This window comes from Ovis canadensis, chromosome 1 (assembly GCF_042477335.2).
Source record: "Ovis canadensis isolate MfBH-ARS-UI-01 breed Bighorn chromosome 1, ARS-UI_OviCan_v2, whole genome shotgun sequence".
In the NCBI taxonomy this organism is placed as follows: domain Eukaryota; kingdom Metazoa; phylum Chordata; class Mammalia; order Artiodactyla; family Bovidae; genus Ovis; species Ovis canadensis.
This window is the reverse complement of record NC_091245.1, coordinates 241,980,565-242,041,512: the sequence shown is the minus strand read 5'-3', so window position 1 is coordinate 242,041,512 and position 60,948 is coordinate 241,980,565. Positions and strand designations below refer to the sequence as shown.

The window sequence follows — 60,948 nt, the reverse complement described above, 5'->3', positions numbered from 1 at the left end:
ATATAAGTTAAATAAGCAGGGTGACAATATACAGCCTTGATGCACTCCTTTTCCTATTTGGAACCAGTCTGTTGTTCCATGTCCAGTTTTAACTGTTGCTTCCTGAACTGCATACAGATTTCTCAAGAGGCAGGTGAGGTGGTCTGGTATTCCCATCTCTTTCAGAATTTTCCACAGTTTATTGTGACCCACACAGTCAAAGGCTTTGGCATAGTCAATAAAGCAGAAATAGATGTTTTTCTGGAACTCTCTTGCTTTTTTGATGATCCAGCAGATGTTGGCAATTTGATCTCTGGTTCCTCTGCCTTTTCTAAAACTAGTTGCCTCTAAATTTTACATGTTCTTGTTAGTTTCAGTATCAAAGAGTAAAATAGTATTGTTAATTTTGTTTCATGTTACAATCACTTTATTAGTATATTAATTTTTAAAGTCCTCTTCTGGAGACACATATTGGAGTATTTTGTGGTGAAATGATATCATGTCTTGGATTTACTTGATAATATTTCAAGTATTCATGCATTACTTGTGAAATTCAGAAGCAAAAAAGTGAAAAGAATGAAAAGTCTGATTTTGGTTTCAATTCTCATGTTGAATGCTTTTGTTTAACTAATTACTGCTTGCAAATATTCTTACTTATTGTCTAAGGCAAAGACTTGTTAGCCAAACCACAAGAAATTTGTGAGAAGGCAATGGCACCCCACTCCAGTACTCTTGCCTGGAAAATCCCGTGGATGGAGGAGCCTGGAAGGCTGCAGTCCATGGGGTCGCTGAGGGTCGGACACGACTGAGTGATTTCACTCTCACTCACTCTTTCCCTGTTATTTACATTATAGAAGCTACAAAGCCTTTTTTGCAGTTAAGAGTAGCCAGATAATAGCTGTTTGACCAATGAGATATAAGTAGAAATTGGCTGGGTCTCTTTGGAAGATTTTTGCTTTGTTGATAAAAGGAAAAGGTGTGGTGAGCTTTCCTTCCTCTCTGCCTTCAACCTAGAAGTAATGTATGGAGTAATAGCAACCATCTTGCAACCATGAGGCAACACTCATGAGGAAAAAGACCAAGGGCATTAAACAAACTGTCCTTCATATCATCAAGTTTCTCAGCAAACCCTAATAGCCATCTACCTCCTAACTTTTTCTTTATAAATTTGAGCAAACACCATGAAAACCCCTGTTAGCTGAGGTTTCTGTTTCTTACAGCAGGAGCCATGGAAAGTGAAAAGTGTGAAAGTTAGTCACTCAGTCATGTCCAACTCTTTATGATCCCATGCACTGTAGTCTCTTTCCATGGAATTCTCCAAGCAAGAATACTGGAGTGGGTACCATTCCCTTCTCCAGGGAATCTTCTGACCCAGGGATTGAATCTGGATCTCCTGCATTGCAGGCAGATTTTTACCCTCTGAGCCACCAGGGAAGCAGTAGGCATCACTACTGTTAATATTGCTAGATACAAAGACAGAGCATGAGTCCTTATTTTTGGTTCTGGAAAACTGGAGCTTATAGATTCTGAAAACTGTAGTTTTCCAAGCATAAGGCACTGTACAGTGTATGGATTTCCATTTTAAAGACTGATTCAAACACTTACCCATGATTTGAGAATTGAATTTTCTAAATGTTTGCAAATGTTGCAATTTAGGGTAAAATCTTGGATGGCATGCTTTTTTTTTTCTAACTGAGCTAGACTTTTATTTGCTCCTACTCTTTTTGTCCCACTTGCCCACTTCCACTGCTATTTATTAAAAGCCTTGTTACAGCCCTACAGATGCTATTCCATGGACAGAAAGATGAAGCAGCTCATACACAAAATTTACCAAGAAAACTTTTATTTTTAGCTAGTTTTCCTGGCACATTGCCATGAACATCTTTAGACAGCCCCTCCTATACTCCTTCATTCCTGAAGTTTATCTTCTTCATCAACTTAAACTCTGCTCCTGGACTTGTCAGCATTCATAGCAGGCAGATATTTGTGCTATAGAAAAAAAAGTTTCATACAGTTTCAGGTTGGAATATTAAACTAAAATGGTTACATAAATTTAGGAAAAAATATTGTTTGAATAAGTCTGAAGAACATCCTTAAAATGGCTACCAGTGCTTTTGCAAGTTTACTTACTAAATCAATAGCAACATCACTGTCACTCTGCCATGTGGACAGAAAGACCTGAAGACCCAACCAAGTTTTGCTTTAGAGTATTTGTAACACAAAAACCTAGTTTCCCAGAGAAACCATGTTAAAAGTGGGGGGTTTGTTTCTTGGACAGCACACCAAAATATCATTTATTAAGGATGAATATGTTGGGAGTTTGGAATTAACATGTATACACTACTATACATAAAATACATCACTGGGATTTCCCTGGTGGTCCAGTGTTTAAGACTCAGCACTTCCATCCACTGCAGGGGACATGAGTTTGATGCCTGGTCAGGGAACTAAGATCCCATAAGCCATGCAATATAGCCAAAAGTAAAATAAAATAAAATAGGTAACCAACAAGGACCTACTGTATAACAGAGGACTATATTCAATTTTTGTAATAACCTATAAGGGAAAAGAATCTGGAAAAGAATATATAGATATATTATGTTTATATAAAATATATGTATTAAATATATATATATCTGAATCACTTTGCTGTATACCTGAAACTATCACAACATTGTAAATCAACAATACTTCAACTAAAAAAGAATGACTATGAATGATTACAAGAATAAGAGTAATAAGAGAAATAATTACTCTTACTATGTTAATAATATTATTCTTGATATTAATATTTTATTGTAGGTAAAAATTATATTTGGAGCTAATACATCTTTGATTTTGTAAGAAATGTGGTCCTTTATATTCAAAAAGGATCCCATAGAACTCAAGAGTGGCACAGCATATTTTAAATAGTGTATGACATATATATTCAATAGTCTTCCTGATTTTAAAAGTAATCTCAGCAGAAGCAGAAACATACAAGAAGAAAAGAAACCTTACTCAGAATTTAACCACCTAGAGACAGTTACCATTAATATTTCTGTTCATGTACATATATCTATTACATATATATATAACTTGGATTATATTTCAAGTATTATTTTGTAGACTGCTTTTAACCACTTAGTATTGTATTATAAGCATTTTTCCATTAAAATTTTAAGGCATGATTTTTAAAATGGGATAATACTTCAGATAATAAATGTAGCAAAACTTATAGTAGATCATTTCCTAATTTTCAGTTTTCCACCAGCACAAAAAAACATAGTGACAAATATTTTTCAGTATTGCTGATAATTTTCTGAGATCAACTGTCACATAAAATTACTGAGTCAAAATGTTAGAATAATTCTGTCAAAAGACGAAAGGATAATGACCTCATGAATAGTCTAAGTCACCAAGGAACTGATAAAATCTCAGTAACAAAGACACTATTTTCATAAAAAGTTGCTAATAAAATGTATCAGAGAAGGAGGAGATGGGAATGAGAGAAAATAAAATGTCACTGAATGTGAAAATGAAATTATTAGAATTGTTATTTATTAATAGTTTCTTTCCAGAACTGTGGAAACAGTATATACTTCCACCAAAGTATGTGCAATGACCTTCTTACCACACTGTTATTGATAGCTCCTCTGTCCATGGGATTTTCCAGGCAAGAGTACTGGAGTGGGGTGCCGTCGCCTTCTCCGATCAGTGAAAAAAAAACCTTGCCAAATCGATTGCTTTCTTATTCAAAAGTATCTTATTGTTGTCTAAATATAATTTTAAGTAATTTGATTATAAGCAAGTTTATATATCTTTATAAGTTCAGTAGTCACTTGTATTTCATCTTCATGAACTATCTGTTCAAATCCGGATGCAGATATTATAGGAATCTAGAAATTACATTTAACTCTAAAATATCTTTTATCAGATTAGATACAATTTACCTAAATTTATAAAGAAAATAAGCTAGATTATCTTGGTCACATCAAAACAGTAATCTTTGATTACTGTAAATGTAAATATTCAGTAGATCAGATATCCTTATATAAACACTGAATTTATTTAAATATCATCACTTCTAATGAATTTGGCATACCTTTTCACTCGATTACAGTGTAAACGCTTTCCATCCCTGCCCGGATGTGAAGGTGGACATGGCAATGAAATAACCATATTCCAACATCTCTTGGATACATTTTTACAGTTTGATAGCTCCCAGGAGGAAGGTCATACACATCAGAGTGAAACGCTCCCATGTCCTCAACAAAAAAGACAAAACACACTTAAATAGCTTTTAAGAGATATCTGTCATTTACACCTTTTGTCGTCGTTCAGTCTCTAAAGCATGTCCGACTGTGCAACCCCAAGGACTGCAGCCCCAAGGACACCGGGTTTCCCTGTCCTTCACTCTTTCCTGGCTCACCCAACTTACCGTTTGCTATAACTCCTCTCTTGTATATACTGTATCAGATGATGATTAGAAAGCATTAGGTGCCACTGACCCTCTCCTCTGAATACAACTGAGTTGGCGAAGGAAGTCCCAGGGCTTTTTAGCGATAGGCCACAGGAAAAGCATCTCGCTCTAAAAGGGTGTTTGTGTCAGTACAGGTTTTAGATACCTCGCTGGAGTCTCATACAGAGTGCTACAGATTTCAGAGAACATCAGTTTCACAAATCCCAAATGTTCTAACTGAAATATTTCTAACTAGGGATGTTGGTGACATGAATATGACCATTTCTCAAGATGTAACTAATCAGGAAAACTCACAGTTTCAGGAAAGAGGGGAACCACATCTCTGCTCTCTGGGGTTGAGCCCAAAGGCTGAGGGCTTAATGGCTAATTTCTCCCCTAAACAGAAAACCTGAGATTTAAGAGACTATCTCGTCTGTAGGCTACTTTGATTTTGATAAATGAAGTGCAAGGCCTGGCTTGGATGGATTAGAAAAAGAGTAAGAGGGATTGAATTTCTCTGCATCATACTGACAGATGGGAGGTGTTTGGAGGGTGGGGGATGTGTTGGAGAGTGCAGCTCATGATGGGGTCCAGAATAATTTGAGGAGAGGAGAGAAGAGAGTCAGGAGAGGAAGAACGCAGAGAAAGAAGTATTGAGAGTAACAGTAAAAAGCAAGAGAGCCAGAGGTTCATGGTGGAAGGATAATTAAAAACAGTGACATTTAATGTCAACTGATAACAACAGTAACATTTTCACTGTGTAATAATAATAATAAAACCCCTCTAACTTACCCCCAAAATTTCACTTGAAATCTATGACCCACAATGTCCTTGATTTTATACTTGCACAGGTAAATCTTAAGTAATGGGGGTGTGTTCCAATTTAGAGCTGCTCAGAGAGATGGGAAAATACCAGCCACAGGAGTTAGGGGAGAAGGCAGGAAGCTGAGCAGATGCAGGAAGTGAGAGTTGTAAATGACTAGAAGAAATTTAGTCTCTTAAGACTCTCTGGAGAAACTGGAAGGTAGAGAGAAGGAAGGCTGAGCTATCTCCCACTGGAGGCAGGGTAGGGCCTTAAGTCATTGTTATTTAGGGAAATTAATTTTGCATCAAAGGTGACAATAATAAGGATGACATGGATATATTTCTAAGGTGTCAGAAAATTTAAGGAACAAAATGAAACAATTTAAATGAATTGACAATGTCCAAGGCATGCACAAGGTACTGGGAAATGTATCATATATACCTGGAAATATATATGAAGGAAATCATAGCCTTAGGGAATAAGAGGTGACTGGCTGGTTTGTCCCAAGACTCAGTTAGTAACCCCAGAGGGCTGCTCTGCTGTCCCAAATGTCCCAGGGAGTAGATCCCAGCAGCTGGATCATTGCTGGAGTAGTTAAATTCAGCCTCAGTACCATTTTTCTAGATTCCATATATACATGTGTTAATATATATTTGTTTTTTTTCTTTCTGACTTATTTCACTCTGTATATAATTATCACTTATTCGTGTTGTTGTATGGGAGAAACCAACACAACATTATAAAGCAATTATCTTCCAATAAAAATTTTTTAAAAAATAAAGATAAATTCAACCTCAAGGGAAGGGAAAGACTACTTGTATCCATCTGTGATGAATTTAGAATGGGCGGCTAGATCTGATAACTGGTGGTACTAGTCTGCTGGTACAAACTGGGTCATTCTAAAGGAAGGCAGTTTTGTGAAGAGGTTGAGTGAGGGGCTCTGGAGTGAGAGCCAGGGGTTCAAATCCTAAGTTTAACACTTTTTGCTTGTAGGAACGTTCTTTATCTTGTCCCTCCTTCCATTCCCTGTAAAATGGTGATAAAATAGTACGTCTTTCATGGGAAAGTTGTGTGGGTTCAATGAAAAATCCATGCAAAACACTAAGCTTATCATCTAGCACATAAAAACTTAAAGGTTAGCTATAATCGTCACTGTTAATTTGACACCTTATACTGTGATCATTTATGTAAATGTAGCTCCTGAAAGATAACTCTGATTTCATCTCCACACAGCACTTGGCATGGTTCTAGGAATATCACAGGCATTGCTGAACTGAACAGTAAATACACTGTAAAAATCTATAACTGGGTTTTAATCTATTTTATTCTAATTTTTTGGAGAAGGCAATGGCGACCCAGTCTAGTACTTTTGCCTGGAAAATCCTATGGACAGAGGAGCCTGGTAGGCTGCAGTCCATGGGGTCGCCAAGAGTCAGACACGACTGAGCGACTTCACTTTCACTTTTCACTTTCCTGCATTGGAGAAGGAAATGGCAACCCACTCCAGTGTTCTTGCCTGGAGAATCCCAGGGACAGGGGAGCCTGGTGGGCTGCTGTCTATGGGGTCACACAGAGTCGGACACGACTGAAGAGGCTTAGCAGCAGCAGCAGCATTCTAATTTTTAAAGTCTAATATAAACATCTAAGAACTTAATAACAACCCTGTTATCTAGGTTTTTCCTTAACAAATATGAGGAGTGTGGATGGAAGCATGGAAATGTCAAGACTGTTGGACCTGGGCAATGGATAAAGAGATTCATTATATTATTCTGTGTACTTTATTATATAAAATTCCCTATAATAAAATTAGCTTTCAAGCAAAAAATATTTACAGGGAATAATTTTTTTATTAAAAGAAAAAAAGCAACACACAAATAAAGCTTTGTGTAAATTAAGTTGTACATAATCATTTATTTCTATGATAGACCCAAAGCATTAAAGAAACTATGAACGGGATGCATCTAGAATTCAGGAAAGCTTTATGTGAGACTTCTATAAATGTGTAAAAGATAGACTGTATCACGCCAAGCGGTTAGATTAAAAGTTTGAGGTGTCGAATGCAAAAAATATAATTGATCCTCCATTGCACATTAATGTTTATATAAGGGATTAGGATGAGAAAATAAAGAGAAAACTCTCTAAGTAAATAAATGATACTAACTTGGAGACAGAGGAAGGATAACATTGAAAATACTTATAATAACCTAGAGAAATAGCCATCAAGAATGGTCAGTGAAAACAACTATAAAGAAGTATGACAGGTAGAGTGATGGGAAGCAAATCAGACAGAAGCTATAAGGAAACTAAGAAATCATAAAGTAGAAAAAGATGGCAATATAATAATAATAAAATGAAGATACTGTAAAGCCACTTCACACCTAGTTCCATATTTTAATTTTATAGCAAATGTTAAAAGAATGATAGAATTGGAAAGTCACCATTTGGAATCCCCATTAGAAAAACTGAGTCAGGCAAGGATCATCAATGGATACTTTTTAAACTATAAGATGAAAAACTGTTGTAATAAACTACATAAAAATCACTTCACAGATTACTTATTAGTTACAATAGGAAAATGATACTTTCAAAATGGGGAGAATGGTACCCATCACCTTCAGAAAGTTATCAAAATTTAACCTTCACAGTATTAGGACCTGTTGACACTGTGTACCTCTTGATGTTATATACGAGAAGTACGCAGCATCGCCTAGGTAGTGTTCTTGCCAAAGGGATTTGACATGGATCCAATCACAAGGAAATGATCAGAACAATATGGAATATGGCACATTCTACAAAACTGGCCTGGACTCTTCAAAAATGAAATATCATGAAAGATCAGGGAAATAAAAGTCATATGGTATCCTGATTTTAGGAAAGATATTCAATTGGTAAAGAATTTGCCTGCAATGCAGGAGACCTGGGTTTGATTCCTGCATTGTGAAGATCCCCTGGAAAAGCAAATGGCACCCCACTCCAGTATTCTTGCCTGGGAAATCCCGTGGATGGAGGAACCTGGTGGGCTATAGTCCATGGGGTTGCAAGACTCAGACATGACTTAGTGAGTAAAACCACCATGACAGTGACAACCAAATGCTAAGTATAAATGGTTAGATCTGGGATTAAAAGAAAAACCATTACAACTATCATTTTGGGGCCAACTAGTGATATTTCAATGGACTGCATGTTCGATTATATTATTCAATGAATGTTAATTTAAAGGGTATGATAATATTATTGTGGTTGAGGCAAGATTGTCTTCATTCTTAGGATATACCTGCTTTAGTATTTAGGAGTGAAGAGTCATGATGTTTGAAATTTATTTTCAGGTGGATTCAGAAAAAAAAAAAAACAGAGAGAAAGCAAATGCAGCAAAAATATATAGGAGTGTTCAAGGTGTTTTTATTTTATGTGACTAAGAGTTTGAAAATTAAAAAGATAAGTTGGGAAAGAGGGGTAAAACTAAAGATGATTAAAGATGTTTTACTTACTTATTGAGAAACATCAGAATAGAGTAAGAAATGCAATTCATATATTCAGAAGCATTTATCAAATGTCTGTGGGATATAAAGAGCTAAATGTATAACTTTTGCATCAGACATACTGCAGATTGTATGTAATGAACTTGCGTTCTAGCGTGGTCATTTCCTTTCTCATCCTGTTATCTTTCTGTGCTGCCCCAATAACAAAGTACTTTAGTAATTAAGAGGAGCTTCCGTGAAGGAAGGCCGCTTACCGTGAAGACAAAGCTGTGGCCGTGAAAGTGAACTGTGTGCAGGTCAAACTCATCCCCTATGCCAATCAGATACCAATTCACTTCACTCCCCACGTGAAATACCAGGCCTTGGTTATTTGCAAACATTCTTCCGTTAATTGCTGTGAGGGGAGAGGGGGACACAGTTTGTTATATTCGACCAGGATCTGAAATAATACGTTTTTTTAGAAACACCTTATAGAAAGCACCATGATGTTTTTAGAGGCCATGAGGGTTTTCAAACTAGCCTAAGAACGCTGTTAAACATGACCAAGCCACCCTTTCATGGGTGTGTCTGATGCTGGAGAATTTTTCCTTGCCCGAGGAAATGAGGCACTGACTTTAACATAATTGGGTTGTTCTAGAATAATGCACAACTAAGGAAAATCCCATGGGCAGAGGAGCCTGGTAGGCTGCCGTCTATGGGGTCACTAAGAGTTGGACACGACTGAGTGACTTCACTTTCACTTTTCACTTTCATGCATTGGAGAAGGAAATGGCAACCCACCCCAGTGTTCTTGCCTGGAGTATCCCAGGGAAGGGGGAGCCTGGTGGGCTGCCATCTATGGGGTCGCACAGAGTCAGACACGACTGAAGTGACTTAGCAGCAGCAGCAACAAGGATACTTAAGTTGGTGGATACTTGAATAGGTCTATAAATTTAAAGCATACTTGAAATTATCTCAATAGGCTTAGAACGTTAGCAGTGTGATCCCATTTCTTCCATGACTTGTCATGAATATGACTGGAACGGCCATTTGTTGTTTAGTCACTAAGTTGTCTTGTCTGACTCTTTGTGACCCCATGGACTGTAGCGCACCAGGCTCCTCTGTCCATGGGATTCTCCAGGCAAGAATACTGGAGTGGGTTGCCATTTCCTTCTCCAGGAATGGCCATTTGCCTGAGGTCTTGTCTTGCCCCCGCTTTAATCCTCACCAGATATGGCTTCCAGTGGGTAAGAGGAAGAAAATATTGAGATAAAAAACTACATATCCTTCTTTTTCTTTTTCTATTTTGTGTCTGACTTTGGAAATACATGGAATATATTATTACAGTGACACAAATATATAATTAATTCAGGAAGCCCTTTCTTTGGGCTTCCCAGGTGGCTCAGTGGTAAAAGAATACTCCTGCCAGTGCAGAAAACAAAAGAGACACGGGTTCCATCCCTGAGTCAACAAGATCCCTTGAAAGAGGAAATGGCAACCCACCTAAGTATTCTTGCCTGGGAAATCCCATGGAGAGAAGAGCCTGGTGGGCTACACTCCATGGAGTCGCGAAGAGTCAGACATGACTGAGCACACAGACACACACTGTATATCATATATAATTAATAACCATTTATCTGTGGAGGTTGGGTTCTAATGCTTTTAGCTGATGGAAGGAAGTAATAGGAAAAACTAGGAGACCCTGACACACTGCTTTAGATCAGTGCTTCTCAAACTTTAGTGTGTGCATGGCTGGGAATCTTGTTAAAATACAGATTGTGATCCACTGGGTGTGTGAAGGCTGAAATACTGCATTTCTAACAAACTCTGAAGGGATGCCACTACTACTGGTTCACGGACCACACTTGGAGCACAAGTGCCAGAATTGTTCGGAAAACACACATCTATTTCTATTGTTCTCTAGCTCAGTGCTCTTGAAAACTTTAGCATAGTGGTTCTTAACAGGATTTTCTCCTCCAAGGGAGGCAGTGTCTGGAGACATTTTTTTAGCTCTCACAACTTGAGGAGAAGGGCTACTGGCATCTAGGGGGTTGGGAATATGGCTCCTGCTAAACATCCTACAATGCACAGGACAGCTCCCCCAAGAGGAGTTGTCCAACCCAAAATGTCAATAGTGTCAAGTTTAAGAAAACCTGGTTTAGATCAAGTTTAAATTCTTAACAGGGTATTCATTCCCCACACTGATGGCTTTTTCTTTCCAGGCGCTCTGTGACCTAGCTTACCTTCTTCCATCCACCTGGGAGGTCATTCCCTTCATTTTCTACTAGAGAGGCTCCTGCTGCTGCTGCTGCTGCTGCTGCTGCTAAGTCGCTTCAGTCGTGTCTGACTCTGTGCGACCCCATAGACAACAGCCCACCAGGCTCCCCCGTCCCTGGGATTCTCCAGGCAAGAACACTGGAGTGGGTTGCCATTTCCTTCTCCAATACATGAAAGTGAAAAGTGAAAGTGAAGTCGCTCAGTTGTTTGACTTTTAGTGACCCTATGGACTGCAGCCCACCAAGCTCCTCCGTCCATGGGATTTTCCAGCAAGAGTACTGGAGTGGGGTGCCACTGCCTTCTCTGAGAGGCTCCTAGGCATCTTTAAATACTCAAAGTTCTCCTCACCTTCATGAAACCATTCTTGACCTCCCAAATAAAAATGTAAAACACAGTGCTATTTATAATCCTGTCACAGCATCCCTTTGAGTCAGCTTTTTACTGTGGCAACACGCTGAACAACTTGAGAGATGATCCACCTTATGGCTTTTGTATCTCCTCAAGGCCTTGGACAGTGCTTTAGAGTGTGTAGTTAGACCTTCAAGGAATGTTAGCTGATATCCTCAATTTTACATTGTCTTCGGGGCTCCAGGGACATTAGAATTCACCATGCTGCTAGGACAGTGGTCTACAGCTTGAGTGCCAACTCCAGCTCACTCACTGTCCTTTTCTCTATGGCTCATGAGCAAAGATTGGTTTTTAAACTTCTAAATAGTTGAACAAAATAAAAAATATATATATTTCCTGATGTGAAAATTGTGTGAAATACTATTTCCAGTGCAGTTTTACTGACTTGAAGCCACTTATATTTGCATGTAAGTACTCACTTACGTGTGAGTGTTTTGGTGTCACAAGGGTTGAGTAGAAGAGTTCAAGGCAGAAACCCTATGGTCTACAAGTTTAAACTCTTTACTATCCAGCCCCTGATGGGAAAAGTTTGCTGGCCCCTGGTCGATGTGCTCTGCACCCCAGCTCTATGGACTGTGTTCTTTAGACTGTGCTGAGAGTGACGGATGCAAACCTTTATCTGTTCCCTTTGGGCAGAACCACCTGTAGGTGCCAGTCAGTGAGTTAGTGAGTGGACATTACCAGGCATTTGGTTGCTTCGTTTAAAAGTAATATCATTCCTGTCTGCTTGGTTTGGTTCTTGAGAATAGGTATTGATGTTTTCTTCAATGTACCAGGATTCATTTTCATCAAAAGTCACGAAGAAGAGAACACGGTGAACTATGTTTTCTTTGGTGTCTTTTCGACATACAATCAAAGGACCTACCAGTCCACTATTAAGATCCTGGGGAGACAAAGCAAGATGATGAACTGTGTCCACAACTGAAAAACTCCCCCAGACAAGGAAAAGAGTGAGATAAAGTTTTAGTTTGAGTGAGGTTAGATTCTGAGTTTTGAATGATTAGGATTCTAACTGTGAGCATAAGGAACAATATTTGACTTGCTAAATTCTCTTCCTTTTTTCTTTTTTTTCAAATCAGAATTTCCACAAATAACTTGCTAAATTCTTGATTGGAAAAAAAAAATGATCATCTCACTCATCAGAGTTGAGGTCTAAAGTGAACAACAAACTCCTGAAAGGGATTTTAGATACATTCCTGAGTGGATTTAGCTTTATCTTTGAAACTTTAATCAAAAAACAGAACTTTGGTTTTAATTAGAATTCCCTTGCATTGGAGTTGGTTGACAGACTTGTTTAAAGGTCTTGGATCCTCCCCCCCCGCCCATGATACATTTGTTCCTGCAGCCACTTTCAGTTGGGATCCCTGGTTCGTTTGTATTTATTTTCATTTGGGGTTGAATGTCTGTGTCTGCTCTTGGTTTTGGTGGTGAGTAGGCCAAAAATAACTGAAAGGCCAAAAAAGGAGCTCTTTTTCTTTTTTTTAATACAAATGAACTGGACCTCGAGTTGAGAGTTTTTAAAAGATAAATACTGTGTGTCCATTAATTTGTAACTAATTACAGAATTTTAAAACTTCATCCTTCATTTTCTGGAAACTAAATCTTATTCAATGAAACAAAGAAGGGGTATTATCATATAGTTATACATATATATGTGTGTGTATCCCATATATATATATATTCCATATATATATATATATGTACTTCAATCCACAGTAACATGTTGGAAAATATCCTAAATCTAAGTAATCATAATATAATAATTTTTTGCTCTTGAAAAATGCAAACTTGTGTAAAATTAGAAACTAAGCAGTATTTAGAAAGCTTACATAAAACTGAGATTTTAAAGAAAAATAAAGCCTTGCTTTCATCATAATTCCTAAGAGGAGACAGTGTAAAAGCTGGAATTTGAAGCTTACCTTAACCATGTCCACGGTCGAATAGTAAAACCAAGGTATGCACTCAAAGTCATTTGAGGTAGGACCAGATCTTTCAGGAATCTGCCATACGTATGTTCGGATCTCTCCTGAAATAGGTAAATGCAATATGTTTAAACAGAATCTTTTAAATCACATTTTTTTTTTATGGAAAACCAGAAAATGAACAAACCCTAAAGCTATGCAGATATTAACCAGCATAGTCCTCGTTTTCACTCCTGGCTCCACAGCTTCTTGCTGTGTGATCTTAGTCAATGTGTTCACATGGTTTAGACTTCTGTTTCTTCACGCTCAGTCAGGAAGATCCCCTGGAGGAGGGCATGCAACCAATTCCAGGGTTCTTGCTTGGGTGATTCCATGGACAGAGGAGCTTGGCAAGTTACAGTCCATGGAGTCACAAAGAGTTGAACATGACTGAGCGACTAACACTTTTACTTCACTTTGCTTTTCCTCGTGTACATAAAATGGGAATTTAGGGATTAGACAAGATGGTGCAAAGGAAGCCCTTGGTGTTACATTATCTGACCCACAGGGCAAGGTTGATGTCACTGTCAGTGTTGGTTGTTACGTTCTCAGCATTATAGGATCAAAACTTTATAACGGGGGCTTCTCTGATGACTCAGCAGTAAAGAATTTGCCTGCCAATGCAGAACATGGGTTCAATCCCTGGTCTAGGAAGATCCCATGTGCCAAGGGACAACAAAGTCCATGTGCCACAAACACTGAGCCAGTGCTCTAGAGCTCTAGAGCAACGAGAAAAACCACCGCAGTGAGAAGCCCATGCACTGCAACTGCCCTGTTCACTGAAACTAGAGAAAGCCCAGCACAGCCAAAAATAAATGAGTAAATCTGAAAAATAAAAACCTTTATAGTGATTCTACCATTGAAAAATATCAATTGTTCAATCTAATTAATTTGCTCAACAAATACTTATTGTAATGAAGATAACTCAGTCTTTGAAATGTGACAGAATTGTTTTGAATCACAGCTCTGAACCTTCCAATCTGAGGATCACATGCACCTCCTTCCCTCCCCACCCCCAAAGCTGTTTGCATTAAGTTGAATCTTCTTGACTTTTGCAGGAAAGTTCTTTTAGTCCCCACCCTCACCCCTTGCTGTATCATTCTACATCTCTCCCTTCCAGAGGTGTTTCCAAGCACCTGTGACATAGTCTTCCTTCTCCACTAACCAACCCCATCCTCAACCTCCCAAGTTCCAAATCTTTAACAATCATCTTAGTACTAGCCCTCTCCTTCCAGCACACTGCACAGGTCCAGGGACACAGCAGGTACTCAGAAGTGTTCGTGAAATGCATGTAATGTGATCCTTTCCTGGCTAATCAGAACAAAGTGCTGACTTGCAGACTCCCTTGGCAGGAGACTCATCGTGGTCCCATGGTAGGACTGTCTGCTTTTAAAATCAAAAGGGAATATTCCACCTATCATCAAAGTCTATCTTCAGTCTTTCTGCCCCACAAATCTTTTTTTTTCTTTCTGAATTTGACTCTTTCTTTGATACCCTTGATACCCAGAACTACTTATTTTGACTGGCACCTTTAGAGGACATTCTGCTGCTGCTGCCGCTGCTGCTAAGTCGCTTCAGTCGTGTCCGACTCTGTGCGACCCCATAGATCGCGGCTCACCAGGCTCCCCTGTCCCTGGCATTCTCCAGGCAAGAATACTGGAGTGAGTTGCCATTTCCTTCTCCAATGCACGCATGCATGCTAAGTCGCTTCAGTCGTGTCCAACCCTGTGCGACCCTATGCATAGCAGCCCACTAAGCTCCTCGCCCACAGGATTCTCTAGGCAAGAACGCTGGAGACGGTTGCCATTTCTTTCTCCAGGAACATTCTGGATGCCCCTTTTATATCTCCCTTGAAAAATACTTCACCAGGTGTCAACAGCCATGTCCCCCATGCCTGTATCCAATGACTGGGCAGGGACACAAAGGTGCCAGTTCTCTTACCCCAACTCAGGAGAGCTGCTGCTGCTGCTGCTGCTAAGTCGCTTCAGGCTACCCAGTCTTTGAAGTTTCTCAGAGTTGTGGCTGTGACTTCTGTTGAGGTTGCATCTCTGTTAAACGTTTTTTCCTTGTCCTATTTTGCTTCTTTCTTTTTTTATTCCCCCAAAGTTGTTTATCCCAAGACCACTGTCTGCACACAAATCTTCATTTTAGGGTCTGCCTCCTGGGCATTTATATTAGAAAGTATTCATTTCCTTTGAGTTTAGAATGCTGAGTGGCATGCTGTACAGGGTGGCGTCATGATGATTAGCACATGAGGTTTCTCCCTTTTTCTTAGCTGCTCAGCTCTTTCCCTTGCTTCCTCCCTCACACACTGCACCTTGTATTCAATTCCTACTTCAACACTTGAGTTGGAGACATTGAACACAGCATAAATACCTGACAGGGACAGGTAAAGAGGTGAGAGAGCTGCACACAAATTGTATACACATGGTGCCCTATCCTGGAAGCAAACTTCATTTGCAAAAGGAACTTCTCTGTCAAACTTGTTCTTCAGCCCTTCTTGCTGTTGTTCAATTGCTAAGTCAGGTCCAACTCTTTGTGACCCCATGGACTGCAGCACACTAGTCTTCCCTGTCCTTCACCATCTCCCAGAATTTGCTCAAACTCATGTCCAGTGAGTCAGTGTTGTCATCCAACCATCTCATCTTCTGTCGCCCCCTTCTTCCTAGTCCACTAGTGTCTCTCACCTGGAACTATACCCCTATTTAAGAAAGAACATTAGCCCCACAGTCTTGCATAAAAGCTTTGGGGCTTTTCTTTTCCCCAAGGCAGTTACTTGGCTGTGTTTGTTTATTTTCAGTGGGATAGTCTGTTTTCATTCCAGGATTGGAATATCTTTCCATCTGTTTGTGTTGTCTTCAGATTTCCTTCTCAGTGTCTTATACTTTTCTGAGTACAGTTCTTTTACCTCTTTTGGTTGGTTTGTTCCTAGGTAGTTTATTCTTTTTGATGTGATTGTGAATGGGATTAATTTCTTGATTTATTTATTAATTTCTCTTTCTGATATCTGTTGTTAGCGTATAGAAATGCAATAAATTTCTGTACATTAATTTTGTATCCTTCAACTTTATCAGATTTGTTGATGAGCCCAAGGAGTGTTTTGGTGGTGGCTTTAGGATTTCCAATGTACAGTATCATGTCATCTGCAAACAGTAAGAGTTTCACTTTTTCTTTTCCAGTTTTGGGTTCCTTTTATTTCTTTTTCTAGTTTGATTACTGTGACTAGGACTTTGAATACTATGTTGAATAAAACTGGTGAGAGTGGGCATCCTTGTCTTGCTTCTGATCATAGAGGAAACACTTTCAGGTTTTCACTGTTGAGTATGATGTTAGCTGTGGGCTTGTCATATATGGCCTTTATTATGTTGAGATATGTTCCATCTGTACTCACTTTGTTGAGACTTTTTACCATAAATAGTTGTTGAATTTTTCAAAAGCTTTTTCTGCATCTATTTAGATGATCATATCCTTTTAGTCTTCAATTTGTTGATGATTTGTTGATGTAATGTATCACATTGATTGATTTGTGGATACTAAACTATCCCAGGTGACGCTAGTGGTAAAGAACCCATCTGCCAAGGTAGGAGACATAAGAGATGCAGGTTTGATCTCTGTGGCAGGAAGATCCTTTGGAGATGGAAATGGCAACCCACTCCAGCATTCTTGCCTAGAGAATCCCATGGATGGAATAGGCTGGCAGGCTACAGTCCATGGGGTCGCAAAGAGTCAGACACAACTGAAGTGACTTAGCAGGCATCCCTGGGATAAATCCCAACTGATCATGGTATATGATCCTTTTATTGTATCATTGGATTTAGTTTGCTAGTATTTTTTGAGGATTTTTGTATCTATGTTTGTCAGTGATATTGGCCTGGAATTTTCTTTTTTTGTGGTTTCTTTGTTTGGTCTTGGTATCAGGGTGATGCTGGCCTCATAGGATAAGTTTGGAAGCATTCTTTCATCTGCAATTTTTTGAAAGAGTTTGAGAAGGATAGGTGTTAACTCTTTTCTAAAAGTTAGGTAGAATTCACCCATGAAGCCATCTGGTGCTGGACTTTGTTGTTTTTTCAACTGATTCAGTTTCATTTCATGTTTTTAATTTTTCTTCCTGATTCAATCTCAGAAGATTGCATATTTCTAGGAGTTTATCTATTTATTCTAGGATGTCCATTTTATTAGCATATAATTGTTTGTAGTAATCTCTTATGATAATTTGTATTGCTGTGGTGTCAGTTGTAAATTCTTTCATTTTTGATTTTATTTACTTGCACTCTCTTTTTTCTTGATGAATCTGACTAAACGTTTATCAATTTTATCTTTTTGAAGAGCTAACTCTTAGTTTCATTGATCTTTTACATTACTCTTAAAATCTCTATTTCATTTATCTCTGCTCTGATCTTAATGTTTTCTTTTCTTCCACTAACTTTGATTTTGTTTATAAGCTGGAACAACCCATTATGGAAAACAGTATGAAAATTCCTCAAAACACTAAAAATAGAACTACTATATGATCCAGCAATTCCACTTATGGATATAAATCCAAAGAAAATGAAAACACTAATTTGAAAAGATGCATGGACCCCAATGTTCATAGCAGCATTATTTATAATAGCCAAGATATGGAAGCAACCTAAGTGTCCTTCAACAGATGAATAGATGAAGGAGATGAATATATATATATTACTACTCACCAGGCTTCCCTGGTGGCTCAGAGGTTAAAGCATCTGCCTAGAATGCGGGAGACCCAGGTTTGATCCCTGGGTTGGGAAGATCCCCTGGAGAAGGAAAATGGCAACCCACTCCAGTATTCTTGCCTGGAGAATCCCACAGAGGGAGGAGCCTGGTAGGCTACAGTCCATGGGGTCGCAAAGAGTCGGACACGACTGAGCGACGTCACTTCACTCAGCTATTACAAAGAATGAAATTTTGCCATTTGCAACTACACAGATGGACCTGGAGGGTATTATGTTTAATGGAATGTCAACTAGAGAAAGACAAATACTATACTATCACTTATATGTACAATCTAAAAACAAAGCACTAGTGAATATAACGAAAAAGAAACAGTCATAGAGGACAAACTAGTGGTTACCACTGGGGAGAAAAAAGTGAAGAAAGGCAAGATAGAAGCAGGGGATTAAGAGGTGCAAGCCACTATATATAAAATAAATAAGCTATAAGGATATATTGCACAGCATAGGGAATAAAGCCAGTATTTTATGATAAATGGAGTATAATTTATAAAACTTTTGAATCACTATGTTGTACACCTGAAACTAGTATAGTATTGTAAATCAGTTACTATACCTCAATAAAGAAAAAGGCATGGCATATAGTAGGTATTTCACAAAAGAAAGAAACAAACAAAAAAAGGGGGGAGAAAGAGCAGACGTTATCCTCACAGTCCTGCATAAAAGCTTTGGAACTTTCATTTCTCCCAAAGCAGGTACCTGGCTGTGTTGTAACAACAGTGGGGTTGTCTGTTTTCACTCCATGAGCATGAATAGAATATGGTCTTGAGGCTTTATTTTTAAAGACAACATAGATTTTCTCACCAGGAGTGAGAAATATTATAGGACCTAGGAAATACAAAAAGGAAAATGGATGGATAGTTGTTATTTATCTTACATTATGAGTCACCTGCCCCGTTAAGTATATGCACAGTGACTTATTATATTCCTTAACATGCAGCCAAATGAAACAGAAACACATTCAACAAATGACCATTGCTGGTTTATGACACGTGGCTTTTGCCTGGAAAGTTTAAATCATCTAGAATTTTTATAAGCTCCAGTTCTAGAAAACTTACTTCGATGAGCATTAGTTAATGCCTATGAAAACACACAATTTAGAAATGGAACATTTTCTTTCTTAACCAATCACACCATTTAAACCTTTTATTCTTTCCCCCTCTTTACCCTAGTGGAAGATTGGGAGAAACTGCAAGGTGTTTTCATTGACCCAGAGCTATTCTCTCTCACAAATTGACCCTTTGTTTTACTCTCTTTTTTATCCCATGCTAAGAGCTGGAGGTATATAATTTATTATAAAACTTCTTTCTGTTTGAAGGCAGATAGAATTTGTGGCTCTAAAAATTCTGAAACAGAGATGGTTTTGAGATGAACTAAGGCTTCCCTGATGGCTCAGTGGTAAAGAATCCACCTGCCAATGAAGGAGATGCAGGTTTGATCCCTGGGTTGGGATGATCCCCTGGAGGGGGAAATGGCAACCCACTCCAGTATTCTTGCCTGGGAAATCCCATGGACAGAGAAGCCTGGGGGCCACAGTCCATGGGGTTGCAAAGAGTGTGACACCAGTTAGTGACTCAGCAACAATAAAGCAGACAGAACTCTCCTTAAATGCATGCTATAACTATTAGTATCAGAACCCTGAAAAGACCTGGTAGATACTAGATACTAATGAAGTAAAGCGCCTCTTTGCCTCCCATGGCAATTCTACCATCTCAAACACTACGCTTGCTTTTCCTTTTCTAAAAAGTGTGTGTGTGTGTGTGTGTGTGTGTGTGTGTAAATAAAGGAATCTAGAGGGTCATATTGTGTATTTATCTTAGTGCATTTGGCCAGAATCCTAGAGAAAACAAATATAATACTGTTACTTTTTTTGAAGGGTCCATTCAAAAGCACTGGAAACTGAATACCACACACCTCCCTCCAGGGGTTGCAAAGCCCAAGAGGCTGATGCGGAGCCAAGAAAAGTACAAATTCCTCCTTGTCAGCATGCACATCCATCTTCTCAGGGTGCCATGCCAGAATATGGCCTCCAATAGACACACAGATATCACGACAGAAATAAGATCTGGGCATATGGATATGCCTTGTGACCTCTGGAAATATTATGCAATGTATGGACATGCCATTTGACATAGCAAATGAATACATTGTGTGACCTATGGAAATGCTGTGTGACTCATAGAAATGCTACATGTGGGTGCCTGGGAGACACTTATAAGTTTTTTAGCTGATCTGTCAAAGGTGGGGGTATGGGCTATATTTTTCTCACTCCTAGACAGAAGGTGAAATTAAATCTTAAGCAATTAACTGTTTAAACACTTAAATTTAAACAAAGAAGGCCCCCTCATAACTATATGAGGGTTTCTGGGATTTGTTTTAATTTCAAAGAAATTATCTTTAAATATTATTTCTAAAGTCCCTCCCAGAATCTTGGGATTCTGTGTGCAAGAAGCCAGATAATCTGAAACTAACCATATTCATTGTCTGTGATATCTTTGTTGTCCATTTAAAAATATTTGAATCACTTTTCTTTTCCCAATAAAAGTGTCTACCAGCAAACAAATTAAAGTTAGAATTATAGGCACTTTTCTCCACGGAGGTAGAAGTTGACAATATCCTTATAGAGGCAACAATTTCCAGTGGTTGAGGACAAGATGACAAACCCCAAACCAATCTTCTAGTGTATCAATACCTAGTATATCCAGATGTATTTCATCTTCACTTCGTACTGTTTGATTTGTGAATGTGATGTCATCATATTGACGGTATACGACCTTCTTGTATTTGGACCCAAGATATGTCTCAAATCTATCCAAGTATATGTTTGTTTTGCTTTGAGAAATAAAAACAAAAAATCACAAATTTAATTAATTTAACCATTAAATTAGACAAATTATCATACGGAAGGACTTATTGGAATAATGCAATTTATTAATATCTAGAGTTTATTCTGTGAACGGTGAACTTCCAGATGTTCAAGCTGGTTTTAGAAAAGGCAGAGGAACTAGAGATCAAATTGCCAACATCTGCTGGATCATTGAAAAAGCACGAGAGTTCCAGAAAAACATCTATTTCTGCTTCATTGACTATGCCAAAGCCTTTGACTGTGTGGATCACAATAACCTGTGGAGAATTCTGAAAGAGATAGGAATACCAGACCCCCTGACCTACCTCTTGAGAAACCTATATGCAGGTCAAGAAGCAACAGTTAGAACTGGACATGGAACAACAGACTGGTTCCAAATAGGAAAAGGAGTACGTCAAGGCTGTATATTGTCACCCTGCTTATTTAACTTATATGCAATTATAGGGGACTGGAATGCAAAAGTAGGAAGTCAAGAAACACCTGGAGTAACAGGCAGATTTGGCCTTGGAATGCGGAATGAAGCAGGGCAAAGACTAATAGAGTTTTGCCAAGATAATGCACTGGTCATAGAAAACACCCTCTTCCAACAACACAAGAGAAGACTCTACAAATGGACATCACCAGATGGTCTACACCGAAATCAGATTGATTCTATTCTTTGCAGCCAAAGATGGAGAAGCTCTATACAGTCAATAAAAAGAAGACCAGGAGACTGTGGCTCAGATCATGAACTCCTTATTGCCAAATTCAGACTTAAATTGAAGAAAGTAGGGAAAACGGCTAGACCATTCAGGTATGACCTAAATCAAATCCCTTATGATTATACAGTGGAAGTGAGAAATAGATTTAAGGGCCTAGATCTGATAGATAGAGTGCCTGATGAACTATGGAATGAGGTTCATGACATTGTACAGGAGACAGGGACCAAGACCATCCCCATGGAAAAGAAATGCAAAAAAGCAAAATGGCTGTCTGGGGAGGACTTACAAATAGCTGTGAAAAGAAGAGAAGCAAAAAGCAAAGGAGAAAAGGAAAGATTTAAGCATCTAAATGCAGAGTTCCAAAGAATAGCAAGAAGAGATAAGAAAGCCTTCTTCAGCGATCAATGCAAAGAAATAGAGGAAAACAACAGAATGGGAAAGACTAGAGATCTCTTTAAGAAAATCAGAGATACCAAGGGAACATTTCATGCAAAGATGGGCTCGATAAAGGACAGAAATGGTCTGGACCTAACAGAAGCAGAAGATATCAAGAAGAGGTGGCAAGAATACACAGAAGAACTCTACAGAAAAGATCTTCATGACCCAGATAATCATGATGATGTAATCACTAATCTAGAGCCAGACATCTTGGAATGTGAAGTCAAGTGGGCCTTAGAAAGCATCACTATGAACAAAGCTAGTGGAAGTGATGGAATTCCAGTTGAGCTGTTTCAAATCCTGAAAGATGATGCTGTGAAAGTGCTGCACTCAATATGCCAGCAAATTTGGAAAACTCAGCAGTGGCCACAGGACTGGAAAGGTCAGTTTTCATTCCAATCCCAAAGAAAGGCAATGCCAAAGAATGCTCAAACTACCACACAATTGCACTCATTTCACATGCTAGTAAAGTAATGCTCAAAATTCTCCAAGCCAGGCTTCAGCAATACGTTAACCATGAACTCCCTGATGTTCAAGCTGGTTTTAGAAAAGGCAGAGGAACCAGAGATCAAATTGCCAACATCCGCTGGATCATGGAAAAAGCAAGAGAGTTCCAGAAAAACATCCATTTTTGCTTTATTGACTATGCCAAAGCCTTTGACTGTGTGGATCACAATAAACTGTGGAAAATTCTGAAAGAAATGGGAATACCAGACCACATAACCTGCCTCTTGAGAAATCTGTATGCAGGTCAGGAAGCAACAGTTAGAACTGGACATGGAACAACAGACTGGTTCCAAATAGGAAAAGGAGTACGTCAAGGCTTCATATTGTCACCCTGCTTATTTAACTTCTATGCAGAGTACATCAGGAGAAATGCTGGACTGGAAGAAACACAAGCTGGAATCAAGATTGCCAGGAGAAATATCAATAACCTCAGATATGCAGATGACACCACCCTTATGGCAGAAAGTGAAGAAGAGCTAAAAAGCCTCCTGATGAAAGTGAAAGAGGAGAGCGAAAAAGTTGGCTTAAAGCTCAACATTCAGAAAACGAAGATCATGGCATCTGGTCCCATCACTTCATGGGAAATAGATGGGGAAACAGTGGAAAAAGTGTCAGACTTTATTTTTTTGGTCTCCAAAATCACTGCAGATGGTGACTGCAGCCATGAAATTTAAAGACGCTTACTCCTTGGAAGAAAAGTTATGACCAACCTAGATAGTATATTCAAAAGCAGAGACATTACTTTGCTGACTAAGGTCCGCCTAGTCAAATCTATGGTTTTTCCTGTGGTCATGTATGGATGTGAGAGTTGGACTGTGAAGAAGGCTGAGTGCCAAAGAATTGATGCTTTTGAACTGTGGTGTTGGAGAAGACTCTTGAGAGTCCCTTGGACTGCAAGGAGATCCAACCAGTCCATTCTGAAGGAGATCAGCCCTGGGATTTCTTTGGAAGGAATGATGCTAAAGCTGAAACTCCAGTACTTTGGCCACCTCATGAGAAGAGTTGACTCACTGGAAAAGACTCTGATGCTGGGAGGGATTGGGGGCAGGAGGAGAAGGGGATGACTGAGGATGAGACGGCTGGATGGCATCACTGACTCAATGGACGTGAGTCTGAGTGAACTCCGGGAGATGGTGATGGACAGGGAGGCCTGGCATGCTGCAATTCATGGGGTCGCCAAGAGTTGGACACGACTGAGCAACTGAACTGAACTGAACTGAAGTACATCATGAAAAACGCTGGGCTGAAAGAAGCACAAGCTGGAATCAAATTGCCAGAAGAAATATCAATAACCTCAGATATGCAGATGACACCACCTTTATGGCAGAAAGTGAAGAGGAACTAAAAAGCCTCTTGATGAAAGTGAAAGAGGAGAGTGAAAAAGTTGGCTTAAGGCTCAACATTCAGAAAACTAAGATCACGGCATCTGGTCCCATCACTTCATGGGAAATAGATGGGGAAATAGTGTCAGACTTTATTGTTTTGGTCTCCAAAATCACTGCAGATGGTGATTGCAGCCATGAAATTAAAAGACGCTTACTCCTTGGAAGGAAAGTTATGACCAACCTGCTGCTGCTAAGTCACTTCAGTCGTGTCTGACTCTGTGCGACCCCATGGACGAGCAGAGGCGTTACTTTGCCAACAAAGATCCATCTAGTCAAGGCTATGGTTTTTCCAGTGGTCATGTATGGATGTGAGAGTTGGACTCTGAAGAAGGCTGAGTGCCGAAGAATTGATGCTTTTGAACTGTGGTGTTGGAGAAGACTCTTGAGAATCCCTTGGACTGCAAGGAGATCCAACCAGTCCATCCTAAAGGAGATCAGTCCTGGGTGTTCTTTGGAAGGACTGATGTTGAAGCTGAAACTCCAGTACTTGGGCCACCTCATGCGAAGAGTTGACTCATTAGAAAAGACCCTGATGCTGGGAGGGATTAGGGGCAGGAGGAGAAGGGGATGACAGAGGATGAGATGGTTGGATGGCATCACCGACTCAGTGGACATGAGTCTGGGTGAACTCTAGGAGTTGGTGATGGACGGGGAGGCCTGACGTGCTGCGATTCATGGGGTCACAAAGAGTCGGACACGACTGAGCAACTGAACTGACTGACTGAGACTCTATTTTACCTTAGAAATTCATTTCATTAAAATATATATATATATATATTTATTTCGGTAAGATTGTTGGATATTCATCCTGTACCTTAAAACATGTTTTTAGGATAAAAATCAGTTTTGATCAAATGAATAAATAGTAAGAGAGAAAAATCAGAGAAGGATATCAAATTTTACACCGAAAGAAAAATTAGTGTCTTCAATTTGAGGTTCAAAGAAGAATAGCAATAGCCGGAAACAAATGAAGACAAAAAAATTCTGACTGATTCCAAATGTCAAATGTAGCTGAAATTATACTTATTATACCTTAAAGTGGTGAGATTGGATAGTAAAACACACAAGGAAGAGAGAAGACAAGAAATGAAAAGAGAGACAAGCAGAAACAGCAAAGAAGAATTAAGTTATGTTAATATTGGGAAAGATTAGAAGTATTTATAACTGAAGACATCACACACACATTTTGAAGTTGTTTGTCATTAAATGTGGCCTAAACTACACATGCCACACACATACCGCACACAAATAAATACACACCACACACACACACACACACACACGACTGAAAGGAAAGGGTGGAGGACTACAGAATAAACCCTGCCCAATTAGAGATGGAAGTCACTGCCATACTTCTGTCCTTGGAGACGATGCAGTTCTCTCTCCCACTCCCTGCTAGGAGAATAATCCCACACAATTTCCTCAGCTGCGATATAAATAACCTTCGCCTCCTGGTACTGTGTTTGATCCGGGTTTGGCTCTGAACACTCCCTCACTTGGTATTTATGTTTCATGCCTCCAATATAGTGCTCTGAGGTTATACAAACCACATCAAAAATGCCTAGGGGGGAATAAGAAAAGAATACTTAAGGCATTGCATTCAGATTTCTTTTCTCTAAATCATCTATAAGATATAAATCCCTCATAGAAATAATATAAGGTAGTTCATTCATTCTTCCACTAATTTGACAATTATTTATTTAGTATCTTCTTTATGCCAGGCACATTTCTTGGCACTTGGGAAACATTAATGAATAAAATAGGTAAACATTCTTGCCCTTGGGGTTTATATTGCAGGGTGTTGTAGAGACAGACAACCAACATAGTAAGTAAAGCTGATGTGGGTTGGAAGGTGATAAGTGCTATGGATTAAGGAAAATGCAGGACAGTGTAAGGAGTATTGAGAATTCTGGATGAATGTGTGGAGAGAGAGGGCAATGAACAATATTTTATAGGATGGTCAGGGTAGGCCTTGATGGGTGAGTAACATTTGGGCAGATTCATAAGAGATAGATGGTGGATCCAGAGGAAGGGCAATCCAGCAAGAGGAAATAGATAGCAAAATTCCCTGCCTGAGGGTCTGCTTGGTGTGTTTGAAGGCCATCTAAGAAGCCTGGGGGTCTGGAATAGAATGAGCAAGGCTGAGGGTACTAGGAAACAGGATTGGTGAGGAATGGAGGACAAAGTCACACAGGCCCTTGTGGGCCATTGAAAAATCTGTAGCTTTAACTCTGAGTCTATGAGTGACATAAGAACATTCTGGCAGTTGTGCTGAGAATAGACCAGAGAGGGCAAGGGAGGAAGGAAGGAGACTTGTTAGAAGGCTATTACAATAACCCACAAGGGATGATGATGGTTGGAGCAGAGGGGTAGTGTGGAGGTAGTGAAAGGAAGTTGAAGGAAATCAGAATAATATGTTACTAATAAGAACCCCAAACAGTGACCACATGAAAACAAATCACCGCAACAACAACTCCAGCATGGATCAGGCCAGAAAATTCCACCTACATTCCAGCTGTCTTTTATTTTGGTAATTTTATGCCCTTCATGTTCTGACTTTGTTTCTATTAATATTGATATCACCTTCATCGACACTAGCATTCTCTTTCAGCTCTGTATGTATTTCTGTGGTTATTGTTACTTATCGTGACACTGCCATGCATTTACTGTGGTGGATACTGTTTAGGAAAGAGGAAGAAAAGCAGACTACTTTTTTTTTTTTTTTTTAAGACCAGGGAAACATCTACAGGGGAAAGGAGAGGAAGACGTGGGAAGGGAATGGGTGATAACTTGCCACTAGGTGAGTGAGTATAGCAGAGAAGAGAAAGTGGTGAAGAAAGACTTTTCTTTTTTTCTTGTGATTACTTCTTTTTGGATAATCTTTTTAAAATATTATTTTTTAAAGTGTAGTTGATTTGCAATGTTTCTTCCATACAATAAAGTGATTCAGTTATATGTATATATATATATATTTCAGAATCTTTTCCATTATAGGTTATTATAAGATATTGCATATAGTTCCCTGTGCTGTAAGTAGGTCCTTGTTATTAATCTATTTATACATAGTACTGTGTATTTATGCCCCTTTCCTCTTTGATAGACATAAGTTTGTTTTCTATGTCTATGAGTCTACTTCTATTTTGTAAAGAAGTTCACTTATAACATTTTTTTAGATTCCAAGTATAAGTGATATCACATGATATTTGTCTTTCTCTGTCTGACTTACTTCACTTAGTACAATAAAGTCCATCATTGTTGCTGCAAATGGCAATATTTCTTTTTTAAAAAAATGGCTGAGTAATCTTCTGATTACTCATAATCACCAGCACTATTTGTTTGGAATGTAGAATAAAAAAAATATGTAAGTATGTAGTCAGATGAATTTGTGATATCACAAAAAGTTAAGATACAAATCCATGGTATTTTTAGAGTAATTTGTTTATTGTAGTGCTTCCTGCATAGCTCAGTTGGTAAAGAATCCACCTGCAATGCGGGAGACCCCTGTTTGATTCCTGGGTCGGGAAGATCCACTGGAGAAGGGATAGTTTACCCATTCCAGTATTCTTGGGCTTCCCTTGTGGCTCAGCTGGTAAAAAATCAGCCTGCAATGCAGGAGACCTGGGTTTGATCCCTGGGTTGGGAAGATCCCCTGGAGAAGGGAAAGGCTACCCACTCCAGTATTCTGGCCTGGAGAATTCCATGGACTGTATAGTATAGCCCATAGGGTCGCAAAGAGTCAGACACGACTGAGCGACTTTCACTTTCACTTGTTTATTGTATAGCCAGTATTCAACTGGTGTTAGTACTTTTTGACCAAAGAGAGTTTTGTTTGCTTATTTTATGTTTTGTTAAGGTATATCTGTGAGATGAAAGAAAATATTAAAATTTTAAATCTAACATATACCAGGCCCTTTACTACACTGCATCTATCTCATATGATTGTGTTTATTGCTTTTTATGGATTGTAAATTATTACAATCCCTGTTTTATAAATGAGGGTACTAGATTCAGAGGAGAGGGGAGGCTCCTCTGATTCCCTTAACAATTTTCTGATACAAGGTGCCTTTAAAAAACTGCTAGAAATAGTCAACCTCATTGAAGTAAGAAATATTTCCCAAGGGAGCAAAACTAGCAAGGAGAGGGATAAGAGAGGAAGGCGAAAAAGAGAAGGGTAAGGTTGATGAAGGAGGAAGACCTGGGAAACAAATGGACAGAAGAGTAAGAAATGCAGCAGATAATAGAATGAAAGCAAATTAAAATGCTTCAGAGCAGCCTCACTGCTTTTGAAAAGTATGGATTGATTTAGAGCCTAATACCTGGGAAGAGAAAGATGGAAAGGGCTGAAAGGATTTTTGTGTACAGGAAAATGATACACTTGCACTCCTATAAATTAAATGGAGCAGGGCAAAAGTATTTTAAAACATTATTTGGATAACTTCCTTTTTCCCCGTACAAACAATATTCAGTGCATATGAAGACATTGCTTTTTCATAGTTTGGGCATATTTCAGGCTGATGGAGAAGATCCACAACTTACCTATGGAATCAGGTGTCATAAGAAGTGTTTGGGAGATATGGGGAGTCACAGATATGGTGTCATCCCTTGATCCTAAGGAAGTGAAGGTATTTCCTGAGAAATATATCCCATGAAAGTCTTGACTTGATCCCACACTAAGAACATGCCATGAAACATTGTCTCCTAAGCACATATCTAGTCCAGGCAGATTTCCATACATGTATCCATTTATCGCTGCAAGACATTTGTGACAAAGAAAAGATTGTTTAATTTATTGGTACTTGACATCTCTTGGACTCAACCAAGGACTATCCATTAAGCAGTTCATTCATGTAAGATATCAAGATTACCCAAGCCAACCCCTTCTTTTTAGATTTGATGAAACTAAGGTCAGAGAGTCTTGTTCAGTGTCATGAAGCTAATGAATGAAACTGTTGAGACCAGAGTCCAAGTCTCCAGATTCTAGACCAAGTCTCCACATTCTAGATCATTCTTTTTTCCCACCACACTTTAAAGTCTTCAGAAACCAACCAACCAACTCAACAAACACCCTACCTATCCACTCCATTACTTTGGCAATAGAGAAATATGTGACTTTTCTGTATCATATTTAGCAATAGCTAAAATAATGTATTGCACCAAAAAGGCATTGGTAAACATTTGATAGAATGTAACATAATCACCCTGCTACCGCTGCTGCTGCTAAGTCACTTCAGTCATGTCCGAGTCTGTGCGACCCCATAGATGGCAACCCACCAGGCTCCCCCGTCCCTGGGATTCTCCAGGCAAGAACATTGGAGTGGGCTGCCATTTCCTTCTCCAATGCATGAAAGTGAAAAGTGAAACTGAAGTCACTCAGTCGTGTCTGACTCTTCGTGACCCCATGGACTGCAGCCAACCAGGCTCCTCCGTCCATAGGATTTTCCAGGAAAGAGTACTGGAGTTGGGTGCCATCGCCTTCTCCGTAATCACCCTAGTAAGCTCTATTTTTATTGGGAAATTATGTTTAAAGAAAACATGAAACATAGTAGCCAACAATTGAGGGGAAAATATGTTTCTCTTAAAAAAATCTGTAATTCTTTAGGCCTAGTGAAATTAAACTGCTTAATACATTTATCTTTTAAGTTAAGTGTTCTCTTACAGTACATCTTGTTAGACTCTTGGAAGTTTGGATCCTCTGTATCCACATTTTCAGGCTCTGTGGTAAATATCCTGATATTTTTATCTAAGAGATAACTTCGATTTTCATCAAATATTGCAGCAAGTAGGTAAAATTCTTTGTCTATTCCTTTCTGTGGATGAAAATAGAAAAAATAAACAGACACAAAATATGCATAGTACATATTCAAAGTAGTACATAGTACATATTCAAATGGTTGGCCCTCGTATAGGATTTCCCATGCAATGGGATTTTTATGTTCTTGGAAAAACTGATCAATTAACTTCCCCACTTATGGACTTTTTATACAAATGTATGAATCCCAGTGAATAGATTTATCACAGAACTAAGAAGTTGGGAGAAATCTCTACCACTGTTTTCATGTAAAGCTCTTACTCTAGGGACCCCCTCTATCTTAACTTCATAAAACTAAACACTATAATCACAGATGTTTATAGTGGCTTCTCTTGGAAGCTTTGTAAAAAGTAAGTTACATAAAATGTTTTCGATTCTAGAAAGTCTGTATTTTAGGATTTATGAAGAAATATATGTATATATTTATATTTTTGGATAAAGTAGAAAAATTATATGTACTGTAAAAATTATAAGGCTATATGATTTTCATTATATAGATGACTATAAATACATAGCCATATTTTAAAATAAAATATACAATTTTACATGTTTACACTGGGGATTTATAAGGCTTTTTTGTTGTTGTTCTTTAGTTGCTCAATTGTGTTTGACTGTTTTGTGACCTCACAGACTGTTGCCCACCAGGTTGCTCTGTCCATAGGATTTCCCAGGCAGAAATGCTGGAATGGGTTGCTATTTCCTTCTTCAGGGGGATCTTCCCAACCCAGGGATCAAACCTGTGTCTCCTGTATCACAAGAGGATTCTTTATCAACTGAGCCAGCTGGGAAGCCCTTATAAGGCTTTCCAACACATGAATTACAAAAGAACTTGGCTATTACTTCACTTGTGAGTGAAAACAAGGGAAATTCACTCATTAAGCATTTATTGAGCACCTACTACATGCCACAGAAGGAGTGGGTTTGTTACCAAAAATTTAATAAAAACCAATCTGTGGTTTCAAGGCACTTAGAGTCTATTGGGAGAGACAGGCCAGTAAAAATAACTGCCTGAGGAAGTGCTTTAACAGGGCTTCCCAGGTGGCTCAGTGATAAAGAATCTGCCTGCCAATACAGGAGACACAGTTTCAATCCCGTGGTCAGGAAAATCCCCTGGAGAAGGAAATGGCAATCCATGCCAGTATTCTTGCCTGAAAAATCCCATGGGACAGAAGAACCTGGCGGGCTACGGTCCATGGGGTCAGACAGGTCCAAAGAGTCAGACAGGACTGAAGTGACTTGAGCAGAAGTGCTCTGACAGAAATCTACAGACGGAACCACAATAACCTGCAGGAACTTGAACTAACTTTAGTTTGGGAATATTGTTTGAAGAAAATGAAGGGACACTCAGTCTGAGTTTTTATTAAAAATTCTCCCCTTTTAGCAGGTAAAACAGTGAGGAAAGTCTGTTCCAGACAGAGAGAAGAAGGGCAAAATAAAAAAGATGTGAACTAGCCATCCTTACTCAGGACTAACAGGCTAACTTTGCAGTAAGACCAGAATGGAGTGTGCGGGGGGGGGGGGGGGGGGGGGGGGGGGATGGGGAGGGGGCGGGGGGAGCATGGATCTGGAAGGATCCATGGGGTCTGATATGTTGCCTTCTGAGCCAACAGACTGTAGGGTGATTTTTAGGGTCGAGAGTGCTATAATCTGATTAGAAAGGGAGGAATGTGGAGCTATACTGAAACAGAATGGAAGCAGGGATAGGAGTTAGGAGGTTACAGGAATTCAGAAAGAGATGATGCTGCCTCAAATAAGGCAATGGGATCAGAGAGCTGGTGACCAACTCTGTAGATTTCTGCTGGAGGGGAGAAACAAGGAGTTGTTGATCAAAGTCCTGGGCTTGGTGGTGTCCTTCTCTAAGAGACAGGATGGAGGAAAAAGAGATGACTCAGAGAAGGGTGGGACAGGCAGTGGCTGTCTAGAGGCAGACGAAGAGTTGAAACAGTCAAGTGGGGACTTCTCTGGTGGTCCAGTGGTTGGTACTTTGCCTTCCAATTCAGGGGATGTGGTTTTGATCCTTGGTAGGGGAACTGAGATCCCACATGCCTCGTGGCTGGAACACCAAAACATAAAAAACCAGGAGCAATACTGCAAGAAATTCAATAAAGACTTTTAAAATGGTCCACATTTAAAAAAAAAAATCTTAAAAAAGTAGCAGAACAGTCCAGCAGAATTAAAAGTGTCTGAAACATGCCCAGAGTTCACTGGGCATGAGAAGACACAGGTCTGAAGCTGAGGACAGAGTAAAACTGAGAGACACAGGTACACAGAAGTTGAAGGTGCCCACTGCACACTGCCTTTCCTCTGAAGATGTTTCAGGCAACCTCTCACCAAGCATACCAGGACATAGGTCCCATCACTTAACCTGTTTGCCATCCTCTCCAAGACTTCCATTTCTGCACACGAGAAGAGGCCCTATAAGGCCGCTGTTGATGTCTGTTTTAAAATCTACTGAGGAGAAGTATGACCAGGTCAGGCAGTTGGGGTCTGTGGAAGTGGGTCCCACATCTGTTGGAACTTCCCATGTATAAACGAATGTTGCACCAGGATTTACATGCGAGGAGGGTGACGGGGTACCTAGTAAGAAAGAAATATTTGTGAAATAAGACCTAGGACCCAAAGTACCCTAGCCTGTGAGATCTCTGAGATCAAGAACTGTGTCCTGCTCACACTGGGGTACCTTGGGTGACAGCTGAACAGGGCCAAAGGACCCCCTCTGCCACCGTGAGTACACAGATTTGTGATGATGTGAAAAGTAGGCTGCCCAAGGATTTTAGGAGGAGTCTGATTTTCTTGCTCACACTGTATTGCTGTTGGCCTTGCTTGTGCCTGGGTTGAGCTGTGGTACTTGCCTCCTCCTGGTGTTCTGTAGAAGGAGCCCTCGTTGTTCTTGTTGTAAAGCAATCCATGGGGATGAATGCTGAGCGGCAGGGAAGCATTGTTACAGAAAGTGACCTGAATGATCTGCCCCACTTCTGCCTTAATGACAGGGCCTGGAAACCAACAGAGTTAGGAGTTGTTCTTGGTGTTCATAAGTGTCATTCAGGCTGTGTTACCTGGGTGAGGTTCTTCTAGGAACAAATTAAAGGGATGATGCCATGGACCAGAGTGTGTCCAGTGAAAAGAAGTCTAGGTGATTCAGTATCTTAGAAACTCTCATGGATTTGCAGGGACAAAAAAAAATGTAGTTTCAAATTGGATGAATCCCACCAGACTCCTCTGTCCATGGGACTCTCCAGGCAGGAATATGGGAGTAGGTGGCCATTTCCTTCTCCAGGGGATCTTACCAACCCAGGGATTGATACTGGTCTTCCACATTGCAGGCAGGCTCTTTACCATTTGAACCACCAGAGAATCCCCAAAACTGTGAGTTGGTGAGTACTCTTTTGATGGCACAGAATATGTGTAAATTGTGTTTATAACCCCACAAGCTATGAAATAATTTTACCAAGGAGTCCAAGGTGTGTTGCTTTTGCCTTCTGGGTTTGGAAGGACGCATCCGTGTATTCAAAGTAAACTAGTTTTTTGTAAGTTCCTCCAATTCTGGTTGGGCCTTGTTCAAAATAGAAGTGGGATTCACTGTTCAGAGAAAGTAGAAACAGAACTTTTAAATTTACAATGACTATGTGAAAAGAAAGCAAGAACCTACATCCTTCTGTTTCAAGGTACTTGTAATCTAGTACTTGTAATCTATTTGTGGAAAACTCAGCAGTGGCCACAGGACAGGCAAAGGTGTTTTTGTTCCAATCTCAAAAAAGGACAATGCCAAAGCATGTTCAAATTACCATTATATTTGCACTCATTCCACATGCTAGCAAGGTTATGCTCAAAATCCTTCAAGCTAGGTTTCAGTAGTACCTGAATTGAGAACTTCCAGATGTACAAGCTGGGGTTTAAAGAGGCAGAGGAGCCAGAGATCAAATTGCCAACATTAGTTGGATAATAGAGAAAGCAAGAGAATTCCAGAAAAACATCTGCTTCATTGACTACTCTAATACCTTTGACTGTGTGGATCACAACAAACTGGAAAATTCTTAAAGAGATGTGAGTACTAGACCATCTTATTTGGCTCCTGAGAAACCTGTATGCATGTCAAGAAACAACAGTTAGAACCATACATGGAACAACTGACTGGTTCAAAATTGGGAAAGAAGTATGTCAAGGCTGTATATTGTCACCCTTCTTGTTTAACTTCTACGCAGATTACATCATGTGAAATGCCAGGCTGGATGAATCACAAGCTGGTATCAAGATTGCTAGGAGAAATATCAACAGCCTCTGATATGTAGATGATACCACTCTAATGGCAGGAAGTGAAGAGGAACTAAAAAGCCTCTTGATCAGGGTGAAAGAGGAGAGTGAAAAAGCTGGCTTAAAACTCAACATTCAAAAACTAAGATCATGGCATCACTTCATGGCAAATAGAAGGGGAAAGAAATGGAAGCAGTGACAGATTTTCTCTTCTTGGGCTCCCAAATCACTACGGATGGTGACTACAGCCATGAAATTAAAAGACGCTTGCTCCTTGGAAAGAAAGCTATGACACACCTAGACAGCATATTAAAAAGCAGAGACATTGCTTTGTCGATGCAGGTCCATATAGTCAAAGCTATGGTTTTTCCAGTAGTCATATATGGATGTGAGAGTTGGACTAAAGAAGGCTGAGCACAAAAGAATTGATGCTTTCAAATCATGGTGCTTGAAAGACTTTTTAGAGCTTTGTGGCTCAGCTGGTAAAGAATCTGCCTGCAACATGGGAGACGTGGGTTCAATCCCTGGGTTGGGAAGATCCCTTGGAGAAGGGAAAGGCTACTCACTTCAGTATTCTGGCCTGGAGAATTCCATGGACTACAGTCCATGGGGTCACAAAGGGTTGGACACGACTGAGCGACTTTCACTTTCACTTTTGGACTGCAAGGAGATCAAACCCTTCAGTCTTAAAGGAAATCAGCCCTGAATATTCATTGGAAGGATTGATGATGAAGCTCTACTTGGCCATCTGATATTAAGAGCTGACTCATTGGAAATGACCCTGATGCAGGGTAAGATTGAAGGCAGGGGGAGAAGGGGACAACAGAGGATGAGAGTGGTTGTATGGCATCACCAGCTCGATGGACCTTAATTTGAACAAACTCTGGGAGACAGTGAAGGACAGAGGAGCCTGGTGTACTGCAGTCCATGTATTGCAAAGAGTCAGACATGACAGAAGCTGAACAATAGCAATGTATTTATAAAAACAATGCATGCTCATTGTAGAGAATTTGGAAAATAAATATATATATATATATATAACAAAAAATTTAAGATCCTCATAATTCTACCATCTCTCTATAAGCACTATCAACACATTCCATGGATATCTTTTCAGTCTTTTGTCTGTACATGTATACAAGTCTCTGTCTGTAGACTACCTATTAGTTTATCTATACATTTTTCTTTTGGAATAAAAATTTAAAAACCTTAAGACTGATTTTTTTTTAAGGCAGGTAGTAATAAACATTGCTTTTAAAACAACTGTGCTGAGATGCTAGAGTACTGAGATAAGAGATGTCATTCTTAACTTTTTAATTCTATTGTAATAACATAAAATGAGGACAAGTGTGTTTTAGGAGGCAATAATGGCTTGCAATGCTGAGACAGCATCAATTTCATAACCAGGAGAATCGTGTGAGCTGAAAGAATCTATTCATTCATACTTATTTTAGTCAATATAAAATGAAAGTTGAATCTAATTTTTGTTCTAAGCTTTGATAGGCTTTTCATAATTAACACAAAATTTCCATTACACAGATTGAATAATTTGTTGATGAGCTTTAAAGTAAGAAAAGAAAATATTCATTTGTTAGAACATTCTCAGTTTTCTTAAATTTTCTATGAGTAAATTAAAAAAAAAATACTATAGGGAATATTATTTTTTGGTGGTTATAGAACTTGATATTTTCTGACATAAAACTTTCATTCAATAGATGAAAAGAATTACAACTCCTGTAATCTTCAAGTTGGTAAATATATTTAGCAGTCAGACTATAGAAAAACTTTTTGTGCACTTCTAAGTGCTGATACCACAGTGATGTATTTTAGTCTTAGTTTTAGGTTATCAAAGAAATAATTGGTAATATATTCTTAAGTGTTATTGAGTAAATATATATATATATATATATATATAATATGATTTAAGGATGACACAAGAAATGATTGACTATACCCTCAGATCTTAGCAGGAAAATACAAATTACATGTGAGAAATATTTTTGAGTTTTTGTAAAATTGCTATTGACAACATAATTCACTATGTTTTTATTTTTTATTTATTTATTTTTACAGTGTCATAGTTTATTTGTACTTGATGTTAAGGTTTTGTGATAATTATAACCTACAGGTTACATATGTTGGACAGATTTAAGTCTTCCTACCCTTAATTTTTGAAGCTTTGATCTTTCCCAAGTCATTGACCTCTAGTGATGCAATTCTTCTATCCTTTTTTTCCTTATCTATTATGTTAAGTGTCTCAAATCCCTTATACCTGTTATTTTTCCAGTCTTCTTTTTTTTCTTTTTAAAATTATTATTTATTTATTTTTTACTTTACAATATTGTATTGGTTTTGCCATACATCAACATGAATCCACCACAGGTGTACACGTGTTCCCAATCCTAAACTCCCCTCCCATACCCCCATACCATTCCTCTGGGTCATCCTTTTTAAATATCTCATAATTATAAACAAATCCATTTAAAAATTTAATGCTAAGAAAAAGATGAGAAGTATGTTTTTCTTTGCAGTGGCTTCCGAGGCAATGATCCTTTGGCTGAATATTTTCCAATTATTGTTATAATTATTTTCCCATCTTTATTTTATCAGTATCTTTTTATTATAAAATGCTTAAGTCCTTGTAGGAATAGCTAGGTTATGAAAAAGTCCAATTATCTTTATTTAACCATGAATATTTTCATCACGGAATCATTACCTTCCAGCTTCTGTTAAACTATTTCCACTGAAGAAATTTATGCCAGATGGAGCATAGTCCCAAAAAATTTCTTTAGCAGCAATGTAATAATGAACAACTTGTGTCCCCGTAACGTCTGCTGAAGATTTTTGGCAATCCCTTACATTGAAGAAAGCCTGCATACTCTCTGAAAAATAGTAAATCCAAGTAGAGAATGTTATGAAAACATTAAAACATTTTTCTTAGTCCATATATATACATATATTTAAAACTATAGCCAACAACATTGCAACTTCCCTTTCTTTTGAGAAATTTGAGGTATTTTATTTCCGGAATCTGTTAAAATCCTGAAATGTATGAAGCAAGTACAAGACTCAGGATGCCAAAGTGAGTGTTGAGGAGTGTATATTAGTGGAGATTAATAACCAGCACTGGACCAGCTCCTGAGGAATATGGTGCCTGCCTACTGAGAGGGATTTGAGTCTGTTTAATCAAAAGTATCTTCCCTTATGGTTCTGAAGTTGTTACCATTAATTACTAGATTAACTAGTTGGCAGGCAGGAAGAAAACCAAGGCAGGTACGTTTCCATTAGAGCATCAGTCCTGTGTTTTGATTTAAGAGCAACAAAGGTGGGAGTATAAATTCATACAGACTTTTTGGAAGGTGATTAGGCAGCCTTTGTTAAAATTAAGAACACTTCCATTAAAAACTTTCATTTCTTTCGGTTAGGCAAGACAAAAATTTGCACATACATAAAAAGATACAAATAAAAAGTGGCTAGCTATAACACTGTTAGTGACTTAAATGGGAGGGGATATACATATATGTATATGTATAGCTGAATCACTTTGCTGTACGGTAAAAACTAACACAACATTGTAAATAAACTATACAATAAAAAAATTAAAAATAAAACAAAAAATAAAGGAGTAGCTTTATTTTGGAAATGTCATGGAAAAGATTCTTGCCTGGAGAATTCCATGGACATATTCTTGCCTGCAGAATTCCATGGACAGAGGAGCTTAGCGGGCTATATAGTCCATGGGGTCGCAAAGAGTCGGACACGACTGAGCGACTAACACACACATACACACACAGTGAACCAAGAAAGTGAAAGCAATTTAGCTATCTATCAATAGCTGGATGGTTAAATAAATTAGGCTACATCTCAAACAAATAGAGAAAACCATACAGCTATTTAGAAAAGTAAGCTAGACAAACCTGTGGAGACTGAGTGGGGAAGGAGGGGAGAGGGAGGTATTGGAAGACTGCGACTGACATATATACACTATTGATACTATGTATAAAATAGATAACTAGTGAGAACCTACTAGACAGCACAGGGAACTCTACTCAGTGCTCTGTGGTGACCTAAATGGGAAGGGAATCCAAAAAAAGGGGGGATATGTATATACATATATGTATATGTATATGTACAGCTGAATCACTTGGCTGTACAGTGGAAGTAATACAGCAACTATATGATAAACATTTTAAAAATAAAACAAAAAATAAAAGAGTAACTTAGAAGTATAGTGAACGTCATGGAAAAGATTTTGAGATATAAGGATGAGTGAAGAAAGCAAGCAGCAGAAGATAGAAAAATCTATTTTATACAAATAATAACCTATTTTTTAAAATTAATAGTTAAATAAAACCTATTATATGGGGTGTGATCTCTTTATTTAAAACAGTACCTGTGCATTTTTATTTCTAAGTGTTCATGTATATTGTATGAAAATGCATAGTAAACAGCTTTGTGAGTGTTCACAAATACACATTTGTGTAAACACAGATGGCTTACAGGGATTATTCACTGGAGAGGGAACTGGGATGTTGGTGGGGGTAGGGTTGGACTAGTGGCACATTCTTAAACTATTTCTCCAAAGATGAATGCTAAATCTGATTGTGTGTGTGTGTGTGTGTGTGTGTGTGTGTGTGCTAATTTGGGTGGTGCAAACACTTTCCTGTGGCCAAATCTGAAGCTACCACAAGTTTATCACCTGTTTTATTTAAGTCTCAACTCTCTGGAGCTCCTAAGAGGTGGCTCTCATATACCGCATTAGACTTTCGCTCTTTCTGCCTGCTGCCTTCACCAAACTCTCCCCTCCCTCCACTCCTTCCTCTTTGCTTTCTTCCTTTCTTTCCAGCAAGACTATTCATGCATTCTTATAATTACTAAAAACAAAACAAACAAAAAAACAAAAACAAACAAACACAAAAAAGCCAAAACAAACAGACAAAAAACCACCCCAAACTTCACCATGGGAAGAGAAGAAACACAGGGAAAAGCTATGTAGTCCACTAGGCCAAGGTTTTTTCATTGTGTCCAGGGTTGACCCTATCTTTCCTGCAGAGCTGAAGAGGAAAGACCTGGCTTAAAGGCAACATCTGTAAATGAGGTCAAGAGGAGGAGTAGGTCTGGTGTACATTTGAACCTTTAAAACATATTTTAAAACAACATTCCTTTCTAGGTGAGAACTTTCGTATTATCATTAATTTCTGTCCTTGAGTTACCATAGCCATGTGTGGGTCTCCCTTTTCTCACAACCCTAGGAGGGAGGGTCACAGCACACAGGAAATCCCAATAAGTACATGTTGTTTAGTTGTTTAAATAATTAATTGAAGTATAATGCTAACCAAAGTATTGGACTTAGAAATAAGAAAGGTTTTGATTAGAGAAGTAAATCCCATTTTTGTAAAAAAGGGAGAAAAGTTAAACTCTTTAGTTCAAGTAACAATTGTGTTTTCTGACTGAAAAATAATGCAAAACATTTACATGATTCCATGTAGAGTTTAGTCAGATGTAAGACTAGAGAAGATCAGTAATTTCATAATGGGCCTTTCTATCATTAAATATGAAGTGTGATTGAAGAGGGAAATAAACCAGGAAACCATTACTGGGTTGGTTCAGAATTTACATAACACTTGGGCCTATATAATTTCTGACTCTCACAGGGTTTTGGATTAGTGTTTCAACCTCTTAGAAGTTGTCTTCTCAATTTAAAAAAGAAGAGTAATTATATGTGCTCTGTCAGATACTCAAGGCTCTTGTAAGGCTCACTGGCTAACAAATATATACCTTTTTTTTTTTTTTGGTAAAAACAGCAACAAAAATAATCCCTATATGACTAAAAGTGTTTATTACCATAAAGTTAAAAGTGTCAGAGACCTGAGTTCTGGTTCTGACTGTATTACTGACTTTCCAAAAGGCAATCCTGTCACCTGCCTGATGGTGACATCTTTCCCCATTTGGAAGATTTAGCGTTTGTTATGGGTCATAACCCTGAGAGTCCCCTGACCCTGTATTATGTAAAAGGAATAAATCCCTACCGTGTACCCGACAGTCCAGCAGCCACTCTCCAACACCTTTGGCCACCATGAAGGCATCACGCATGGAGGCAGGGAAGACGGTGATGGTGTCTTTTCTATGATTCTGAGATATCAGAGTTTGTCCATGGAAGTAGATGGGGTGCATGTCCAACAGGGTACCCATGCTGATAAAATGCCACATGACCCTGTCTTCTGCACACATGGTGAGATCAGGTAGATTTGCATACAAGTATCCATTTATTGCTGAAAGCAGAAGTAAATTAGCCTATGGAGCAAGCATGTTACCTCAAGGCCACATGGTATATATTCTATGCATTTCCTTATCACGTAAATCTGGGAGTGCCATCATTGTTCTCATGCAAAATCTGCAACAGGATTTGGTTTGTTTCCCTTCAAAAGGAGGCTATAAACATTATCTCTGATTAAAACTGAGGACAACACAAATTTAAAGGCAAGAGGAAGAAAACTAAGCTGCAAGGTAGGAAGCAGTGAAAAGGGGGAAAAGAATAGAAAGAAGCTAAGTCTGTGGAAAAAGGAGACAAAGGTGAGGGGGTCTGAGATAACAAGAGCAACTTTCTGAAAAGTTCTATGTAGAAGCACATTTCCATAGAAGATCTGCTCAGTTATGTCTTTGTTCTTCCATAATATTTTATTACCCTAAAATTAAATATTTGGGGACGTCCCCGGTGGTTCAGGGGTTAAGAATCCACCTTGCAATGTAGGCGACATGGCTTTGGTCCCTGGTCAGAAACTAAGATCCCACAGGCCATGAAGCAACTAAACCCTGGTGCCACAACTCCCCAGCCCCGCGCACCACAACAAAAGATCCCACCTGCCGCAACTGAGATCTGACACAGCCAAATGAATATTTAAAAAATCACATCTCTCTGTTGTCATCATCTATTTTCATCAATATCAGATGTTAGGAAAAAAAAAAAAAGCATCTATCTAACTTCACTTGCTATGACACTTTGGAAACCAGCAGGATTTTCTAGATGTCTTCATAGCACCACTGAGCTTCCCTGATAGCTCAGTTGGTAAGGAATCTGCCTGCAATGTGGGAGACCCCGGTTGGATTCCTGGGTCGGGAAGATCCGTTGGAGAAGGGATAGGCTACCTACTCCAGTATTCTTGGGCTTCTCTTGTGGCTCAGCAGGTAAAGAAACTGCCCACAATGGAGGAGACCTGGGTTCATCCTTGGATTGGGAAGATCCCCTGGAGAAAAGAAAGGCTACACACTCCAGTATTCTGGCCTGGAGTAATTCCATGGACTGTATAGTCCATGAGGTCGCAAAGAGTCTGACATGATTGAGGGACTTTCACTTTCACTTTCTTTCACAGCAAAAATGGCATGTTCGTGTCTGACTCTTTGCGACCCCTTGAAACATAGCCTGCTAGACCCAGAATGAAGAACTGGGAAACAGAAACTCATTGACGCAAACTTAAATGAAAGGAAATCACAAAATAAAGTCATAGAAGTTAGAACTATAGGATATAAGGAATGAGAAATCTCTTCATAATCTTACAGCGCATGACATTGCTCTCCTTGAAGTCAGGATCATTAGCATTAACTTGACCAGCTTCAGTGTATGTACGAATGTTGTCATCGAAATACCAGCTATGGTTTTCATCAGTTATAGAAAACACCAGAATGAAATACTCATCGATATATTTTTCCATATCTCCATCCAGGGTTCCTAAAACAAAAAGAACGGCAAAACTTACTCTTTGCGAAAATTATTTTTGCTATGAAATAAACTAGTGATTCTGATTCTGATATTCAAAATATAAAAGGAAAACCTTTCACCTCCATAGACAGAACCCTAAGGAACTAAGCATGCAAAGAACAGGCAGTTTCTCTTCTCCCTATTTCCCCTCACCCTGTGGGTTCAACACTTCTCCATAGGAGAAAGGTGGCGAAATTTTGTGTAAAGGTGACTAAGATGAAGATTTCTGGGTTTGACTACTGTATAGTGTCCAGCCTGCTCTATTGGACTTGCATGGAGACATTGGACTCAAGAATGCCATCTGGTGCTCAGAGGCGAAATGGCAACGTTACTTTTCTGACTGGAGAATCAAGGTCAAGACAGGAAGAGTTTGTTAGCAAAATTCCACTAGGAGAGTGAGGGAGACCCCACACATCCGAGCTGGCTCTATTTGCTACAGTGAGATTTTTTTAAATGTTACCTCTTTTACAAGTCAGAATTGGTCCGAGAAGTCCTGAAGACACATCTTTTAGAGTGTCTACATGGGAGTGGTACATCCGTGTCACGCAGTTACTGTCATTGGGACCAGGCCCCTGATTTTCTTCTACAAACCACCTGTAAGTGTATTCTGCCCCTGGCTCTAGACGGTCGTCTTCCTTTTGCAGGCCCGTAGTGTTGTCTGGATAGAGAGCGCCTAGAAAATGGAACTTGCGCTGTGGTCACAGCAATCAGTGGACAACATTTTTCTTAATGTGACTCATGCTTTCTGCATTAAGCCATGAAAGTGTGTTAATTTGTATTTTTGGAAAGTGTGTGTTTCCCCTTTCCTGTCTCCTGCCTCCTGTCTCCCTAGATTCCCCTTAGTTGGTTTCTACCTGAATGCCCAGCTTGGCCAGTTTCCAGACTTAAATCAAAAGGAGTCAGGCAGCATATGAACAAACTATCATCACCTTTATCGATAGATTCCACAACTATTCATGGTGTACATACTATCTGTGTAGTTCTTAGATACAGAAAGTTCCTGAGTTGCACTCTGTATCATCGTCATTGCAAATCAGATTTGGGAATGAGGGTATCAAGAGCATCCAAGCCACTGTTGTTGTTTAGCCGCTCAGTCAAGTCCAACTCTTTGCCACCCCATGGACTGCAGCCAGCCAGGCTCCTCTGTCCATGGGATTTTTCAGGCAAGAATACTGGAGTGGGTTGCCATTTCCTCCTCCAGGGGATCTTCCTAACCCAGGGATCCAATCCCAGGGATCAATGTCTCCTGCTTGGCAGGCAGATTCTTTACCATTGAGCCACCTGGGAAGCCCCATGACAGGGCTTTACCTGAGCTACATCTTCCAGAGGGCATCAAGAGCATCCATGTTACTGTATACACTGCTATATTTAAAGTGGATCACCAGCAAGGATGTACTGCATAGCACAGGGACCTCTGCTCAACATTATGTGGCAGCCTGGATGGGAGAGGAGTTTAGGGGAGGATGGATACATGTATACGTATGGCTGAGTCCTTTCGCTGTTCACCTAAAACTATCACAACACGTTAACCAGCTATGCCCCAACACAAAATAAAAAGCATCTATGTTACCTACAAGCTGCTCACTGATGTCAGGAAGTGGTCTTCAGCATGGATGACATTACCCTGAGCTACTACCTTTGTTCTGAATCTGGGGCCTTGCCCTTTTCGTTTTTATTATCCTAGAATTTTGCCTCAGATCTCCACCATTTGAGGCTGGAATCTAATAACTATGGATAACATTCCTTCATTCAATAGGAGACTTTGAAGCATGACCAACCTCTCATCCTTTATCATCTTTTGAGACCAACCCTATTTTGTGTTAGCATTCTCTTCCCTTCCTTTTCCCAGCACCATCAAGCAGCTGTGAGTGTGGATGTTTAAGAGAGAAGATACTATCTGGAAAATAGTGACTTTACCTGACACTGATGTTTTCTAAGAGGCTAACCCTCATTCACTAGAAAATGAGATGACAGGACATGGATATGAAATGGCAGGACAATATTTCTGCCAACATAACACTTAGCTCATGAGTGTCTCCTACCCTCCAAACTTATGTATTTATTTATTTACATGAGAGAAAAGTGTGTTTTCTTTCCCAGAAGTTGAATGGGGGAGAGGGATTGTCATTCATTCATTTCAAATGAGAAACTGAAGAACAATCTGGGATATAAACATTAGAGACATCTGAAGTAAAAGTCTGTATTCACCCAAACTACTCCTTTAGTTCATAATTGCCTTGCTTTTCCTGAGGTTTGTACTCTTCATTAACAAAAACTCAGGAACCTAAGGAATAGGAACTCACTTACCTTCATTATCTTTAGTGTAGGTTAATCCATGAGGATGGAAACTATACATTCTGGAAGCATTATTTTTCACATGTACATGAATGAGGTCTCCAGTCTCTGCTTTTATGATTGGACCGATAAATCCCAACCAGGATGGTTTTTCAACGGTGGTTTGAAATGTATCATCCGTGTACCCAAAATACAAAGCCTTTTTATAGACAGATCCTATCCTATCTTTGCTTGGTTGGAGATATGTTTCAGATTGAAACTCTCTGTAAACAAACAAACAAGAAAGAACTTTAACAAATTTTTACTGAAACGAAAGCAATGTCAAATCAACTGAAACTAGAAGTAAGAATCTTTCCAGTCTAATTTCGCAGAGAAAACCCAGACACTGGTAAAAATCTAGAATGAGTAGGCAAGGAGAAGACTGGAAAGTCTGGTGAAGAGACGAAATGCAAATGTATCAAGTCATATGCCTGGCCTTTCGGTTCAAATGACTTAGAAATTATTTGCACTGAACCATGTATGGAAGGTTTCTGACCCTACTTTGAGGTTACTTTAGTTCTCAAACATTAGATCAATGTTACAAGTTAAGATTCTTTACACATTTCCATGATTCAGGGATTTGTTGGTAGAATTGGGGGCATTTTGGCAGACAAAGATAGTGAACCAGAACCCCGCATATAACCTTTAGATTTCTTTGTCCCAATCATCTGAACAGAAAAATCAAGCAGAGAGCTGCAATTTTACAATCTCTGCCATAGACTCCATACCAGAAAGAAAAGCGTTGTTTGAGCTCTTGCGTACCATTCATACTCATCCCTGATGCTGGAAAGACTGAAGGCAAAAGAAGAATAGGGCATCAGAGCATGAGACAGTTGGATGGCATCACCAATGCAATGGACATGAGCTTGGGTCAACTTCAGGAGCTGATGAGGGACAGAGAGGCCTGGTGTGCTGCAGTCCATTGGATCACAAACAGTCAAACATGACTGAACAACCACAACAACCACCACTTACACAAAATTGATGATAAATACAGGATTAGAGATGATCCTTGAAATATGTATCGTGAAGGCAAGAGTGGCAGGAATCCCAGGAAGGAGCAATTTCTGATTTATATTAATAGCTAGCTTCCATGTTATGCTTATACTAAAAAACTCAAAGGAAGCAGTTCTAATAGCAAAATGTGCCCTTAAAGAATCTATCATGGAAACTTCTTCAGCAGCATTTTATCAGTGAATAACAATTACCAACATTTGTGTCTAATAGCAAATGTTTCAACACGAAGGTATTACTTACTGATCGTCCGAAAAAGGCATTCCATTGAGCAGGTTTTTACCAGTAGGAGCATAGTTCCAAGTAGTTTCTTCAATGCCTATGTAATAGTACCTATCTATTGTCCAACCTAGAGAACTAATAAAAACCAGATAGATCAGTGAAAAAAGGAGCTTCATTTTCAAACCTTGCACTTGGAGAGGCTGAGTTATGTTTCCCTTCCTTTTATAATCTACACATTCTTCCTTTATTTATGTTTGTTTACATAAGCCAGGGTTGCATAAGAGCTCATCAAATGCTGCATCTGCATATATGTCATTTCCATTCCAAATGCATTTAGTTTTCACTAGTCAGCTGAGGTAAAATGTTGCCCAACACAGAGAATGCTGGTTCTTAACCCAGTACACCTTACCAATTAAGAGCTTGCTTGAATTACTGAGTAGACGGGCTACACAGATTATTCATTGGCCCCTTAAGATTGTTGTCTATTTCTGCATGATAGGAATCACCTCCAGTTTAGTCTAGTCTACAGATATCCCTCTCTTTCTCAAGTTACTGTGTACTGAATCAGGTTTATTTGTCCAATAGGCAGCAAGTCAAACACGGAGATGCCAAGGTTTGTGGCAAAGAAAAGATTTTTACATAAAGAGGAGAACACGTTTCACATCCGTCTCCTCAAAGCTGGGATCTCTGTGAGTTAAAGAAGCAGAGTGGTCTGAGGCACGGGGAAAGGTGATTGGAGGTAAGGAAACGGTGAAGTAACTGCTGTTCTGCACAGGTGCAAATGGCCGTGCTTCCTCGTGGGACACGAGTTCTGAAAATGGTGGCATCACTATGTTCTGAGGGTGAGGGTTTTGGCCCTCTGATCTCAAAAGGTCACCCATCAGATACTTGGGCAGGCCCAGTGGAGGGCTCAGTGGTGTCAGTGGATTTGAACTGGATGAGAGGTGATTCTGAGTTCCTGAAACACAACTTGAGCACACATACTAAGGTGCCTATGTTGGAGATACTATTTGCAGGAGGTGGTGAAGGGAGTCTTTGTTTTTCGATTAATTACTTTTGGCTGTGCTGAGTCTTTGCTGCACATGGGCTTCTCACTGCGGCGGCTTTTCTTGCTGAGGAATGCGGGCCCAGGAGCTGTGTTTCTTGAGCTTAGTTGTCCCTGGTCATGGGGGATCTTCCTGGCCCAGTGTCCTGTACATTGACAGGTAGATTCTTAACCACTGGACCACAGGGAAGCCCTTTTATTTATTTTTTAATAATACACAAGATCAAAGTATTTTTTTCTGGCTGTTTATATAGATAAATACACATACTTAAAGACATAACAAACTAAATACAGCTCTGAGAGGAAGAGAGAGGATTATTATATTAAAAATGTTTTTTTTTTATGAGAAGAGTACATTTCCATATTACTTGATTTTAAAAATCAACAAAATACTTGCAATTTAAAACCCCTTTTTCATTGAAAAATAATGAAAATATAAGTATCTTCTTTATAAGCAGCAATTACTAAATTCTACAAAGGCTAAGACATCTAGGCTGTCATATTACTAAGGTTTTCACATTTGTGAATGCTCTGGTTAGCTTTAAGAGGAAGCTAGGAAAACAGACCACTGCTTTGGGAGATTTATATGTCACCAGCAGATACTGGAAGAAATTCAGAAAAGCTAGGCCTGGAGGGACCATGGTGTGTGGAGAAATCAGCCCCAGGAAAGCAAGCACCCTTTGGGAAGCAGCTGAACAGGGTTACGGGAGGACCCAGGTCATGTACGACGGGTTTCATGAAAGAGGAGCTAGGGATGGGCTCTCTGGCCTCAGTAAGGAGATCCAACTTGGTTGGAGCAGTTGGATGCTGCAGTCACTCATATTCCTCTGTGTATGGAAAAACCTTACAACCTTCCCTGCCACTGTGTCTTAGACTAGCTGTCATAGAAGGGTCTACCCATCACACAGGGGGCAAGATGCCCTTAAAAGGACTCTCAGATGTTCCTTTATCTTCTATAACTTCTTTTCTCTTTCTTTTAGGCACATTAATTTTAGTCTGGAATATAGATAATAGAAGAGCCATTGAGCTGGCATATTTTTCCCTCAGTAAGTTACCCCAGTAAGTTCAAAGACATCTACTGTATTCACTTCAAACAGATCTATCTCCAGTTCTCACTCTGCCATTCACTAGATGTGTGATTGGGAATGAGTTGCACACTCTTTCTGAACTCCCACCTTTCCTACTTGTAATATGAAGGTTATAATAATTAAATTTCAGGGCTCCTCTTCCAGCCTGACACAGTGTAGGCATTTAAAGAAAGTTAGCATCCTCTCCTGAGACAATGAAAACGGTGTAAGTAAATGTCCATTGTTTCTTTGTTTTCTTCTCAACAAATGACTAGAACTGACTCCCATTTTTGGAGTTGGAGTGGGGAACACTTTGTCTTGGGTAATATACTCTATGGCTCATCCATAGCGGGAGAAGGCAATGGCACCCCACTCTAGTACTCTAGTCTGGAAAATTCCATGGACGGAGGAGCCTGGTAGGCTGCAGTCCATGGGGTCTCTAAGAGTCGGACCTGACTGAGCAACTTCACTTTCACTTTCCACTTTCATGCATTGGAGAAGGAAATGGCAACCCACTCCAGTGTTCTTGCCTGGAGAATCCCAGGGACGGAGGAGCCTGGTGGGCTGTCATCTATGGGGTCACACAGAGTCGGACACGACTGAAGTGACTTAGCAGCAGCAGCAGCATCCATAAGGAAATTTGGCTTCCCAGGTGGTGCTAGTAGTAAAGAACCTACGTGCCAATGCAGGAGACATAAGAGACGCAGGTTCAATCCCTGGGTCGGGAAGATCCCCTGGAAGTGAGCATGGCAACCCATTCCAGTATTCTTGCCTGGAGAATCCTATGGACCGAGGAGCCTGGCTGGCTATAGTCCACAGGGTCACAAAGAGTCGGACATGACTGATGCACACATAGGCAAATTATGTTTGCAGTCCTGTCCTTCTTTTCCTGCTTAGCCCTCAGTAGGTTAGTTTTTTGGCACAGCAGAATTTGATGTTGGTCATCATTATCTGACTATATTCTTGGTTGGTAGCCCAGAAACATAATGTGACAGATTTAGAGAAGCTTCGTTGACTTTTGTCCCAAGATGTGAGCACAAACACCTTAGACAGAATTTGAATTCTCCTCTGGTTTTCCTCTTTCATAGCTGAAAATAAGTTGAAGAAATAAACTGAGCACATAAAACTATGCATAAAGACCCAGTGATAATGCAACTTTATGTTTGTAAAAAGCTTTACAATCTTTAAAATACCTTACAGAAAAAAAAAAATTTACCCAATGTAGTCTTCAAAACACTGTCCCCTAACTTCCACCCCTCATACTTGTTTCACAGTTGAGGTGTGGACAGCTCAAAAGATCAGGTAAGTAGCTGCAGGATGTAAACTCCCCAGTTATGGAGCCAAGATTCAAATATAAATCACTGGACTCCAAGTCAAATGTTTCTTTCAAGTGACCTTACTTGTCCCCATAATTTAGCTCAGTTGGTAAGGAATCTGCCTGCAATGCAGAAGACCCCAGCTCATTTCCTGGATTGGGAAGATCTGCTGGAGAAGGGATAGGCTACCCACTCCAGTATTCTTGGGCTTCCCTTGTGGCTCAGCTGGTAAAGAATCTGCCTGCAATGAGGGAGACCTGGGTTCAATCCCTGGGTTGGGAAGATCTCCTGGAGAAGGGAAAGGCTACCACTCCAATATTCTGGCCTGGAGAATTCCATGGACTATTTAAGTCCATGGGGTCTCAAAGAGTCTGACACGACTAAGTGACTTTCACTTTCACATACTTCTGTATATCCACAAATGTTAAGTTTTGCTCAGAATGTCTGATGCTAACCTTATCTTCCAACAAGGCAAACAAATGGAATATAAATGGTGTGGGGACAAGACAAGGAGTTTAAAAACAAGAGGAATGTGCCAGCAACTTTCACACCCATTTCTATTTTTTCTATTACATTTACCAATAATCACTGTTTGTTGAAACAGCCATCAGATTTTCCTTAGCTGCCTTCTAAACGCTGGTTCTAATTGTGTCGGCCAATCTGGAAAGGGAAGTTTACTAAGCTGTTTTTCTAGAGGAGGAAACTGAAACTTGAGTGCTTTAAACAACTTTCCAAAGCAAGTAGGTTTTGGGTTAGCCAAAAGGCTCATTTGGGTTTTTCCATAAGATGTTTCTGAACAAACTTTTTGGCCAGCTCAATATTAAAGCTAGAATTTAAATGAAGGCCTTAAAGGCTGGTGGATGGTCTTACTACTAAATGTTCTGCCTTGTAATCTAGATTACTCTGTAGCAAACTATCAACTAGGATATTGATATTAGAGTAAATTCAATAAGTAGAAGAGTTAGGAGCCAGAGCAAATGGGTGCACTTGAGATAAAGCCTTGTGTCCTTTTTGGGTTAAGACTACAGAAATTGCCAGCTTTCACAATATGGTCTAGACTTCATGAAGGACCAGTGTCCACAAAACAAGGCATAGAAGGGCATAGATGTAAGATATGGAGGGCCAATGAGAAAGAGAAAAGCAGACCCTGACTCAGAATTGGCCTGGCATTCACAGGTAGGCCTGGTGTTCTGTTGAACATAATTTCTAGAACACCAACATCAGACAACACCACTGGTGACCAGGATAGATAAAGATGAAAACAGGACCATTCCATAATCATGTTTGAACACACACGAGGGAGCATGAACATTGTCCAGACCTTTATAGTAACCAAGCATTCCCTTATTCTGGCCAGAACTGACAGCTACCTCTTTACCAAGTACACCTTTGGTTTTAACCCTCTTGCTTAATAGACAAGATTATGAAGACATCCACTGGTAGAATTATCCCTCTTCCTTACTGCATTCAATCCAGAGCAAGGCCTTGTTTCCTTCCACACCCTCTTAAATCACTTAATGCAAGTCTTAATCCTGTAACCTCCCAGAGGCCTTGCTTATTTCCCAGGCTTATTTCTAGTTTTGTGTTTTTTTCCTCCCCTGGATCTTCCCATAATAACTTTTTGTGCCCCGAGGCCAAGAGAACTCAGTAGTATTCAATGAGTAGGTTTCTGTATTCTTCATCTACAGAAAAAAACTCTCAACTCCCAGCCTTAAAGATCTCCAACTTCAATGAGTACCTTCTGCTGTACCCAACGTTAAATGCCATGGTTCTGCAAGTGGAAAACCAGAGTTTCATGAAGATAAAAGGGTGGAGGGAGAGTTCAGAAGTTGCTTTCTGAAGCTCTCAGGCCTCTAAGTTGGTCTACAGATAAAAATAAATTTCTCTAAACATGTCTCTGTGTGGATTTAGTTGCTTCAGTCCTGTCTGACTCTGTGCGATCCCATGGAATGAAGACCCACCAGGTTCCTCTGTCCATGGGATTTTTCAGGCAAGACTACTGGAGTGGGTTGCTGTTTCCTTCTCCAGAGGATCTTCTCAACTCAGGGATTGAACCCATGTCTCCTGTGTCTCCTGCATTGCAGGCAGACTCATTACCCACTAAGCCATGGGGGAAGAGCATTGCTCAAATATATAAACCCTAGTGCCTAGAGTGACAAGTTATAAACTCTTCTACCACCAGAGCTCCAATATCTGAAGCCACATGGAGAGAACTATAGGACTAGATCTGGGTTACACAGAAGCTGGCTGACAAATTTTGGAGACTATGAGATAAAGATCTCAATATTATTGTGAATCTCTGGATGCTGTACTTGGGGGTTTCCTTGAACTAGAATTTCCCAAGACTTTCAGTGAAAATTTTTTTTTTTTGCTTTATAATCAGTATATTAAAGAGACATTCATACATTTCAAGAACTGCCTAAATTCTGATACCATATTTAAGCTTGTGAACATATGACTTTAAACATACAATTAAAGCTATTCATCATAATTTGCTATACTACCAACATTAAGTTACAGTTGCTCTGGAGCATAAGTTAAATGGTTTAAAGTAAGCCTGTAATATAGCTACAAAAACACCTTCCTATCTCATATATACAAATTACTTCTTCATGTAAAGTTCTCATCACTCTAACCTCTAAGTTTCCCTGCTCCAGAAGTCACTACTCGAAGGCTTACTGTGGTCCAAAGAGAAGAGGTGGGTGGGAAGTAACCAGGACCAATAGTTTTATATTAATAAAAGATGACACAGCAGAGAGAATGCAATTCTACAAGTGCAAGCTCTCAAGAAGCAGCATATTATGATAAACCCCTTCTTTAGAAAGGTATCATTTCTATCACTGATACCACAGGCTAAATTAAATTATACAGCAGGCCATCTTCAGGTAACAGTTGAGGCAACAGAATAAATGCAGAAGCATTATACTGAATCCCACTTAATACAACTATACAGACCAATACTTCTCTACAAATTAAGTTCTCTGTTTGACTGCCAGTTAAATACAGTTTTAATTTCATAGCTTAATAATTAAGGGTCATACACTGAAGTCAATACATATACCTGGCATTTCAGTCTAAGCTATTCCATGTACATAGCTGAAATCCATTACAAAGTATGGCCTGACAAATGCTAGGGGAAATTTTTTAAAGTTGTTTTCACAAGTATTAAACTTATCTTGCACACTGAAGTCATCATACATACAGGGCAAAATCAGAGCTTTTATATTCGAGTTTATTCTTCATTTAACTTTTAAACACTACTAAAGTTGAATATTAAAACAAAAGCAAGTAGTGAGCATATTATGATTATAGTCCTTCACTCAGTCACTACTGCAAATAAAACACCAGCAGTGATTGTTATTCACAGGCCCTACCAGGAGGTCTGACACTGAATGCCACCCTGAGGATGCTGTTCATCATCCTCATATACTTCTCCATTGTAATGGCGCCGTCTGTCCTGATTTGGATCAAAGTCCACTAATTCTACCCGGTTTATTTCATCAATATCTTCTACTTCCTTCCTCTCAGGCAGAAGTTTTTCCAGCAAAGAGAGTTTATCAGGAGAGAAAAAGCCATTCTCAGGAAAGTTTACCTTAAATTCAATGATTAGGTGACCCTTTTCATATGGCCTACAATAAATTGGCATGCCTTCATTTAGCACACACTTGATATTTCCATGCTTGACAATCTGACCTGGATGAGAAGTGATGACTATGGTTCGATTGTCAAGAGTAGATATTGGCTTCTGGAAGCCACACAATATCTCAACCAGCTGTATCTCCATACACATGAAAAGGTCTTCTCCTCTAGTAAAAACAGCATGGTCCTTCTGATCTAAAACAATGATAATATCTCCTGGCTCCAGTCCTGGTTCTTGGTCTCCTTCACCAAGGAATTTTATTGTCTGGTCATCTTTCATGCCTCTGTCATTATGAACTTTTTCTTTTCTAGAACTATCTTCCTTCTGTTCCAGCTTTTACATCTATCTTTAGGACTGATCCGCTCCCCTGGCCTCCGCACTCCATGCAGACTGAATTTGCTGAACCATTCCAGGTCCTGTCTGATGAATTCTCATTTGCATTCCAGTACTTCGACAATTGGGACTCATTCTACTGCTCCTTTTACCACCTCGGCCTTCACATTTGTCACAAATCATATTCTTTCGCAAGGCTAGTTTTCTTGCTGCTCCACTATATAAATTTTCTAAGGTTACTATAGGTTGATGTACAACGTTTTTACCTCTTCTCTCTCTCTGCATCTTGCCTCCTCCTCCAAAAAAACATATCAAAGATGTCCATGGGGGAGCCAAAACCACCTCCTGCTCCACCTTCTTTAATGGCCTGTTCTCTTCCTTTGTTATCATATAATCCCCTTTTCTTCGCATTAGAGAGCACTTCATAAGCTTGAGAAATCTGTTTAAACTTCTCGCCTTCATTTGGATTCTTATCAGGGTGGTACTTCAAGGCCAGTTTCCTGTAAGCCTTTTTCAGTTCTTCTTGGGTGGCATTGGGTTTGACCTCCCAAATCATCATAGTAGGTGGTTTCTTTCACCATTTTATACAGCCAGTGTGCGGCCGATGCCGGTGTCCGGGAACGCGAAGGAGCGCGTTACTGTGCGCAGCTTGGGCAGTCGCCGCTCCTCTGCCTCTCACCGAAAAGTTCCGTCAATGAAACATTTTGTATGAAAGCCACAAATGATAGTTAAAGATCCAGGAATTGCGAGAATCTACCTTGGTGAACACAGCTCATACCCTGGAAAGTAAATTTTTCTATTCTGTATCATTTTAAGATTTTACCAGGATGCTCCAGTATTCTTGCCTGGAAAATCCCATGGATGGAAGAGCCTGGCAAGCTACACGACTGAGCGACTTCACTTTCACTTTCATGCATGCATGCTAAGTCGCTTCAGTAGCGTCCAAATCTGTGTGGCCCAATGGACTGTAGCCCATGTTATTCTCCGGGCAAGAATACTGGAGCGGGTTGCCAAGCCCTCCTCTAGGATATCGTCCCAACCCAGGGTTTGAACCCACATCTCTTACATCTGCATTTGTGAGTGGGTTCTTTACTGATAACACCACCTGGGAAGCCCTTTTACTAGGATATCTATCCTTAAACAATATGTTGTTTATTTTTGAAGGAAAAATAATAGCAAACATAAACCTGTTTGTGTTCGGAAAGGGCAACAGCGCCACTATTTTTCCTGAGAGAAGATAAACTGTAAGGCTCTGGGTCACAGTCTGGTTCCACTCCAGCTCTCAGGAGTGGAGTGCCCTTAGGAGATCCGAACCATGAACAGACAGAGCAGGAACATTAGCAGCATATAGTTAAGCCAAACCAAATACAGGATTACTGGCCTGAGGTCAAAACAATAGGATATTGGCATCAGGGTTCTTGGTGATGACTGTCCTGGGCATTTCTGTCTCTCAAGGCATACCATTCCAGTGGGCTGGTTCCTTTACATGTGGTGAACAAGTTTTATTCTAGAACATTCTTTCCCTTCTTTCAGGGGCTTCCCCTGACCTCTCTCCTATGCTCTGTCTTTTGTTTCCTGAACCCTATTTTTTCCTCTTCTTGGAGGAAGAATAATTCTTTCATTTTGGTGAAGTGCATTCTCTCCTGGGGGGCTTCCTGTGGCTCAGATAGTAAAGAATCTGCCTGCAATACAGGAGACCCTGGTTTGATTCTTGTGTCAGGGAAGGTCCCCTGGAAAGGAAATGGCTACCCACCCCAGTATTCTGGCCTGGAGAATTCCATGGATGGAGGAGCCTGGCAGGCTACAGTCTGTGTGGTTGCAAAGTCAGACATGACTGAACGACTAACACACACATATCACAGAAGTAATTTCCTTCAGAATTTAAAAGGCACTGCTCCACAGTCTTTATCTAATAGAGCTGTTCAGAAGCTTAAAGCCAATATGATTCCCTACATTTTCTATGTTTCTATGTGACTTGATCTTTTCTCTCTGGAAGCATATAATCTATCCTCTTTCAGTTGGGGAGAGGGTAGTTTAAACTTCATTTGGTCTATTCTTTCCATCTGGATACTCATGCTCTTCAGTTTCATGGAATTTTCTTGAATTATAATGATTTCTGTCCTCCATTTTTTCTGTTGTAGAAATTCCTGTTATTTAGTATTCAACTTCTCAGACTGACTGGTTCTCTATTTTTCTTAGTTCTCACACCATTAAAAATATATTTTTTTCTTTCTGCTCTAATGTCTGAATAATACCTTGACTTAATTTTCCCAGTCTTCTACTGAGATTTTGTTTATGCTATCTTATTTTTAATTCCCCAGAGCTCTTCTTTTGTCCTGTGAATATTCCTGCTAAAATAGCTTTCTTTTTCTTATTTTTTTTTCATGAGCACAGAATCTTCTCTTATCTTTCTAAGGAATGAGTGATAATTTGTTTTATTATTTTTTTTTTAGGCTTTCTTTTCTGCAAGTTGGTTGCCTCCAAATTGGTGTTTATTTAAATTTGTTTTGATCTCTGTCTTTCCTGTAGGAGGCTTTCATCAGATATCTGGGGATCCTTGTCTATCTGCTGATGGCAATGAATGGAGGAAACAGCTGACTGGAATTGAGTGTGTGTGTGTGTGTGTGTGTATGTGTGTGTATGTGTGTGTGTGTGTGTGTGTGTGTGTGTGTGTGTGTGGTGGGGGCGGGGGGAGCTTATAGGCTCTGAACTTCACTTCTGGGTGAACTGGTCGAGCCATTTATTGAGAAATTTCAAATATCATTATAACATTGAGTTCGCCAAAAATTATTTCTGGTTTTCCCATACCAGCTTATGGAAAAACCCAAATGAACTTTGGAGCCAACAAAATGCTGTCCTATGTCTACTGTGACAAATAACCATGAACTTAGTGACATAAAACATACATTTCCTGTCTTACAGTTTTGGAGAGCAGAGAGTCCAAAATCAGTGTCTCTGGACTAAAATCAAAACTTTGGCAGGCCCGGATTCCTTCTGGGATCTCTAGGCAAGAAGTCATTTCCTTGGCTTTTCCAACTTCTCCAGGCTGGCTGCATTCCTTGACTGACCCCCTTCCATCCTCAAAGCCAGCAGTGCAGCAACTTCTCTCCTCTCCAATTCCCATTTCTGTTCTTTCTGAATCTGCCACTCTTGCCTCCCTTGTGGCTACATTGGACACACCTGCATAATCCAGGATAATCTCCCCATTTTAATGTTCTTAATTTGATCACATCCACAAAGTCCATTTCAAGGTAACATATCCAAATGCATGCATAGCCGCTCAGCCATGTCCAACTCTTTGTGACCCCCATGGACTGCAGCCCACCAGGCTCCTCTGTCCATGGGGATTCTCCAGGCAAGAATACTGGAGTGGGTTTCCATGCCCTCTTTCAGAGGATCTTCTCAACCCAGGTATTGAACCCAGGTATCCTGCATTGCAGACAGATTTTTTACTGCCTGAGCCACTAGGGAAGCCCAAAATTGCCGTATTCACAAGCATAATGATTAGGAGGTGGACATTGCAGGGGTGGGGGTATTATTCAGCCTATCAGGCTTCCCTGGTAGCTGAGACAGTAAAGAATCTTCCTGTATTGCACAAGACCTGAGTTCTATCCCTGGGTTGGGAAGACCCCCTGGAGAAGGGAATGGCTATCCACTCCAGTATTCTTGCCTGGAGAATCCCATGGGCAGAAGAGCTTGGTGGGATACAGTGCAAGGAGTGGCAAAGAATTGGACATGATTGAACGACTAACACTTTCACTTTTCACCTATTCAGTCTATCACAGTAAGTATCTATATTTTCCTCTTGTACTGGCCAGACTCCTGGGAAAGAGACTCCAGCTTGGAAAGTACAATAATGGCTGCTGTTGTGAGATCTTAGTGAGATGAGAGGGCTTGGAGATGGGTGTGCCTTTATAGTCATCACTAAGGATGTACCAGTCCCTTAATCTCTGGTTTTGGTGTAGTAGCCCTATCTTGGGTGAACCTGGTTCTCCAGTTCAGAGACCCTCTGTTTGACCATTTCCAGAGAAGATACTTTCAGATGTCTACCCCTTCCCAATGGCTTGGGGAGCAGAAGGGACATAGGGATGCACCCAAATCTTCTTGTTTTAGAGGTCTTCTTCTACTTCCAGTTCCAGAGGAATCTGGTGCTATCCACTTGGGAGTATTTTGAAGATTTCAAGATATAAATCAGGTTTTCTCAGTTTCCCCAGTGATAGTTTGGGATTTTCATGTTTTTTGAGTTGTTTTTTTCAGTTACATCTCATCAGTATGCTTCATAGCTTCCAAAATTTTATTGCTGTTGTCTCCTCCCATAATTTCCCCATATTTGATGGCTTATGTCTTAAAAAAAATTCTTTATTGTAAATCTAATGTAATTTTAGGCAGGCATGAAATTAGATGTGTGTGTACATGTGTGCACTTGTATGCATGTGTTAATATTTCATATTAACCCAGAAAAATCTTTTATTTTGAATTGCTTATGTTCCTTGGGTCAGGTATGGGTTGGCTCTTACTTGAGTGGCCAGGTTTGCAAAACCTTCCCACCTGCCCCATTACACACCCCCAAGCTTGACTCTTTGCTTAGGTTTCCTGCCAAGACTGGAATCTTGTCCCTAATTCCCATTTTCATCTCACAAAGCAGGAAGCAGAACTGGCTGGAGTCTTGCTGAATATAAGTAGTGTTTTCATAATACTAAACTTGAATTGCCTCTACTCCTTATAGTTCTTCTTGTGTTGTTGGAAGAGGGTATTTGCTATGACCATTGTGTTCTTTTGGCAAAACTCTGTTAGCCTTTGCCCTGCTTTATTTTTTACTCCAAGGCCAAATTTGCCTGTTACTCCAGGTATCTTTTGACTACTTTTGCATTCCAGTCCCCTATAATGACAAGGACATCTTTTTTGGGTGTTAGTTCTAGAAGGTCTTGTAGGTCTTCATAGAACCATTTAACTTCAGCTTCTTCAGTGTTACTGGTCGAGGCATAGACTTGGATTACTGTGATATTGAATGGTTTGCCTTGGAAACGAACAGAGATCATTCTGTTGCTTTTGAGATTGCATCCAAGGACTGCATTTCAGACTCCTTTGTTGCCTATGACAGCTACTCTATTTCTTACAAGGGATTCTTGCCCACAGTAGTAGATATAATGGTTGTCTAAGTTAAATTCACCCATTTCAGTCCATTTTAGTTTACTGATTCCTAAAATGTCGATGCTCACTTTTGCCATCTCCTGTTTGACCGCTTCCAACTTGCCTTGATTCATGGACCTAACATTCCAGGTTCCTATGCAATATTGTTTTTTACAGCATTGGACCTAACTTCCATCACCAGTCACATCTGCAACTAGGCGTTATTTTTCTTTGGATCCGTCTCTTCATTCTTTCTGGAGTTATTTCTCCACTCTTCTCCAGTAGCATATTGGGCACCTATTGACATGGGGAATTCATCTTTCAGTATTATATCTTTTTGCCTTTTCATACTGTTCATGGGATTCTCAAGGCAAGAATACTGAAGTGGTTTGCCATTCCCTTCTCCAATGGACCACGTTTTGTCAGAACTCTGCACCATGACCCGTCCATCTTGGATGGCCCTACGCAGTATGGCTCATAGTGTTGTTGAGTTAGACAAGGTTGTGGTCCATGTGATCATTTTGATTAGTTTTCTGTGATTGTGGTTGTCTTCTGTCTGCCCTCTGATAAGGATAAGAGGCTTATGGAAGCTTCTTGATAGGAGAGACAGACTGCCAGGGAAACTGGGTCTTGTTCTGATGAGTGGGGCCATTCTCAGTTCAGTTCAGTTCAGTTCAGTCACTCAGTCGTGTCTGACTCTTTGTGGCCCCATGAATCGCAGCATGCCAGGCCTCCCTGTCCATCACTAACTCCCAGAGTTCACTCAGACTCATGTCCATCGAGTCAGTGATGCCATCCAGCCATCTCATCCTCTGTCATCCCCTTCTCCTCCTGCCCCCAATCCCTCCCAGCATCAGGGTCTTTTCCAATGAGTCAACTCTTCTCATGAGGTGTCCAAAGTACTGGAGTTTCAGCTTTAGCATCATTCCTTCCAAAGAAATCCCAGGGTTGATCTCCTTCAGAATGGACTGATTGGATCTCCTTGCAGTCCAAGGGACTCTCAAGAGTCTTTTCCAACACCGCAGTTCAAAAGCATTAATTCTTCGGCTCTCAGCCTTCTTCACAGTCCAACTCTCACATCCATACATGACCACTGGAAAAACCATAGCCTTGACTAGATGGACCTTTGTTGGCAAAGTACTGTCTCTGCTTTTTAATATGCTATCTAGGTTGGTCATAACTTTTCTTGCAAGGAGTAAGGGTCTTTCAATTTCATGGCTGCAATCACCATCTGCAGTGATTTTGGAGCCCCCCAAAATAAAGTCTGACACTGTTCCCACTGTTTCCCCATCTATTTCCCATGAAGTGATGGGACCAGGGGTCATTCTCAGTAAATCTTTAATCCAATTTTCTGTTGATGGGTGAGGCTGTGTTCCCTCCCTGTTTTTTGCCCTGAGACCAAACTATGGTGGAGGTAATGAAGACAATCACCCTTTTGGCAGAAAGTGAAGAACTAAAGAGCCTCTTGATGAAAGTGAAAGAGGAGAGTGAAAAAGTTGGTTTAAAACTCAACATTCAGAAAACGAAGATCATGACATCCGGTCCCATCACTTCATGACAAATAGATGGGGAAACAGTGGCTGACTTTATTTTTCTGGGCTCCAAAATCACTGCAGATGGTGATTGCAGCCATGAAATTAAGACTCTTACTCCTTGGAAGGAAAGTTATGACCAACCTAGATAGCATATTAAAAAGCAGAGACAGTACTTTGCCAACAAAGGTCCATCTAGTCAAGGCTATGGTTTTTCCTGTGGTCATGTATGGATGTGAGAGTTGGACTGTGAAGAAGGCTGAGCGCAGAAGAATTGATGCTTTTGAACTGTGGTGTTGGAGAAGACTCTTGAGAGTCCCTTAGACTGCAAGGAGATCCAAGCAGTCCATACTAAAGGAGATCAGTCCTGGGTGTTCATTGGAAAGATTGATGTTGAAGCTGAAACTCTAAGCCTTTGGCCACATGATGTGAAGAGCTGACTCAATTGAAAAGACCCTGATGTTGGAAAAGATTGAGGGCAGGAGGAGAAGGGCATGACAGAGGATGAGATGGTTGGATGGCATCACTGACTTGATGGACATGGGTTTGGGTGGACTCCGGGAGTTGGTGAGGGACAGAGAGGCCTGGCATGCTGCAGTTCATGGGGTCACAAAGAGTAGGACAAGACTGAACGACTGAAACAAACTGAACTGAATGAAGACACTGGCAACCTCCTTCAAAAGGTCCTGTTTATGCACTGTCACACTCAGTTGCCTCTGACCCTGCAGCAGGCCACCACCAACCCACGCCTCGGCCGGAGACTCCTGGACACTCACAGGCAAGTCTGGGTCAGTCTTTGTGGGGTCACTGATCCTTTCTCCTGGGTCCTGGTATGCACAAGGTTTTGTTTGTGCCCTCCAAGAGTCTGTTCCCCAGTCCTGTGTAAGTTCTGGCAGCTCTATGTTAGGGTTAATGGTGACCTCCTCCAAGATTACTTATGCCACACCCAGGTCTGCTGCACCCAGAGCCCCTGCCCCTGAGGCAGGCCCCTGCTGACGCTCAAACACTCAAAGGCAAATCTGGCTCAGTCTCTGTGGGGTCTCCTGGTGTGCACAAGGTTTTCTGTGAGCCCTCCGAGAGTCTCTGGTGGGTATGGGGTTTGATTCTAAACATGATTTCATCCCTCCTACCATCTTGCTGAGGCTTCTCCTTTGTCCTTGGATGTAAGATATCTTTTCTTGGTGGGATCCAACATTCTCCTGTGGATGGTTTTTCAGCAGTGAGTTGTAAGTTTGGAGTTCTTGCACGAGAAGATGTGCCCACGTCCTTCTCCTCTGCCATCTTGTAGATGTCCTCTACACGTGGACATCACCAGATGGTCAATACAAAAATTAGATTGATTATATTCTTTGCAGCCAAAGATGGAGAAGCTCTATACAGTCAGCAAAAACAAGACCAGGAGCTGACTATGGCTTACATTATTGCCAAATTCAGACTTAAATTGAAGAAAGTAGGGAAAACCACTAGACCATTTAGGTATGACCTAAATCAAATCCCTTATGACTATAGAGTGGAAGTGTCA

General features: G+C 39.9%; 1 protein-coding gene and 1 pseudogene across 1 annotated transcript; both read right to left on the bottom strand.

The window, feature by feature from the left end:
- Positions 1–1,836: 1,836 nt before the first annotated feature.
- On the bottom strand, positions 1,837–45,539 carry LOC138439876 (ceruloplasmin-like). Its single transcript, XM_069589223.1, has 19 exons — positions 45,385–45,539; positions 44,101–44,351; positions 42,254–42,466; positions 41,593–41,763; positions 40,067–40,309; positions 36,754–36,919; positions 33,235–33,365; positions 32,639–32,779; positions 32,152–32,363; positions 29,634–29,784; positions 28,514–28,726; positions 25,331–25,538; positions 20,773–20,912; positions 18,780–18,908; positions 13,288–13,394; positions 12,050–12,251; positions 8,959–9,098; positions 4,064–4,226; positions 1,837–1,968 (listed from the first exon to the last, which is right to left on the bottom strand). The coding sequence occupies exons 1-18, from the start codon at positions 45,537–45,539 to the stop codon at positions 4,068–4,070; spliced, it is 3,132 nt and encodes a 1,043-aa protein (XP_069445324.1). The 3' UTR covers positions 1,837–1,968; positions 4,064–4,067.
- Positions 45,540–52,015: 6,476 nt separating this feature from the next.
- On the bottom strand, positions 52,016–53,345 carry LOC138425278 (dnaJ homolog subfamily A member 1 pseudogene; annotated as a pseudogene).
- Positions 53,346–60,948: the final 7,603 nt, after the last annotated feature.

Excerpts from the sequence above, each read along its gene's own strand:
- LOC138439876 (XM_069589223.1), bottom strand. The coding sequence starts at position 45,539 with ATGAAGCTCCTTTTTTCACTGATCTATCTGGTTTTTATTAGTTCTCTA. Across the intron at positions 29,785-32,151 it reads TTGGAGAGGATGGCAAACAG|AAAGGAATAGACAAAGAATT; the intron begins GTTAAGTGATGG and ends TTTCATCCACAG. Across the intron at positions 25,539-28,513 it reads TATGACACCTGATTCCATAG|GCATTTTTGATGTGGTTTGT; the intron begins GTAAGTTGTGGA and ends ATTCCCCCCTAG.